The 71,395-nt window shown below is 46.3% G+C and overlaps 3 protein-coding genes and 1 long non-coding RNA gene across 4 annotated transcripts in view; 1 reads left to right on the top strand and 3 right to left on the bottom strand.

The window, feature by feature from the left end:
• LOC100604972 (DNA topoisomerase III beta) overlaps nucleotides 1–5,966 on the bottom strand; it is a gene marked incomplete at its 3' end in the record, with an annotated part of 20,254 nt that extends 14,288 nt beyond the window's left edge. The window contains exon 1 of the mRNA XM_030808565.1: nucleotides 5,853–5,966. The remainder of the gene's footprint in view (nucleotides 1–5,852) is intronic.
• Nucleotides 5,967–14,666: 8,700 nt separating this feature from the next.
• LOC100605307 (leucine-rich repeat-containing protein 14-like) lies at nucleotides 14,667–18,042 on the bottom strand. The gene is given in 3 exon segments (XM_012508031.2): nucleotides 14,667–14,701; nucleotides 14,704–15,209; nucleotides 17,588–18,042. Coding segments are annotated over 3 exon segments (843 nt in total). The 5' UTR covers nucleotides 17,890–18,042.
• A 23,323-nt stretch (nucleotides 18,043–41,365) lies between these two features.
• On the top strand, nucleotides 41,366–42,086 carry LOC100602174 (immunoglobulin iota chain). Its single transcript, XM_003281852.4, has 2 exons — nucleotides 41,366–41,433; nucleotides 41,520–42,086. Exons 1-2 carry the CDS (start codon nucleotides 41,388–41,390, stop codon nucleotides 41,909–41,911), a joined length of 438 nt encoding a protein of 145 aa, XP_003281900.1. The 5' UTR covers nucleotides 41,366–41,387; the 3' UTR covers nucleotides 41,912–42,086.
• Nucleotides 42,087–44,045: 1,959 nt separating this feature from the next.
• LOC115833716 lies at nucleotides 44,046–48,706 on the bottom strand. Its single transcript, XR_004029054.1, has 2 exons — nucleotides 48,673–48,706; nucleotides 44,046–44,131 (listed from the first exon to the last, which is right to left on the bottom strand). It is a non-coding gene; the product is annotated as an uncharacterized LOC115833716 (long non-coding RNA).
• Between the last annotated feature and the right edge of the window lie 22,689 nt (nucleotides 48,707–71,395).

The raw sequence follows: 71,395 nt of genomic DNA, 5'->3' as shown, positions 1-71,395 counted from the left end.
ATAAACATAGTGCTGTATTAAAAAAAAAAAAAAGACTTGTATTGAGACAACTGGAAAAACTTGCTGGGAAAAAAAATAAAGTTAGACTCCTGCTTCCTAACTCCCACTAAAACCGATTCCAGATCTAGCAAAGGTTTGAGTAGAAACAATGCAACCAGAAAAATATTAGGAAAAACATGTGCTTTTAAAATAAATCTCACGAGCCGGGTGTGGTAGCACATGCTTATAGTGTCAGCCACTCAGGAGGCTGAGGCAAGAGGATCGCTTGCTTGAGGCCAGGAGTTCAAGGCTGTTGTGTGCCATGACTGCACCTGTGGATAGAACAGCCACTTCACTCCAGCCTAGGTGACAGCAAGACCCTGTCTCAAAAAAAAAAAAAAAAAAAAGCAAAATAAAATAATCTCAGTATGAAGAAAAACTACCACCTAGATAGGCACGGTAGCTCATGCCTATAATCCCAGCACTTTGGGAGGCCGAGGTGGGCAGACCACTTGGGGTCAGGAGTTCAAGACCAGCCTGGCCAACATGGCAAAACCCGGTCTCTAATAAAAATACAAAAATTAGCTGGGTGTGGTGGTGGGTGCCTATAATCCCAGCTACTTGGGAGGCTGAGGCATCAGAATTGCTTGAACTCAGGAAGTGGAGGTTGCAGTGAGCAGAGATCATGCCATTGCACTCCAGCCTGTACAATAGAGCGAGACTCCATCTCAAAACAGAAAAGAGAAGAAAAGAAAAACAACCACGTAAGTACCTTTGTGGTATCATATCATGTCCAACAACACTCACAGAAGAAACTCAGAACTACAATGAGCTTGTGCTTATCACATAGGGAGAGACTCAAAAGTCATTGCACACACAGCAGACGAGGGCGTGGGGAAGTTAAATGGGAACAACCTCTATGTGCAGCAATTCAGGGAGCCCTCTCAAAGTCCGAGTGCACATCCCAGCAATTCCACTCCTTGGGATGAACTTAATAGTCTAGTTATTTATTGAGCACCTACTGCATGCTTGGCCTAGTCCAGGATGCAGGGAATACAGCACAAAGCAACACCAGGTCCTGCCTTCCTGGAACTCATGCTGTAGTATGGGAGCGGGCAAGGGACAGGGCAGGGCTGGGTGACACCTGGGAGAAGAGTCCAGGCAGAAGGAGCAGGGAAGGTGAGGTCCTTGGGGAGGATATGGCTGGGCAGGGGGGCTCACGGGGCTGAGGGAGGGAGCAGGGGTGTAGAATATGGGTCTGCTCTAGGGGTGCTGGGAGGCAGCAGAGGGTTTGCATAGGTGTGGGATAATCTGACTTTAAGTGTTAAAGGGACCTCTCTGGCTGCCACATAGAAGAGGATGACTGGGCCCTGGGTAGCAATGGTGGAGGCTGCGAGGGAAGTCAGAGGACTTGGAGGGGAGGGGAAGGTGAGTCAAGAATGACCTGAGGCAGGGGCTGGGCATGGGCCCACACCTATAATCCTAGTGCTTTGGGAGGCCAAGGCAAGAGGACCACTTGAGGCCAGGAGTTTGAGAAGAGCCTGATTAACACAGTGAGACCCCGTCTTTACAAAAAAGCAAAAGGAACAACCCATGGCTTTGGCTTAGGCATGACAAGAAGGGACTGGCAGTCTGAAGTGGGACTTCAGGTGTGTTAAATGTGACCTGCCCATTGGACAGCCTGGGTGGCCTGGAGGAGGTGGCAGCAATGTGGAAGGAGCCCACGCTGGGGGTCAGGAGATGAGGAGCTAGCAGGGTGAGTCAGGAGGGGTAGGGTCCTGAAAGCCACAGGAAAGAGCACTTCAGGGCAGTCATCACCATGTGGAGGACACTGACAGGCCAGGTGAGATGGCAGCTGAGACCTGACCATAGGGTCTGGCAAACAGAGCCCTGGGTAACTCTGATGGGGCCATCTGGTGAGTGACAGGTGAAAGCTGCATGGGGTGAGCTCAACAAAACCTGGGAGATGGGAGAAGGCTGGTGCGCTGTCCCCTCTTGTTTTAGGATGGTGGCTGTGCCAGCATGTTCTCTGCTGATGGGACTGCTCCAGCGAGACGGAAAAGAGAAGCTGCGTGCTGGAGGGGAAGGAACTGCTGCAGTGATGGCCTTGGGAGGGTGAGGGGCAAGAGAAGCAGCTGGTCAGCATCCAGGCGGTGCAGAGCTGCCACAAGGCTGTACTTCTCTTGGTGGAAGGGGAGGCATGGTATGGCTGTCCACTGAGGAAGGACAGGTGGTGATGCTGCGGGCAGGCCCACAGCAGAGGAAGCACTGGATTTAGTTAGATGGGAGAGTCCAGGTGAGTAGAAGGGAGAGGGAGTGGGTCAGGGTTCGAGGGGAGAGATTACAAGGACAGAACCTGACTCTGAGTTGGGTGAAGAGGGAGGTGAGGGTTGGGGAGGGTCCACAGAGGGTGTGCTCTGTGGGGTCCAGGAAGTGAGGCACTAGAGCAGGAAGTGGGAGTCAAAGAAGCAACTCCCAGGGGGTGGGAGGCTCAAACAGGAATTACGGAAGGGCCTGGGTGGTAGCACACTGACCCAGGGAGGGTAAGGGCTGTGAGACAGGTAGAGAGTGAAGTCACCTGGGGAGACTCACAGGAGTCAGTGGTGGGCCCTGGCAAGACTGTCCATGTGGACTCTGAGTCCCCAGGAGGCAGGACAGGGCAGCGCTGGAGTGGCCTCAGGCTGGGCATAGTGGTGCCTGTGATGAACCACATCACTGGGGAGTTCTCTGCAGCATTATCAATCATGATAAAAGGTTAGAAACAAGCTGGTGTCTGTTAACAGGGAGATGGTTAAATAAAAGCATGGCATTCTCTGGCCGGGCATGGTGGCTCACGCCTGTAATCCCAGCACTTTGGGAGGCCAAGGTGGGCGGATCACGAGGTCAGGAGATCAAGACCATCCTGACTAACACGGTGAAACCCCGTCTCTACTACAAATACAAAAAATTAGCCAGGTGTGGTGGCGGGCGCCTGTAGTCCCAGCTGCTTGGGAGGCTGAGGCAGGAGAATGGCGTGAACCTGGGAGGCAGAGCTTGCAGTGAGCCGAGATTGCGCCACTGCACTCCAGCCTGGGCAACAGAGCCAGACTCCGTCTCAAAAAAAAAAAAAAAAAAAAAAAAGCATGGCATTCTCTACAGTAGAGCACCTGGCAGCATTAGAAAGGGAAGCATCTGCTTGGTACATACTAACGTGGATCGGATCACTGAAATAAATCATGCTAAGAAAGCTGGGCACGTAACGGTGTGTAGAGAGCGCTGTCATTTGTGATCACACATATGTGTGCACACATGTGCACTTGATTATGAAGAGGCGCTATGTCTGGATAGAACGCAAAACAAACAGTCCAAGCAGTCACCTGGAGTGGGTGTTAGGGCCTGGAGGTCAGGGCTGGGGGGGCCTCCTCACCACATTCCCTTTTGCACCTTTTACATTTAGCACCTGGACATAGGTGACTGAGGGACAAGAACTAAGACAAGGGACTTTGCAATAAAACCAGAAAAATAAAGGAGGGTTGTAAAGGGCATTGTTCAGAAAGGATGCCAAAGGAACCCCTTCACTAAAGGGGCTTCTGCCGCTCATCATGCTGTGCCGGGGAAGAGGTCCAAGGTTGGCCTTGGGCTGTCAACCTTGTTCCCCACTTAAGAGATCACAGGACCACAGTGAAATCAGCAATCTTGACCAGAAAGCTGCCCCAAATAAAATGACAATTTGCTTTTTTCCTCAAAATAAGTAAGTGGATGTTCCCCTTAAATATACCACCATCCCACAGTGAAAGAGCCGAGGCCTTGTGGAATGATGGCACTGTCTGCAGATGAGCTCTCTGGCTCATGACAGCTCCAGCTGCATCTCCCAAGGCTCTGCTGCGCACCCACCTTTCCTCCCCGTGTGCCAGCAGGTTTCGGCCTAGGCCACTTTTCCCCCTTAGTCTACTTGCTCTGACCCCTGCCCCTCCCCTCCTGAAGACTGCATCTGGCATCAGCAGTCTGTCTCTCTTACAACTGTCAGGTTCATTGCCACATTTCTGGCACCCAGCATGCACTAAATGCCTGCTGAGGGAATGAATGAACAACCAAGGTGATTGCTCTCCGTTCTGGGGAAGTTTTGATTCTACCAAAATCAGAGGCCCAGAAGTGAGGTTTAAAAGAGATCTAGCGACTCCCCTTCTCTCACCCTGGGAAGCCAGAGGCCAAAAGGGAAAACTTGCAGCAGAGGGGGGATTGTTCTGTGAGGGTCTAAGTTTCCCATCTCTTCCAAAGTAGGAAGTTTTGTCCTAAAATGTTTCCTCAGATTTTCTCATGTCTATGCCACAGAGTAGTCAGCAATTATGTATGACATAATGAGGACACACCAGGGACCAGGCAGTCCTGCCAGAATCCTAGGCAGGGATGCTAATGGGTGCTGCCATTTTATTGGCCTAGACTGGGACTGTGGGGTCAGAGAGACCAGAGCTCCAGTGGCTGGACTTTGTTCTAGAACCCGTGCCCCAAGCCTGATCCTGCCCTGCCTCTGTGAGCACTCTGATGGAACAGCAGCCTGGCTTTGCTTCCTTGTAGCACTCACCACTACACTTGGTACAGCCTCCATCTACTTATTCAGCTCTTGTCTTACAGCTCCTAGAAAGTAAGTAAGCAGCAGGAGAACACGGGTTTTGTTTTGTGCATTCTCATGGTAAATAGACAATGAGGAAATACTTTGGGAGGCTGAGGCAGGTGGATCACCCGAGATCAGCAGTTCAAGACCAGCCTGGCCAACATGGTGAAGCCTGGTCTCTACTAAAAATACAAAAATTAGCTGGGCGTGGTGGCGCGTGCCTGTAATCCCAGCTACTCAGGAGGCTGAGGCAGGAGAATCACTTGAACCCAGGGGGCGGAGGTTGCAGTGAACCGAGATTGCGCCACTGCACTCCAGCCTGGGTGACAGAGTGAGACTCTGTCTGCAACAAAACAAACAAAAAAAGAAACAAGCAGATGTGGCTTGGGAGTAGACCTAGCGGTGGTCTGAATAGCATTAAAATTCCTAGGATTTACCACCTCAGTAACTACCAAATGCTTCTAGACTCAGGAAAAGAGGGAAACAAACAACCATTTCTTAAGCTCCTCCTTTGTAGTAGGCACACCATAGCTATCAACACTATTCAAGCTTGCCAACAACCCCTTAAGGCAGGCGTTGTAATTTTTTAAAACCGTGAGTAAATGGAGGTTCAGAACAATTCACACTAGTGTCAGGTGACCTTGGCAAAGGAATCCCAGGACTGGCTAGCCATCAAGCCCAAGTTAGGCTGGCCTCTCAGGTCTTGTTTCGAAAGGTGAGAAGATAAAAAGGCAAGACTAGGAACATCTTACCTTTCACTTCTGCGAGAAATTATTGCCCCTGGATTCCAGCTAATTTGTTCACAAAAGTACCCTACTTCATTTACAGATAACAGGTCAGAGAACCTGGGTGCCCTCAAAACCCAGCCAGGGCCTAGGGGGCCGCGAGTGGAAGCTGCCTGGGTGTGTACCGCACCTATCTGGGTCCCGGCGGCTGAACAGCTTCCCTGAGCCTCAGTTTCCCTGCCTGTGAGACTGGGACAGCAGACCTCACCTTAAAGAACTGTAGGAGGGTTCGAAGAAGAAAAGTATTAACCACAGCGCCTGCTCCCTGCAGGCACAGGGCGGGCCCATCTCCACCTCCCTGAACCCCCACAGCAAGCCCCGCGAGAGAGGATCACCCCTGCCAGGGAAGAGGCAACAAGAATGCAGAGCCCGGCCCGGGCCCTCTCCCGAGCTCGCGGGTCCTCCGCCGGCCAACGTTCAGGAAACAAGCCAGAAAAATGCCCGCGCTTCCCGCCTTTCTGAACCGCCCGGCGAGGGGCCCGCAGCCTGCCGCTCACCAGCAGCCGCACCGCGGATCAAGCTCCGGTCCTTGTTCCCGGGACGGCCACCGGCAACCCCTATTTCCGGGTCCAGCCGCTTCTGGCGTCCCCGCGTCCGGTGTGCCAGCGTCTGCCCTCCGGCTCCGGCGGGTGGGCATTCTTAGGTTCCGTGGCTCGCGGATTTCGGGCGCACCCCAGGGAGTGGCACTTGCACGCCGCGGACCGCAGGGATCCGCAGGCCCTGCACCCAGATTCTTCCACGCCACGGAGAGACAATCATGACAATTATCATTACAATGATTATGAAAACTGGCATGAAAACATCTATGCTGTTAATAATTAAAATAATAAAAATGTACCGATGTGTGTATAGCAGGCTTCTTTCTTTCTTTTTTTTTTTTTTTTTTTTTTTTTTTTTGAGACGGAGTCTCGCTGTCTCGTCTCCCAGGCTGGAGTGCAGTGGCGCGATCTCTGCTCACTGCAGGCTCCGCCCCACGGGTTCACGCCATTCTCCTGCCTCAGCCTCCCGAGCAGCTGGGACTACAGGCACCCGCCACCACGCCCGGCTAATTTTTTGTATTTTTAGTAGAGACGGGGTTTCACCGTGTTAGCTAGGATGGTCTCGATCTCCTGACCTCGTGATCCACCCGCCTCTGGCTCCCAAAGTGCTGGGATTACAGGTGTGAGCCACCGCGCCCGGCTAGCAGGCTTCTTTCGATGCTGTAAAAAATCTGTGGAATGAATGAATGATCTGTGTAAAATATATCTGGAAGATGAATTCTAAAATTAAGTTATTTATTTATTTATTTATTTTGAGACAGAGCTTTACTCTTGTCGCCCAGGCTGGAGTGCAGTGGTGTGATCTCGGCTCACTGAAACCTCCGCCTCCCAGGTTCAAGCAATTCGCCTGCCTCAGCCTCCTAAATTACAGGCGTGCGCCACCACGCCCTGCTAATTTATATGTATGTGTATATATGTATATATATATTTTTTTTTTTTTTTGAGGCGGAGTCTCACTCTGTTGCCCAGGCTGAAGTGCAGTGGTGCAATCTCGGCTCACTGCAACCTCCGCCTCCTGGGTTCAAGCGATGATCTCACCTCAGCCTCCCAAGTAGCTGGGACTATAGGCGCGTGCCACCACGCAGGCTAATTTTTTGTATTTTTTTAGTAGAGACGGGGCTTCACCGTGTTAGCCAGGATGGTCTCGATCTCCTGACCTTGTGATCCGCCCGCCTTGGCCTCCCAAAGATTTTTATATTTTTGGTAGAGATGGGGTTTCACCATGTTAGCCAGGCTAGTCTTGAACTCCAGACCTTAGGTGGTCCGCCTGCCTCGGCCTCCCAAAATGCTGGGATTATAGGTGTGACCCTTCGTGCTCGGCCAACTAATTTATTTGTTAGAGCATTAGGATTATGGAACGTTTAAAATAAGTTTTACGATCTTATTTTAAATAACATACACACATTGCCCTTGTTCCTTGTGGATTTTCCCAACCTGCTTTTTTACTTTTTTTTTAAGATGGGGTTTCACTCTGTCACCCAGGCTGGAGCGCAGTAGCGAGATCACAGCTCGCTGCAGCCTCGACCTCCTGGGGTCAGGCGATGCTCTCACCTCAGCCTCCCCAGTAGCTGGGACCACAGGTGCCAGCCACCAAGCCCAGCCAATTAATTTTTTTTTTTTTTGGTAGAGATGGGGTCTAGGGGGAGGGTCCCACTATGTTGCCCAGATTGGTCTCAAACTCCTGACCTCCGGTAATCCTTCTGCCTCGGCCTCTCAAAGTGCTGGGATTACAGGGGTGAGCCATTGTCCCAGGCCCCAACCTGCCTTTATTGGAATGATCTGTGTAAAGTATATCTGGAAGATGAATTCTAAAATTAAGTTATTTATTTAATTTATTTTGATAAATAATTAGTAGCCCAGATAGAGGCTCTGGAAAAAGAAAAGTTCTATAGGGCACACCCTATGTGCCCTATAAAATCTGGCTTTACACTTTCATAGAGGCTAGGTTTGGAAATGTCACAAATTATGAGTCATGGTGAGACTTCACTTTCAAAGCAGAACTCCTGAATCCAAACCCACACCTTGGTAGGTTCTCCGTCTCCAAAATGGCAACTCCATCTTCCCGGTTGCTCAGGCCCAGAGCCTGGGAGCATCCTGGACCACCCACAAATCCTGCCATTGCTGTCTTTACAATACAGATGCTCCTCAACTTCAGATGGAACTGCATCCACATAAACCCATCTTAAGTTGAAAATATTGTGAATTGAAAGTATGTTTTTGACTTATGGTATTTTCAACTTACCATGGGCTTACCCAGATGTAGCCCATCATGAGTCAAGAAGCATGCAGAATGCTTATTGGTTTTGTAGTTGAAAAATCCTGTAGGTGGAAATTGCCCTAAATCGAAGACTGTATATTGGAGGTCCCCTCAAGTCTCCCTGCCTCCCTGCCACCACCCTGATCTGAGCTCCTCCTCTCCCTCCAGGTCTCCACCTTGCCGCCCTGCAGTGTGTTCTCCACACACCAGCCAGGGCTAAGATTGGCTCTGTTGGGTGCTACCAGTTGGCTGAAAGAGAAACCCAAAGGCCCTCAGCTCATTCCATCAATCCAGTTCCAGGGTTCATTGTATGGAGCCCAAGGAAGGACCTGAGGCCTGGGCCAGCAGGAGGCGCTGAGTGGTCAGCTCTGAAGGCCAGGGTGTCAGGAAGTGTTCTTGGTCAGAGCAGAGAAACTACAGTTGCCTTATGCTTTCTTCCCGGAGAGCCCCGCAGCTGACCCTCTGCCAGAGCTTTGGGTCAGGCTTTCTCACGGACCCTTAGGTTGACAAATGACCCAGATTCAGAGGAACCCTTCGACTTGGAGGTGTCTCCCTACTGGGACTCCCCCCAACCCCAGCTCCACTCTGACCAGGGAGGTGGTGGCCTAGGATCGACTCAGTGAGAGGGGCCTTTCTTCTTTCCCCATGGCTGGGGAGACTGACTCCCCTAAAGAGCAGCAGCAGACTTGCATGCAGAGGCCTCCTCTAAGGAGTGTGGAGAGGCCATAAGAGAAACTCGGGTGCCCAGACCCCGCCATGGGACTTCAGGAAGCAGAGCCCTGGGGTGTTTCCACCATGGTCTCGACTTTTCTCCTCTTCCTCACCCTCCTCACTTACCAGGCAGGTGCCTCGTTATGGTGGATGGGATAACTGAGGGCTCCTGGGACTCTCTTCTCTCTGGTTCGGCATAGGCTGATCCATGATTTTGATAATACTGTTAATAGTTAACATCACGCAGTGCTTACTTTGTTCTAGGCACTGTTCTGTTACTGACACATTTAATCCTCATTACAACACTAGTAATTAGATATTATTATTATCCTTATTTTACACATAAAGAAGCAGGACACATAGGCCAGGCGCGGTGGCTCACGCCTGTAATCCCAGCACTTTGGGAGGCTGAGGCGAGCGGATCACCTGAGGTCGGGAGTTAGAGACCAGCCTGACCAACATGGAGAAACCCCGTCTCTACTAAAACTACAAAAAATTAGCTGGGCGTGGTGGCGCACATCTGTAGTCCCAGCTACTTGGGAGGCTGAGGCAGGAGAATTGCTTGAATCTGGGAGGCGGAGGTTGCAGTGAGCCGAGATTGTGCCATTGCATTCCAGCCTGGGCAACAAAAGCAAAACTCCATCTCAAAAAAAAAAAAAAAAGAAGAAGTAGGACACAATGATGGAAGTGGCAGAGCAACCTAGTTCCAGAAGCCATTTTTTTTTTTTTTTGACAGGGTCTCACTCTGTTGCCCAAAGTGCTGGGATTTATAGGCATGAGCTACCGTGCACAGCCTTAAAGATTATTATTTTTTTTTTTTTTTCGAGAGGAATCTTGCTCTGTAGCCAGGCTGGAGTGCAGTGACACGATCTTGGCTCGCTGCAACCTCCACCCCCCGGGTTCAAGCAATCCTCCTGCCTCAGCCTCCCAAGTAGCTGAGACTACAGGCACACACCACCAAGCCCAGCTAATTTTTTTTTAATTTTTATTTTTAGTAGAGACGGGTTTCACCATGTTGGCCAGGATGGTCTTGATTTCTTAACCTTGTGATCCACCTGCCTTGGCCTCCCAAAGTGCTGGGATTACAGGCGTGAGCCACTGCACCTGGCCAAGATTACTTTTTGAAGTTTGAATAAAAGGGCAATGAAACCTGTACTTAGGAACAGGAAATTGGCTGGCTGTGTGCTGAGGCCATCCTTCTCCCTTGTCTGGGAGGGGGACTTCTGTCACTCTGCTGTCCCCAGAAGTGGGTGGAGCTTAAAAAGTCACAGAAGCCTAAGTCGTTTGCAGCGTATGTGGAGAAAGAGCTCTTGGCAGCCTCTCCTGTGACCTGAACTCAACATGTCTTTTTTTTTTTCTTTGAGATGGAGTCTGTCTCTGTCGCCCAGGCTGGAATGCAATGGCGCAATCTCGGCTCACTGCAACCTCTGCCTGCTGGGTTCAAGCAATTCTCCGGCCTCAGCCTCCTGAGTAGCTGGCACTACAGGCGTGCGCCACCACGCCCAGTTAATTTTTTAAATTTTTAGTAGACATGGGGTTTCACCATGTTGGCCAGGTTGGTCTTGAACTCCTGACCTCATGATCCGCCCACCTTGGCTTCCCAAAGTGCTGGGATTAAAAGCGTGAGCCACCACGCCAGACATCACCATGTCTTTATACTCCTTTCTTCACAAAAGAAACAACTGAAGAACAACCAGAAGGTGTCAGCATATTCTGTGAACACCAGCAAAAACCTACGTAAATAAATGGTGGCAAAAGTGAATTCTTTACACAGGAGATGCTACCTCCCTGCCTCTCCTAAAATGTCGAAGGATATCATAGTGACAAATATGAAGCCAATATCCATAATAAATTTTATTTTGCCCAGTGAAATGAAAGGCAAGTCAGATTACTGTTGGAATGATGAATGGTGTTGATTTCAATTCTTTATAATATTTTCTTATTTTAAGAAGAAATACTTGTAGTGGTAATTTTGGGATCAGACTAAATGAATGTGCCTTTCGTGTGGAAGAATAAACAAACAAGAATATTGGGCCAGGCATGATGGCTTATGCCTGGAATCCCAGCACTTTTGGAGGCCAAGGTGAGGGGATCACTTGAGGTCAGAAGTTTGAGACCAGCCTAACATAGTGAGACTCTGTCTAAAAAAAAAAAAAAAAAAAAAAAAAAAAAAAAAAAAAATTAGCTGGGCATGGTGGCACATGCTACTCAGGAGGCTGAAGCGAGAGGGTGGCTTGTTCCCAGGAGGTTGAGGCTGCAGTGAGCTATGATTGCACCACTGCACTCCAGCCTGGATGACAGAGTGAGACCTTGCCTTAAAAAAAAAAAAAAAAAAAAAGTCAAGGAGGATGAGGAGAGAATCGGGAGATAAAAATGTTACCAGCTAGTACAAAGCCACAAGAGCCCAAGACAGGCCCATGAGATAAATGGAAATGAGAGACGAACATCTCTGAGAGTTCGCCACAATAGCCATGCTGGAAAACATCTGTCCACTCATATCTTCCTTTATTCTCACACTCATCTAGTATTTTCTGGGTACCTACTAATTGCCAGGCATTGTGGATACGATGGTGAATGAAACAGAAAAAAAGTCTGCTCTCTTGGGCCTTACTTTCTAGTGATCTGTGATAATTATCTCAGAAAATGTATATAAAACACACAGCACAGCGTATGACAGTCAACAATCAAGGGCTGGCCACCAGTACTTTGATAATCATGTTGGTTTCATGTTTGCAATGACCAAGAGTCAGGGGTTAACTGAAAGACCCAAACACGTATCCATTACTCAAATAACTTTCTCTGTGCTCCAAGCTGACTTTGCCAAATAGTACAGGCAACACCCCTAATGCTGCAGGGTGCACAGTGTCTCTATAGTGATGGCGTGAGTGGTTTCTGGGGGTGCAGGCGCCACCTGCTTCCTTGGTTGTTTCTGCGGAGCTGGTATATGCTGCCTTTGTGTGTGGAAGTGGGTGTGGTGCAGGCTGAGGCAGGAGGATGCTTTGGAAGCAGGGAATATCTGGGAAAGCAGTTGATCTGGCCCTGGCCCAGAGATCCCTACCCACCACAGTCCTGCTTCTACAGGGCAACAGTGGGCAACCCATTCTTTTCCTCTAATCCTACTGAAATGTTTGGCTTTCTCCCTCCCTCCCTTCTTTTTCCACTCTCCCTCTCCTCTTTCCTGCATTTCCTCTCTTGACTGAGGCCTGCGTGGGGCTTGCTGGTGCACTGTGCACCTACTGCTTCTTCCTAGGGATCCCCCAGAGAGGACTGTCCACTCAACACCAAGATGGGGAAGGACTTATTGAAAAAGACCCACATGACCACCACTCTCCCGAAGATTTTCCATGGATCATTTCTCTGAACGCTCCCACCAAGCCTCCCAGCCAGGTTCCTCTGACCACTCTACTTTGCTATGGGAACTCAGAAGAGTCCTTTCTTTTCCAAGAGGGTTTACTAGAGGCCAGGCACCGTTCTTAGCATGTAACCCTTCTAAGTAAGTAACTTACTCAACACACACGTAATGGTGTGAGGTAAGGACTATGATTAACTTTGTGATTCAAAATTCTTAAATTCATAGATGAAGAAACTGAGGCACAAAATAGTGGATGCAAATCACAGTCAGCTCTCCTAACCCCGACCCAGAGGCTGACTTTTGACCCTCAGCCTGGACTGCAGGAAACCTTCAAGCAAGCTCTCAAGTGTGTGCAGCAGGAGGAAGGTCTTATGATCTTGGGGAAATTTGGTACAGATACTTCCAGGAGCAAGCATCCTCCCATATCTGACTAAAGAGCAATACTGACTCAGGCAAGGAGAAAGTGAGTGGGCAGGGTAAGGAGGAAGCGATTCTGAGGTCATGGCAGCACCTGTGCCCTGACACTGCTGGAAAGACGTGTCACCAGAAGGTACCTACAGGAAGTGATGGGATTTTATTCATGCAATCTGATCTTACGCTCTGATAGTGACATGTGGAACAGCCACAGTTACATGCCTGCATGGCTGCATCGGAGAGAGGCATGTTGTGTGGATCAGAGGCTATTAGTCAGGGTTTGGGGAGGCATCTGATTTTTTCAGCACAGCAAGGAACGGCACAGTGCATCGAGCCCCCAGTGCATTTCTCTGTATCTCGATCTTCCTCTACTTGTGCTTTTCTGTTCCTCTGCCTGGAGATTTTGCCTCCATTCTAGTCTCTGCTCTAATACAGACCTTGTGTGTACTTTATCGCAAAGTTCCCTTTCCACCCCTCAGCAGTGGGCCCCACTCCCTTTGTCTCGCCCGTTCCCAACCTGAAAATGTGTCATTTACCTGCCAGCTTGCTTATCTGCATGGAGCCCATGCTCCACTAAGGCAGGGACTTGGAGTTATTTCTGCTGCATCCTCTGCCCTTGCAAAAGTACCTGTCACCTGGGAGGCACTTAGCAAGTACTTGTTACCTAAATGGACAATGTGAAAAATCACCATGCTCCACTCACAGGCCAGGCTGCTGGAGATGACTGTATGGCCTCTGGGCTGGCCCTCTGAGCGTGACCGATACACAGAGGAAGGTGGGTGCACAAGGACTGTGCTATTCTGTAGGAATCCTATGAGGCATCTGCTGGGCACTATCACAACCTGGAGTCAGCGTAGTTCGGGAGGCGCTGAGGCTGCTGCGAGATGGCTCATGAGAGCAGGCAAGCTCCCTTGCCTGGATGGAAGAAGCACTCAGCAAGCGAGGCACTGAGGACCCTTCCGCTAAGTGAGCCTTTCTTACCCATCTCTGGTTCCAGGGGTTACATAGGTGGAACCAGGATGCCTACAATGGAGCTTCAGCAAGGACAGGCAAACAAACAGAAACTGACAAGTGGGCTAGCAGAATGGACTGAAGGCTGTTCTGTAAACCTCTCCCACCCAGCAGTAATACTCTGGCTTTCTCTGGCCCTGTGTGTCAGTTTGGTCCAGGCCTTTCTATGCAGCCCCTGTACATATCTTGGTCACTCCTAAGTTCCCCTGTGTCTGCCTTCTGTCTCCATCTACATCAGCCTTGACTGTATTCCACCCACATGGTGCTGGGGGCCTGGGCCTGTGAACCTCTGACCTGTCCTCTCCTGCCAGATTCAGGCCCAGCTCTCAGCCGCTGTTGTTGCCGGGCCCCTCCCAGGGTGCCTGACTCCAGATCTCTGCCACAGATTCAGGACTGGACTCAAAGGTCTCCTCTCTGAGGTGCCTTCCCTGACCTGCTTTGGCAGCCACTCCTGATTCTTCTGACTTTGCCCTGTTGTAGGGACTTCCTAAACGGTTTTGACCCATGCTCTCCAAGTATGCCCGGTCTGAGGACAGCAGTGTCTGGCCCAAGCACACGCTCGATGGTGATCAGCTGACTGATGGCCGCGTGCTCTGGGTTTGGTGCCAGGCATGTGCCTCCTTCCAGTCTCCCAACAGCTCCCAGAGCTGTTCAGACCTCCAGTGCACAGCTCATGTGCAAAGGTGGGGAAGTCAGCTAAGGACCCACTTCATTCTATCCAGAAGCATAAGACAAAGAGAAACTGAATGAGTGGCCAGAAGAGGGAGTGTTCGCCGGGGAGGGCTGGACCTCTGGGGTCTCTGGTGACCTGGTGGTAGAGCCACCTGGATAACGTGTGCCGATCAAGTGAACAGGTGAAACAGGCCAGGCTTTGGACTGTGGAAGGGGAGCGAGGGGAATGAAGAAAGCGCCAGACAGTTCCCATGGAAGTTTATTTTATGTTCCTTGCAAACAATATGTGGCCCCAGCTGTGATTCCAGCTGCCCTCTCTGACTTCTGTTCCCTGAGCCTGGCTCCTGCTCTTCATTCAAACTGCACCAGCTGCATAAGCAAGGGCAGCGGGGGGCTCCATTGCATGTCAGCCCGCTGCATGGCTTGCAGCTGCTTCTGTATCTCAGCCTGCAACTGGCACAGCTTGTCCTTGTCCACGGGACCCCAGGAGAGGCCATGCAGGTACATGCAGCAGTCAACTGGGATGGGATAGACTACCTGCTTCAGCTCCATCAGCCCTGTCATGTGCTCCAGCAGGCTCAGGATGCAGGCACTGGAGACGGGGTTGTCGGAGAGGCTCAGGGAACTGAGGTGGGAGCAGCGGCACAGGGTGGGCAGGAGGGCACTGAGGTGGGCATCCTTCAGCCAGCAGTGGTTCAGGTCTAGGTGTCGCAGTGTCCCTGAGACCTCCCTCAGCAGGGTCCCCAAGGGCCTAGGGACCACGTAGGACAGGTTGTTGCCACTCAGATCCAGCTTCTTCAGGCAGGTGGTATGAGGGCTCTGGGACAAGTAGGTGATGTCAGTGTCCAGAAGCCTGCAGTAGCAGATCTCCAGGGAATGCAGTGGGACCCACAGACAGCTGAGGAGAGAAGGGTGGCTCTGTGAGGGGAGGGCCCAGGCCCCCTGCCCGGAACACCTACTTGTCCATGGAGGAGGCTAGTCCTATGGCCACCCCCTCATCAGGGAAGCCATTTACCAGCAGGGTCAGGAGCATGTCCTTTGGTGTCCCAAGGCCTGGCTCTCTCTCAACAGACCTACCAGGTCCTCCACGAACCCCTCCAACTCTAAGTTTCTCTTTGGTGAAAGGGAGACGTGCATTATCCATACCCAATATGACTGCTGAGAGGAGCCACTTGAAAGAGCTTATCTGAAGAGAAGTAACCATAGGCTGAGCCCATTATTCCTCAGGTTTGGGTTTGGGGAAGCTGCTGCTCAGGCTTCCATTTAAGCCAGGGCTGGGGGTCCTGAATGCCCTATCTTGAAATTTCTAGGAGACGTGCACAGAGTGGATACTGATTGTCCTTCGGGGCTCTGTACCCACCTGTCTGGGGCAGTATGAGCTCAGAAGAAGAGGCCTAACCTGTGCTGTCTCAGGATCTTTCCTTGGGGACCAGCATAACATTCAGCAGTGCCTGAAAATGTTTGTTGAGTAAATAAACTTATTATTAGGACAGGTGCAATGGCTCACACCTGTAACCCCAGGAATTTGGGGAGCCGCAGTGGGTGGATCACCTGAGGTCTGGAGTTCAAGACCAGTCTGGCCAACATGGTGAAACCCTGTCTCTACTAAAAATGCAAAAATTAGCCAGGCATGGTGGCCCATGCCTGTAATCCTAGCTACTTGGGAGGCTGAGGCAGGAGAATCACTTGAACCTGGGAGGCAGAGATTGCAGTGAGCCGAGATCATGCCACTGCACTCCAGCCTGGGTGACAGAGACTCTGTCTCAAAAAAAAAAAATTAAAAAATTAAATGAAATTCATGGAAGGCCACTGTTTTGGACTAAGCTCCTGCACTAGACCTCAAAAGACCAAAGCAAACTAGAATGCAGTCACTTGTGCTAAGTGCCAGGTAATCAAACTGAACTTTGAAACTGGTCAGTTTTCCAAAAAACAGGAGATTCACACCAACCAATTAGAAGGGGCCCAGGATGATAAGTGCCCTCTGTTTTAATCCCATAAGGAAAGTAACTGTCAACTGACCAATCTGCTTTTTGTTTTGGCTTTTTTCATCACTTTTATGCTTATAAAGCCAGTCTCTTCTGCTCAGCTCATCAGAGCTCTTATTCTATTTTATAGAATGGGAGGCTGCCCCAATTTGTGAATCACAAACCTAAGCCAATTAGAAGGCCAGGCATGGTGGCTCATGCCTGTAATCTTAGTGCTTTGGGAGGCTGAGGTGGGAGGATGGCTTGAGGCCAGGAGCTCAAGACCAGCCTGGGCAGCAAAGCAAGACCTTGTCTCTACAAAAAAAGTTTTAAAAAAATTCACAAGGTGTAGTGGTGCGCATCTGCAGTCTTAGCCACTTAGGAGGCTGAGGCGGGAGGGTAGCTTGAGCACAGGAGTTTGAGACTGCAGTGAGACATAATCGTGCCACTGCACTCTAGCCTGGGTGACAAAATGATGCCCTGTCTCTAAAGAGAAAAAAAAGCCAATTAGATCTTTAAACTAAATTTGTTGTAATTTTTTTTGAGACAGGGTCTCACTCTATTGCCCATGCTGGAGTGCAGTGGTGCAATCATGGCTCACTACAGCCTCACACTCCTGGGATCAAGCAACCCTCCTGCCTCAGCCTCCTGAGTAGCTGGGACTAAAGATGCACTATGCCCAGCTAATTTTTGTTTTTGTTTTGTTTTTGAGATGGAGTCTTGCTCTGCTGCCCAAGCTGCAGTGCAGTGGTGCAATCTTGGCTCACTATAACCTCCACTTTCTGGGTTCAAGAGATTCTCCTGCCTCAGCCTCCCGAGCAGCTAGGATTACAGGCACATGTCACCATGTCCGGCTAATTTTGGTATTTTTGGTAGAGATGGGGTTTCGCCATGTTGGCCAGGCTGGTCTCAAACTCTTAACCTCAAGTGATCCGCGTGCCTCTGCCTCCCAAAGTGCTGGGATTACAGGCATGAGCCACCGTGCTTGGCCTTAATTTTTGTATATTTATTTGTAGAAATGGGGTCTCACTTTGTTGCCCAGGCTGGTTTCCAACTTGGCCTCAAGCAAGCTTCCCACTTCAGCCTCCCAAAGTGGATTTTATTTTTTATAGCAACATGCATCTTTCTCCATCAAATATGTTTCCAAAGCAGATCCCAGCCATCAGCTGCATCTGAACCCTGGGTTCCCAGGCTGTGCCCACAATTCCATGAGCATCTAAGAATGGGCCCCATTTCCTGTCTTGTTCCCCTGTCCTGACCTCACTTGGGAGTATTCAGGGGACTCTTCGGACGCCCCTGCCTACCCATTCACCTGAGCACGTAATGTAGATTGCCTGAGAGGTGGGAGTAAGACAGGTGCAGCTTCTGGAGGTGGCCCAGCCTGGTAAGGTGGGAGAGGAAGTAGCTGGAGGGCCGCTCGCCCCGCGAGGAGAAGGCCCAGTTGTAGTAGATGAGCTTGAGGCTGCGCAGGTTCAAGATCCTTCCCAGCTGTGTGGCAGATAGGTTTGGATCTGACAATGCCCAGAACCAGTCAAACCAGTCAAACACCTCCAGCTCCTGGATGAAATCCAGCCTGAGTGTCTTCAGGATCCCCAGAAGACTGTGGAGGGGCATCTCCTCAATGTGCAACTTCCTACAGCAGAGATGCAGGGCCCCGTGGCTCTGTTCCACTTTCGTCAGGAGGCTGGAGAGGAACTTATCTAACTTGAAGGGGCCTCGCAGGAAAAGATCAATGTGTATTTCCACTGCTTCCCATGGCTGCTTTGGTCCTTTTTTCGTGTTCTCTGCTGGCTTGGGCCTGGCCGTGGCCTGGGGCATCTCTGCCTTGACTGCTGATGGTAACCAAAATGGGAACTTGGCCAAGGCTTCAGAAGCCCCTTTACTGTGGACTTGCTCAGAGTCCAGGGTGAAATCCAATATCCTCAGTTCTGACTTCCTGCGGGGAGACGGGTGTGATGAGATGCTGGGGAGCCCAGGTAAGATGAGTGGCAGCAGCCCTGGGCTGCTCTCCAGGCCCCAGCAGCAGCCCGCCTTGCCTCTCCTCTCCAATAGGCTTTTCCTCCCTCACTCAGGATCCTTGCCAGCCCCTATTCCTCATACAGCTTGTACCACCACCCCTAGAAGGTAAAAAGCCCTCTCCTTAAAGCCTTGTAGCTGTACCATCAACCACTTAACTCAGAAACATATAGTTTCCCCACTTGTCCCTCTAGCCAATTTAACGCTCCCCTCCCCTGGATCTCAGCTCACCCTCCCTCTGGCTCTGAACTGAGGTCTTGCTCCCAGCATCCCCCTTACCTGGGACAAGCCCTGTGGGCAGAAAAGGCCTCCAGCCCATCCACCACAGCTAGCAGGCTGTCTTGGTTGGGCCACTGCACTATCAGAGAGCCCAGACGGAGAAAGCGGAAGGGCCAGGCCTGCACCAAGGCCTTCAGAGCCTTTCTGTGCCCCTTGGCAAATGCAGCAGTGAGTAGTGGCGGGAAAAGGTTCACCGTGAGCTGTTCCAACACCGGTAGAACTGAAGTATCATTGCTCAGCAGGCTGTGGGCTGCAAGTTCCAAGAGGCTGAGGGGTGCTGGGTGGTTCACCTCCATGGACCTGGAGCAGAAGAAGGCAGAAATCCTCAGAAGACTAATGGCTCAGCATCGCTCCCAGGCCAGTGTGGGAGATGCAAGCCTTTTGCATCTGTGACAGAACCAAATGCTGGCCCCTCCCTCCATTCAAGACCAAAACCCCACAATTCAGATCTTGTAAGCCTGAGACCCTGGAGCCCTAAGGCCCTGGGGACATGGGATCCAGAACCTCAGGGGTTTAGATCTATTCCTTGCTAGGCTGTAGAGGCTTGGAATTGACCCACACTTTCCTCTTCTGCCTTCACCATTAAGATCATGAACACCTAACTAAGGACACTGTCCCAAAACCCCACATCAATTCTCCCAAAGCGTATGTAGATTCTGAGCAGTTCTCATCACTTCCAGTTTTACCAAGCCATTATCTCTTGCCCTCATTACTGCAGTGGCCTTCTAACTTGTCTCTCTGCTTCTGTCCTTATGTGCCCTGTGGTCAAAGTCAGATCATGACATTCCTTTGCTCAAAACTCTAGTGGCTTCATTTTCACTGTGAATGCAATCCACCCTGCAGCTGCCCTCAGAGTCTAGCATCCGAGCGTCTCAGGGCCCACCTCCTGTCACTCCCCTCACTATTCACTCTGCACCAGCAACCTACACTGGACTCCATTTCTCTCCTCAAACACCAGCAACACCCTGCTTCAGGGCCTTTGCACGTCCTGTTCCCTCTGCCTAGAAGTGTCTTCTCCCAAATATCCTCATGGCTGGCCCCCTTACTTCATTCAGGTTTCTGTTAAAATTTCACCATGACAGGCCTTCCCTGACCACCCAAGTAGAATTGCACTCCCATCCCTTAATTACAGCTTTATCTTTCCTAACCTGATTTACAGCACTTCTTATATCACCACTTTTCTGTTTCTGTCTCTCTTACACACATACACAGACACACACATGCGCACGCGCACATAAATGCACACAGTCGTATATTATCTGTCTCCCCTCTGCTAAATTATAAGCTCCATGAAAAATGGGGCTGTGTCTGCTTTCATTACTGCTGTAGTCTGAGTGATAAACATAGTTTCTGACATACACCAGACAAGCAGGATATATTTTAAATGCATTTCAAGAGCAAGTTTGCACAATAGACACTTACCACAATCCCACTGATGGAGTTGAGGGTAATGTGGAATGGAGGGTTTTTTTTTATGCTCTCACAGAGCATCAGGTTCAGGTTAGTTATGGATTCTTTCAACTGCCCAAATTCCTCCTTTTTTCTGCCCAGTGAAATGCGGGAGTGTAGCCCCATCCCATCACTTTCCACAGTCCAGCACAGAGCAGGGCTTTGTGCAAGGAGGGGGATGTTCTAGACCTGCACTGTCTGATGCAGGAGCCCCAAGCCATATGTGGCTACGGAGTACTTGAAATGTGGTTAGCGTGACTAAAGAACTGAATTTTAAATTAAATTAAATTCTAATTAATTACAATCTAAATAGCTTCATGTAGCTAGATGCTACACTTCTGGACGGCAGAGTTCTAGAATCTATGCTAGTCAGAGACAAGAAACATTCATTCACAGTCTCACAAGCTATGAAATCTATTTGTATGAGGCCACTACGGCCTTGGCAACAAACTGGGCAAGGACAAAGGACAGTATAAGAAAGGACAATTATTGGCCAATCATACATTGGAAGCTATCTAGCAAAGGCTTAAATACTAGCAAATCAAATCAAAGGCCTGGCACACTAAATCTATAAATATCTCTTACAAATAGTGATCAAGTACGATTGAGCAAGAATGGTTAATGTTAGGTTTATTAATTATTAATGTCAATGCATTTGAGAAAATCAAAGAAGAAATAGAAGGGAAGGTTCTGAACCTGATATTTAGTAGTGGTGTTTTATAAACATTGCTTTTTTTGTTTGAGACGGAGTCTTGCCTGTCGCCTAGGCAGGAGTGCAGTGGCACAATCTTGGCTCATTGCAAGCTCCACCTCCTGGGTTCATGCCATTCTCCTGCCTCAGTCTCCCGAGTAGCTGGGACTACAGGCACCCGCCACCACACCCGGCTAATTTTTTGTATTTTTAGTAGAGATGGGGTTTCACCGTGTTAGCCAGGATGATCTTGATCTCCTGACCTCGTGATCCGCACGCCTCGGCCTTCCGAAGTGTTGGGATTACAGGCGTGAGCCACCACGCCCAGCCAACATTGCTTTTAAAGTTAGAAACAAGATGAAGATGAGAGGGCCACCATGAGAGTGTGCCCTGCACCTCCAACTCAGGAAATGCACCTGACCAAGGGCCCCACCCGCTGCCCTTAGGAATCCCTGGCAGCCTTAAGGCCCAAGTCACACCACCACATGCTGCTCACCAACAATGACTGGGGACAGATCAGTTCCTGGGAGACAATGTGACAGACTAGTTCCTGGGAGACACCACTCCTCTGACAACCACCTTTGGCTTGAGGACTCCCTGATGGCTTTGCTAAATCTTCCTGAGTGCACACGTTTCCACCCAACCTTCCCTCCAGTTCTGCTTCACCAAACACAGAGATGTAGGTCTGTGGGGTCTCCATGCCTTCCCACTCACCCCTCAATGCCCCTCATAGGGGGCTCCCCTGGTAAAAATCCTTGCATGTTTTTCCATCTTGGTATCTGCTTCTAGCAGGACTTTGATGGAGTTCAGGATGTGCCTTCCCAAAATACAGCAACTTGGCATACTGAATATTTTAAGCTGAAGGAATTTGAGAAATGGCATGGGCAGGCAGGATTTTCTGACCTTCCCCTGTAGTAGGTATAAGACCCTCTTGTGAGAGGTGCTCCCCCTATACGGGAAGGAAAGGCATATCCTTATTTCCAAAGACGAAGGCTTGCCGAGAGGGATCTGGACACACAGGCCCACTGTTCCGCCACTTTATTACACTTGGCTCATACTCTCATACTTCTTTTGTCTTATCATTATTTCTCCATGACTAATCAAAATTTTTTTCTATATATATAAACATATATACATATAAAATATGTGTGTGTGTGTGTGTGAGAGAGAGAGAGAGACAGAGAAAGAAAGAGAGAGAGAGAGAGAGAGAGAGAGGAGCTGTATCATGGGTATTTTTGTTGATGTCTGAATTAGAAACAAGCATGCACACTATCAACATTGTTTGGGAAAGTTGTAGCCGGTGCAGTAAGACACATAACAATGGGGTTGTCTAGGGCAATAAAAAGAGGCAAACGATTATGTACATAGTGTAGAAAAAAATGGTGTTGCGGCTCAGAATGTCACCCCGAAATATAGAACTTTGAAGGTGTCTCCCTGACTTTTCCCTGCCTTTCTGTGTGAGAGCTAGTCATAAAGGAATTCTCTGACCTTCCTTTCCTGAAAGTAGGTAGTGAGACCTCTACCCCATGTGACAGGTGTCCTGTCCTATACCAGGAGGAAATAAATGCTACATAGAGGGGCCAAGAAGAATCTGAACGAACAGGCCTTGCTAAGTTCTCCCCAGCTTATTACCATTAGACCACAGGCTTTTTGTCCAATCATACTTGTACATGACTGTCCATCCTTCATCAAACCTAAGCATAGATATATACAGATAGTCAGGTGCAGTGGCATGCACCTGTAATCCCAGGTACTTGGGAGGCTGAGGCAGGAGGATTGCTTGAGCTGAGGAATTCAAGGCCAGTCAGGGCAATATAGTAAGACCCCAGTCTCTAAAAAAATTTTTATATTAAGAACTACAGTTCTCCCTGGGTCTTTAAGTCTTCATTTCTGAAGGTTCCTGTGTCATGCAAAACTTTGATAAATTTGTTATGGTGTCCTCTTGTTAATCTGCCTTTTTAAAATAGGGGTATCAGCAAAGACCCTTGAGATGGGTGAGGAAAAGCTATGATTTTTTCTCCTCTACAATGGAAAGCAATGGATCCTCTGTAATGTACTCTTCTGGGTTATCAGATTTGAGTCCTGTTCATTATCTTTGAGCTATTTTTTAACTTTATAAGTTGTAGGTAACTGATAGACATATAAATTCTGTCTGGTCTGGTAATGATTTTCTCCTAACTTCTACCTGTGGAAAACTTTGTCTCCATCTGAAATTCATCTCAACATCCCTTCATGTCATATAAATATGTGCTGTCTTAACTCTTCTTTAACATCTGCCTGGTACTTCACATTATATGAGTAAAATAAATTCTTTAATACATGTTAATTTTTATATCTACATAAAGTCACAATTCTACTTTTCTGAAAATTATCTTTTAACAATTGAAAGCTAAAAATGATCTGGCTACAGGCAGAGCCTTCTAAGAATGAAGTTGTCATAAATCCTCTCTTTAGGAGAGCTTCACTCCCAGACAGGGCCACTTGCAATGGGATGAGAAACTGTATAAGCAAACATTATCACCAAGTGTCATACCTTCCATTTATTCTCCTAAAAGGCCATATATCTTTCCCATGGAAACCCTTTCTCCCTTCACCCTTTCCCCTATAAAGTTGGTATATAAATCCCTATCTCGGCCGGGCACGGTGGCTCACGCTTGTAATCCCAGCACTTTGGGAGGCCGAGGCGGGCGGATCACGAGGTCAGGAGATCGAGACCATGGTGAAACCCCATCTCTACTAAAAAAGTACAAAAAAATTAGCTGGGTGTGGTGGCGGGCACCTGTAGTCCCAGCTACTCGGAGAGGCTGAGGCAGGAGAATGGTGGGAACCTGGGAGGCGGAGCTTGCAGTGAGCCAAGATTGCGCCACTGCACTCCAGCCTGGGCGACAGAGCGAGACTCTGTCTCAAAAAAAAAAAAAAAAAAAAAAAAAAAAAAAAAAAAAAAAAAAATTCCTATCTCTAGCTCTTCAGGGAGCTTCTCATTTAAATGCTGCCCCACACACATGTAAAGAAATCTTGTCTTTTCTCCTGTTAATCTGTCTTTTGTTTGGTTACTTTTTCCCCCTGTTAATCTATTAATTTGCTCATTTGCAGCTCCCACACACTACTGAACCTGAGCCGGCAGAGGAAAAGCTTTCCCTCCCAGCACAGTTACATAAGATATCTACAATAGTCAAATTCATAAAGACAGTAAGAATGGAGGTTTCCAGGAGCTTGGGTGGGGGGAGAAATGACACAAGACAGGGACCCCCTCTTAGGGGCCTGGAAGCTCCCAAACATAAAAAAATTTAAAACTCTTGAGATCCTCCAAGGGAAATTCTAGATATCTAGCTAGTCCTAAAAAATAAATAAGTAACTCGGGGCTGGGTGTGGTGGCTCATGCCTGTAATCCTAGCACTTTGGGAGGCTGAGGCAGGCAGATCACTTGAGGCCAGGAGTTCAAGACCAGCCTGGCCAACATGGTGAAATCCCATCTCTACTAAGTGGTGCACGCCTGTAGTCCCAGCTACTCAGGCGGCTGAGGCGTGACAATCGCTGGAACCCAGGAGGTGGAGGTTGCAGTGAGCCAAGATTGCGCCACTGCTCTCCCGCCTGGGTGACAGAGCAAAACTCCCTCTCAAAAAACAAATACGTAAAAATAAATAAATAAGTAACTTGATAAACAAAAAGTTATCATGTTTTGTAGGGTCTTATTTTAAAAAAAGATAGAGACCAGGCGCGGTGGCTCACGCCTGTAATCCCAGCACTTTGGGAAGCCGAGGAGGGTGGATCATCTGAGGTCAGGAGTTTGAGACCAGCCTGGGAAACATGGCAAAACCCCGTCTCTATAAAAAAATACAAAAATTAGCTGGGCCTGGCAGCACGTGTCTGCAGCTTCAGCTACTTGGGAGGCTGAGGTGTGAGGAACGCTTGAGCCTGGGAGGTGAAGGTTGCAGTGGGCCAAGATTGTACCACTCCACTCCAGCCTGGGCAACAGAGTGAGCCAAGATTGTACCACTCCACTCCAGAGTGCACCATTCCACTCCAGAGCCTGGACAAAATCAATAAATAAACACGTTAAAGATGTTATTTAACTGGTTACTGACGAAACTGAGAAGGTGTTAAAATCAGTTCTAGGGAGAATCCAAAATAAGATCCAGAATATTGAAATGAATATGCAAATAGAGGTAAAATTGGCTTCCAGTAGGGGGAGAAGCCAACTGAATAGGACAAAATGTACAGAGACAAGAATTATGTTGCAGTGCTATCACCAGTCTTCTAAAGTAGCTCAAAACAATGAAAGACGAGAAACAATCTGGAAGGGTTGTGATCCACTTCAGTGGAAAACTATCCTATCCACCTAGGATAGGATAGAATCCATCACTCAGCCACCTTATTCATCCCAAGCCATACTAGATTCAAGTTTGAGTTCTACGAGACAGACTAAAATTTACAGGGCTATTTCATTACCAAATTCTAAAACATAAATTGAAAATGATGCCTCTAAAAACTAAACTACTGACCAATCTCACTTACAAATATCAATGCAATGGTACTGTTAAGACAGTTAATTGGGAAGTCATGAGGCTAAGATGTCTCCAGCACCTTGAGTTCCTACCTAAGCCAACCAAAACCCAATTCAATGTAAAAAGTAAAATGAAATTTAAGCTTAACCAATCAGAAACTGCCAACTAACCTCTAACTATGGACTTCCCACTTTAACCAATCAAATATGTTTTCCTTGTCTTGTTTCTGTGAATACTTTATCAAATTTCCTCTGTTGCCCCCTTTCCTACCCACCCACAGTGGAGCACTGAACTACTTGTGGTCTGGTGCTGCCTGATTCATGAATCAATGAATGCTCAAATAAAGTCATTCAAATTTTATTGTGCCTAAATTTATCTTTTAACAGCATCCAGCAGCACATGAAAATAATAATGGAGTATGAGTAAATGAGAAATATTAGTAATGCAAAGAGAGTCCAATATGAGCAAATCAAGTCACCATATATAATAAAATTTACCAAGTTAATAGGACAAAAGATGGAAAAAAGAAACACCTCACAAAATAATTTCCCCAAAGAAAAAAATATGGCCGGGTGCGGTGGCTCATGCCTGTAATCCCAGAACTTTGGGAGGCTGAGGCGGGCGGATCACGAGGTCAGGAGCTCGAGACCATCCTGGCTAACACGGTGAAACCCCATCTCTATTAAATATACGAAGAATTAGCAGGGCGGGGTGGCACGTGCCTGGAGTCCCAGCTACTCGGGAGGCTGAGGCAGGAGAATTGCTTCAACTCGGGAGGTGGAGGTTGCAGTGAGCCAAGATTGCACCACTGCACTCCAGCCTGGGTGGCAGAGCGAGACTCTGTCTCAAAAAAAAAAAAAATTTTAAAGATTATTACATATTTTATTTAAAAAGTAAAGATTATTAATTATACTACTATCCTCGATAATCTGAAATTTAGAAAAGGATGTCTTAACAAAACAATTCATTTATAGTTTATTTATAGTTTAGTGAAATTGAAAATAACTGTAAGGGGATTATTAAATGAACCATAATACATACAATATGAGGGAATATCAGTAATTATGTCAAATGGTAATAAATGTATTTCAAGTAGAATGAGATAATTTGGACAGGCTATTAATTTTTTTTTGTTTTTTGAGATGGAGTCTCGCTCTGTCTCCAGGCTGGAGTGCAGTGGCATGACCTCGGCTCACTGCAACCTCCCCTCCCGGGTTCAAGCAATTCTCCTGCCTCAGCCTCCTGAGTAGCTGGAACTACAGGCGTGCGCCACCACACCCAGCTAATTTTTGTATTTTTTTTTTTTTAGTAGAGACGGGGTTTCACCATGTTGGCCAGGATGGTCTCAATCTCTTGACCTCGTGATCCACCTGCCTTGGCCTCCCAAAGTGCTGGGATTACAGACGTGAGCTGCCGCGCCTGGACTTAATTTTTTTTAAAGCATAAACAGGTTTACTGTGTAGTGTGCTTGATTATATTAAGATATACAGCTGGGTGCAGTGGCGCACACCTGTAATCCCAGCACTTTGGGAGGCTGAGGCAGGTGTATTGCCTGAGCCCAGGAGTTTGAGACCAGCCTGGGCAATGTGGCGAAACTCCATCTCTACTGAAAATACAAAAAATTAGCCGGGCATAGTGGCATGCACCTGTAGTCCCAGCTACTTGGGAGGCTGGGGTGGGAGAATCACCTGAGCCGGAGAGGTAAAGGCTGCAGTGAGCCGAGATTGCACCACTGCACTCCAGCCTGGGTAACTGGAGTGAGACCCTGTAACAACAACAACAACAAAACAACAACACATTTACATGCTACAAGTAAGTCTTAAAGTGAAAACAGCAAGATGTTATTGGGGCTGTTTTTCACTCTCCTCTTCAAAAAGTGCTATAAACATTCTTATCAGTGCTCAGGTATTCCTTTTAACTGGCTTGTTTATATTTCTCTAGGGGCTGGGGGAGGGAGACTATGGGAAGTGTACTTGAGACTCCTTTTGTGGTAAAGTCTAAGCAGGCCTACTTCAAGTCTAAACCTTCCAGCCAGATTAAATGATACAAACATGGGAAAATAAAAAGAAAATGGAATTAAATGACCATTGAATCACTACCCAGGACTGTACATTTTAAAATTACAATAGTAACTCTTAACAGTTAACATTAAAGAAGTGTTTAATATCAGTTTACAACCACTACTTTATTTAATCATCACACAATACAAAATTTAAAATGTCTGTAGTACCTTAATTCCATTTTACCACTGAGGAACACTTTGCTTGAGTAACGCAGGAAAGAACTGGAGCTAAGTTTTTTTTTTTTTTTTTTTTCTGAGATGGAGTCTTTCTCTGTCGCCCAGGCTGGAGTGCAGTGGCCCGATCTTGGCTCACTGCAACCTCCGCCTCCTGGGTTCAAGCAGTTCTCCTGTCTCAGCCTCCCAAGTAGCTGGGATTACAGGCGTATGCCACCACGCCTAGATAATTGTTTTGTATTTTTAGTAGAGATGGGGTTTCACCATGTTGGCCAGGCTGGTTTCGAACTCCTGATCTCAAGTGATCCGCCTGCCTTGGCCTCCCAAAAGGAGCTAATTTCTTAGCACCACACACTGGTCTCTCCCCTGTGCAAAGTGCTCAACTCAAAGGGCAGTTCTAAAGACTAAATGTGAGGCTCTGCACAGGGGCTGATGCCTATACTCTCAGTGCTCTGGGAAGCCAAGGCGGGGAGATAGATGGCTTGGGGCCAGGGGTTTGACACCAGCCTGCCCAACATATCAAAACCCTATCTCCACAAAAAAATAAAAATAAAGAATAAATGTGCATCCAGTGCCTGCCATATAGTTAGTAGTCATTAAATGATAGCATTATTCTTAAATTATTAATATTTACTTGTGCATAGCCTGGGGTCCCACGTAGAGGTTTCCCAACCATTTTGTTCAATCCGTGTATTTCAATATTGTATGGTGCACAGGTGAAAGTGGGAATGCCTTCAAATCTATGGTTCCATAAGTCAATAAAGGATTAAGGCAAGAAAACAGAAACACTCACGGTTGAAAATTTGTAACTCACCAGTTGGTGAAATTGTAAGTCAGGTTGATGTGGTAAGACAGTAACTGAGGAAATGGGACCGTCCTAGTTGCTGAACAATGTTCTAGTTGTGAGTCCACGAGTGGCAATACTTTGGAATGGCTACCACGTTCTGAAGAATGGCTCTTAGCATTTGCAGTCCAAAAATTAAATTTAGTCAGTATACAAATAATTATTTGGGCTCTTAGAGATTATTAAAATGAATCAAAGTAACCAAAAGTCTAATCTTTAAACCATATTGTCAATTATGTGTGTATACATAGAGATAAACCTTTCCTTAGGGTGGGATATTACATCCCCTTATTGCCCTGGCATTGAGAACTCATTATTGCTCCCACATTGCTCACTGGAAATCATTTCCCTAACCAGAGCACTTGTTCCCTAAATCTGCTTTATTTTCTGTAGCATTCATCACTATCTGAACTTAGCTTATTTTCTTCTTGATTGCCTGTTTCCTTCCACTAGAGTGTCAGGCTCTTGAATGTTTGTTCACTGCCATATCCCCAGCTTCTAGCACAGAGCCTGAAATATACTGAATTTTTACTGAATAAGTGAATGTAATCTGGAGGTTGTAAATCTAAGTTATGTGGAAGTCAATGCAAACTCGTTTTCCTCAACAGGTAACAGTTCTTTTATGATTGGATTTTCTTTACCTGTTTCTGAGAGTCAGTTTGTGCTCTCAGGAATCCCCTCTTAAATACAATTTGTTAGGCTTAAGCTGAGTTATAGAGCAACTTGATTTGACTTTTGGTTCCACATTAATCATTCATTAAAAGAAAGCATGAGCTATAGGAGGGTCAGCTGTGGAGTAGGATGTGCAACTCATTCATTTCCTTATCATTTTATCACATATTAGCATCTTGTTAGGTGTAGGATAGAGAGCTCTCTGCTGCCTCATTAGTAATTACTCAGTAATTAAAAAATGGAATAGCAAAATTTTAATAGTTTTTCCAGCCAAAGGAAAATGCCCTTGAATGAAAATAGCTCCATACAGTGTCAAAAGAAAAAAAATCTCTATGCTGTAATAAATTTACCTTAATGACAAAGCAGTTTAGAACATATGGAGTGGAAGGAGCATCGAATTCAGACTTGGGAAGTCCAGGAATGCTTTGCAGAGGAAGCAGTACAAAAGCTGAGCCCTAAAGGATGTGTGGGAATAAGCCTGAAGGGGAGGGGGAACAAATGTTTGAAGCAGACAAAAGAGCAGGCATAGATACCCCGGAGCAAGACAGAGTTGGGTCTTACTGAAGAACTAAAAGAAGTGGCTCACGCCTGTAATCCCAGAACTTTGGGAGGCCAAGGCGGGCGGATCACGAGGTCAGGAGTTTGAGACCAGACTGACCAACATGGTGAAACCCCCTCTCTACTAAAAATACAAAAATTAGCCGGACATGGTGATGCACACCTGTAATCCCAGCTACTCAGGAGGCTGAGGTAGGAGAACTTCTTGAACCCGGGAGGTGGAGGTTGCAGTGAGCTGAGATCACGCCACTGCACCCCAGACTGGGTGACAAGAGTGAAACTCCGTCTCAAAAAAAAGTTCCATCTAGTGAGAACCTTTTTTTTTTTTTTTTTTTTTTTTGAGACAGGGTCTCACTCTGTCACCCAGTCTGGAGTGCAGAGGCGTGATCCTGGCTCACTGCAGCCTGGACCTCCCGGGCTCAGGTGATCCTCCTATCTCAGCCTTCCAAGTAGCTGTGACTACAGGCCACGCCTAATTTTTTATTTACTTTTTTGGTAGAGATGGGGTTGCCCAGGCTGGTCTCGAACTCCTGGGCTCAAGTGATCCACCTGCTTCAGCCCCTCGAAGTGCTGGGATTATGGGGGTGAGCCACTGCACCAGGCCAATATTCCCTATTTTAAATTAACAAGCCAATGAAGTATATTATAGTCATATCTTTAAAATGTAAAACATAACTCCTTATGAAGGGAAGCAGATCAGCCCTGGATGTTTTTATTTATTATTTGTTTATTTTTTTAGATGGAGTCTTGCTCTTGTTGCCCAGGCTGGAGTGCAGTGGTGTGATCTCGGCTCACTGCAACCTCCACCTCCTGGGTTCAAGCGATTCTCCTGCCTCAGCCTCCCCAGTAGCTGGGATTACAAGCGCCTGCTACCACGCCCGGCTAATTTTTTTTTTTTTTGTATTTTTAGTAGAGACAGGGTTTCACCATCTTGGCCAGGCTGGTCTTGAACTCCTGACCTCGGGTGATCCACCTGCCTCGGCCTCCCAAAGTGCTGGGATTACAGGTGTGAGCCACTGCGCCCAGCCTGGATGTTTTATATTCTGCAGTTTGGTTCTGGTTAAATAGATGAGGCTTTAGCGATGTACAGTTTGGTACTGAAGTTTTGGCTCTACACTTACTGGTTGCATGACAGTGGTCATTTTACTTAAGCTAAGCTTCAGCTTTCTCATCCATAAACTGAGGGCAGTAACAGAATCTACCTTCAGGGGGCGTTCAGGAGAGAGTCTTCCCTCTGTTACTAAACCCTCAGGATGCCTACTCCTATTCTCTAACTCGGCAATGTTCCTGCAACCCTCTGGCCTCAGTGATTCTCTTTCTGTTACAAATCAATAAAGTAACCCTATCTCGTGATGTTAACCCCAAAGATATTTTAAGGAGGAGGCAACAGGTTACCGCTAAGGATAAGAAAGAACCCTTCGAAGAGAGAAACCATGTTCTAACACAACGGTAAGGGAGCGCCCCCGTTGGGGTGATCGTTTGAACTGACCTTGGATTCCAGGGAAGGATAGAAGGGCCCTAAAACAATTAAATGAACATTACATCAGCAAGGGAGTTCTCGGAGCCTCTGTGGACAGCCTCACTTCAGAGCCGGTGGGATCTGCTTCCAGCCACAGCTGGGAACCCAGGGTCACAGAGATGCCCTCCGGGAGCTGGCTTGGATGACCTCAAAATGGCTGGCGGCTGTTGCGTGCCGTGGCGCAGCGTATCCGGCTGAACCGGAAGTCCGTTCCTGGCCGGGCTTTGCGGGCTGCCAGCTTAGTTTCTAGAGATTGGATGTGGCGGCAGGGTGCGGTGGCTTACGCCTGTAATCCCAGCACTTTGGGAGGCCGAGGCGGGCAGATCACGAGGCCAGGAGATCGAGACCATCCTGGCTAAAATGGTGAAACCCCGTCTCTACTAAAAAATAGTAAAAAATTAGCTGGGCGTGGTGACGGGCACCTGTAGTCCCAGCTACTCGGGAGGCTGAGGCAGGAGAATGGCGTGAACCCGGGAGGCGGAGCTTGCAGTGAGCCGAGATCGCACCACTGCACTCCAGCCTGGGTGACGGAGTGAGACTCCGTCTGAAAAAGAAAAAAAAAAAAAAAGAGATTGGATGTGGCGAGGCCCTTCAGGGCCCAGGCATGGAGCCCTGTACTGGGTATTCATAAACCATTTCTGCAGGCTAGGCTAGGTTGGCCCTGAAAGCCCCAGGAAGCTGGGAGAGCCAGGGAGAGACATGATGGAGTTGTGGCAGGGTGAGATGTGCCCCTTCCTCCTCCTAGGACTGGACGCAGAGAATTTGTATAAAGCTCTTTACTAACCGGAGTCTTAATTAAAGGAAAGAATTAAGGAAAGCCCTAAAGGATCTGTGGGAGTGGGTATCTCCACCGTGGCCTTGGTCTCAGCCATTCCTCTTTTTTATTTTTTTGGGACAGGGTCTTACTCTGTTGCTCAGGCTGGAGTACAGTGGCACAATCTTGGCTCACTGCAAGCTCTGCCTCCTGGGTTCAAGCAGTTCTCCCACCTCAGCCTGGCAAGTAGCTGGGATTACAGGTGCGAGACACCATGCCTGGCTAATTTTTGTATTTCTTGTAGAGATGGGGTTTCACCATGTTGCCCAGGTTGGCCTCGAACTCCTGAGCTCAAGCCATCCACCTGCCTCGGCCTCCCAGAGTGCTAGGATTACAGGCGTGAATCACCGTGCCTAGCCTCAGCCATTCCTCTAGGGGTTTTCTTACAGTTTAGGAGTTATATAGCAACACAAGCTGCGATCTAAAGTCACAGGCTCGGTGGCTCATGCCTGTAATCCCAGCACTTTGGGAGGCTGAGGCAGGTGGATTGCCTGAGCTCAGGAGTTCGAGACCAGCCTGGGCAACATGGTGAAACCCCGTCTCTATTAAAATACAAAAAATCAGCCGGGCATGGCAGTGTGTGCCTGTAGTCCCAGCTACTCAGGAGGCTGAGGCAGGAGAATTGCTTGAACCTGGGAGGCAGAGGTTGCAGTGAGCTGAGATTGTGCCACTGCACTGAAGCCTGGGCGACTCTGTCTCCAAAAACAAAACAAAACAAAACAACACAACAACAACAACAACAAAAGCATGTTGTTGTTATTATTTTCCCGCTAGACTCCCACAAGATTCCCCACTAGACTCTGAGCTCCATGGGAGGAGGGGCTATGCATATTCACAGTGTCTGCTCTTACCAGTCTCACAGAGCAGCCTAACAGGTTAGACCAAAGAACAGGTCATATAAAAACCCAAGTTCCAATTTCTCCTGAGACGTTTTTCTCCTAAAACCCAAGTTAAGAACTCTAGGCCTGTACTGGGAAGCTGCCTCCCCATTCAGACAGGGTCTCCCCATTACCACAGTCCCTCCTAGTCCTCTCTTCTACTTGCCTCCCTATGTGATCATTGCAGGCATCTGAGTTTGTAAACCCGAGTTTACAAAAGGGGATTAGAGAAATGCCCTCATCAAATGATCTCACTCACCCGTTTCTCAGATTCTAGGTCCTGATGGTTGGCACATGTTGCGATGAGTGGGATGGGGGGAGTCCAGCCAGGACTGGCCACAGACTTCTTCAATTTCCACCCTCTAAGGTTTGGTCCTCAGATTGGAATTATGTTTCCTCAATTCTCTGCAGACAGGAAGTGTTGAGATCTGACTCTTAGTTGTAATTTAAGTGAGAGAAAGAGAGGAGGAGGGAGGTATCTTTGTATCCTATTTGTATCTAAATGCCAGAAAAGGTAGGGAGTGGGGGCTTACACCTGTAATCCCGACACTTTGGGAGGCCAAGGCGGGAGAATCTCTTGAGCCCAGGAGTTTGAGAATAGCCTGGGCAACGTGGCAAGACCCTGTCTCTACAAAAAATACAAAAATTAGTTGGACATGGTGGCATGTGGCTGGAGTCCCAGCTATTTGGGAGGCTGACATGGGAGGATTGCTTGAGCCTAGGAGGTCAAGGCTGCAGTTAACTGTGATAGTACCACTGCACTCCAGCCTGGGTGATAGAGCAAGACTGTCTCAAAACAAACAAACAGAAAAACAAACAACTCGGGAAAATGGTACTTTGGGAACAAGGAACTTGGTCAACCCAATTCCTTATTGAAGGAAATAACGTATACAGTGGTCCATTTCTTTCTTTCTTTTTTTTTTTTAGATGGAGTCTTGCCCTGTCGCCAGGCTGGAGTGCTGTGGTGTGATCTCAGCTCACTGCAACCTCTGACTCCCTGGTTCAAGCGATTCTCCTGCCTCAGTCTCCCAAGTAGCTGGGATTACAGGCACACGCCACCGTGCCCAGATAATTTTTGTATTTTTAGTAGAGATGGGGTTTCACAACGTTGGCCAGGATGGTCTCAAACTCCTGACCTCGTGATTCACCTGCCTCGGCCTCCCAAAGTGTGTGCTGGGATTACAGGCATGAGCCACCGCACTCAGCCTACAGTGGTCCATTTCTAAGACAAAATGCTCTGAATTGGCTTAGGTCAGTAAACTACAGAAGAAACATGATACACTAGGTCCCTGCTAGGATAGCCAGCCAATGCCTGCTTGTCAGCCTCCCCCTTCCCCACCTTCCACCCTCAGTTGCCTTCACCCGAACCAAAGTAGTTTAGTCTAAGATGAAAGTTTATTAGCCTGCAAAATAGCTCGTTTTGTCTGTTCTTAGCCTGCCCGGCTACTTAGGTCATAAGTCAAACACTTGAAGAGCCCCTAAGCTAACTAAGATTACAATGCATTGTGGGCTGCAACAAAATGCAGCAAAACGACCCTAAAATAAACAAAAAAACAAAAAACACCTGACGCTCCTACCCAACAATCAACAGGCGACGTCCGAGAAGATTATGACCCCATAGTACTCAGCCTATGAGGAACTGGCGGAGAGACCTGTGCACTAGGGGATAAATTGCTTGTTGAAAGCATACTGGGTGTGCCTGTCTATCAGACACCTGATCTTGCAAGACTGTCCTTAAAAGTCTCACTTTCACTGTTCTCCAGGTCTCCCAGTCCATTCTTTGGGTTGGGATGGGCGAGACTGTTTCTCACATTATGAAAAGCTGAAGGTTAAGTGAACTTGGGGAATACTGCCTCCTACTGGCCGGATGTCATGGAAGCCTAGCCCATCAGCAGAGAATGATAAACTGGAGTTCTGGAGGGTCTGATTTCCAAGGAATCACTCCCTTGGAAGCTCCTCTAATACACCCTAATGAGATTAACCTGATTAGGTCTATTGTTTGATAAAAAGAAGAGGAAGTTTAATCACTTCTACATTCTTTGCCCACGACTAACCCTGACTGGATTTGGGGCTATGGTTCAAATGTATGACCGATCGATTTTTTTCTTTTTTTTTTTTTTTGAGACGGAGTCTCGCTCTGTCACCCAGGCTGGAGTGCAGTGGCGCGATCTCGGCTCACTGCAAGCTCCGCCTCCCGGGTTCACGCCATTCTCCTGCCTCAGCCTCCTGAGTAGCTGGGACTACAGGCACCCGCCACCACGCCCGGCTAATTTTTTTGTATTTTTAGTAGAGACGGGGTTTCACCGTGTTAGCCAGGATGGTCTTGATCTCCTGACCTTGTGATCCGCCCGCCTTGGCCTCCCAAAGTGCTGGGATTACAGGCATAAACCACCGCGCCCGGCCCCGTGTGAAGGTTTTTGATGATGCTTGCTAGAATGGGCTCAGATAATTTTCGTGTGGACAGAAGGTAGATTTTTATTAGCTCTTGTTAGAGGTCGTGTAGGAGATTGTCTCAGCTTGAGCTGCTATTGCAAATACCGATACCGTAGACTGGGTGGCTTGAAAACACCAGAAATGTATTCCTCAGAGTTCTGGAGGCTGGATGTCCAAGATAGGCCAGGTCTGAGGTCAGGGTGCCAGCATGCTTCAGTTCTGGTAGGAATCCTTTTCCAGGCTACAGACTGCCAACTTCTCGTGTCTTCATGTGGCAGAAAAAGGGCTAAAAGGATCTCTGGGGTCTTTTTTTTTTTTTTTTTTTTTGAGACAGAGTCTCACTCTGTTGCCCAGGCTGGAGTGTAGTGGTGCGAGTGGCATGATCTTGGTTTACTGCAGTATCCACCTCCTGGGTTCAGGCAATTTTCGTGTCTCAGCCTCCCGAGTAGCCGGGACTACAGGCATGTGTGACCATGCCCGACTAATTTTTGTATTTTTAGTAGAGACGGGGTTTCACCATGTTCGCCAGGCTGGTCTTGAACTCTTGGCCTGAAGTCATGCGCCTGCCTCGGCCTCCCAAAGTGCTGGGGTTACAGGCACGAGCCACCGCACCCAGCAGGGCCTCTTTTATAAAGGCATTAATCCCATTCGTGAGGTTCTGCCCTCATGACCTAATTACCTCCTAAAGGTCCCATGCCTGAGCACCATCACACTGGCATTTAGGATTTCAGCTTATGAATTTTGGGAGGACACAAACATTCAGTTCATAACAGGACAGTGTTGTCACCCACACTTCTTTTTTTTTTGTAGGAACAGTGTGTCAAACTCTGGTCTCAAGTGATCCTGCTGCGTCAGCCTCCCAAAGCTCTGGGATTATAGGCACACACTGCCAAGGCCAGCCACATCCATATTCTTAATCTCCACCATGGCCTCACGAGCCTGGTCCCCTGTCAGTGGGCTAGGCCTCGACGTAGGTAATACGCATATTAGCTGAGGCTCAGAAACCCAACTGACTTGTGTAAGAATTTCCAGCTGGCCCCGCAGAGCAAGAGGCTAAAGAGTGGGGAGCAATGCTAGTGTTGCCACTGCTACAGCTCTCGGGCGGTATTCACTACCCTCATCCTGTAGGTGTGCCCAGGTGCTGGGTGAGCATTTCACTCCACACGAGAGGCATCATGCATTCCTTCATTCGTTCGTTCATGCTGTTATACTATAGTGAATAGTAAACTCTTGAGCAATGTGGGGTTTAGGGGAGCCAGTCCCCTGTTCAGCTGAAAATCTGCCTGGCCATGTACAACTTTGGACTCCCCCAAACTTAACTACTAATAGCCTGCTGTTGACTTGAAGCCTTACTGATGATATCAACAGTCAATTAACACATATTTTGAATTTTATACGTATTATGTACTGTATGCATTTTTTTTTCTTTGAGTTGGAGTCTTACTTTGCAGCCCAGGCTGGAGTGCAGTGGCACCATCTCTGCTCACTGCAACCTCCCAGGTTTAAGTGATTCTCCTGCCTCAGCCTCCCAAGTAGCTGGGATTACAGGCATGTGCCACCAAACCTGGCTAATTTTTGTATTTTTAGTAGAGATGGGGTTTCACCGTGTTGGCCAGGCTAGTCTCGAACTCTTGACCTCAAGTGATCCACCTGCCTCGGCCTCCCAAAGTGCTGGGATTACAGGCGTGAGCCACCGCACCCTTCCTGTACTGTATTCTTATAATAAAGTAAGCTAGAGAAAAGAAAACTTTATTAAAATAATCGTAAGGAAGATAAAATCTATTTACTATTCATTAGGTAGAAACAGATGGATTATCCTACAGGAGGAGGAGGAAGAGGAGGGGGTTGGTTTTACAGTCTCGGGGTGAAAGAGGCATAAGAAAATCTGCAAATAAGTGGACCCATGAAGTTCAAATTCCTGTTCTTCACAGTTAGTGGTACACAGGAGACACTAGGTAAGCTAAAGGTTGGGCTGGGCATGATGGCTCACACCTGTAATCTCAGCACTGTGGGAGGTCAAGGCGGGAGGATCGCTTGAGGCCAGGAGTTTGAGACCAGCCTGGCCAACATGGTGAAACCCTGTCTCTACTACAAATACAAAAATTAGCTGAGCATGGTGGCATGTGCCTGTAATCCCAGCTACTTGGGAGGCTGAGGCACAAGAATCACTTGAACCTAGAAGGCAGAGGTTGCAGTGAGCCGAAATAGTGCCACTTCACTCCAGCCTGGGTGACAGAGTGAGACTATCTCAAAAAAACAAACCAAAAAGATTAGCTAAAGGTTGAACTTTCAGTGATGAACTAAGCAGAAACAATCTCATGGAGATTGTAGACAGGAGAAGAAACAAGCACAGGTGCAGTTAAAACCCGTGATAAATGCCCTGGCAAAAACAAGTGTTAGGCCGGGCGTGATGGCTTATGTCTGTAATCCCAACACTTTGGGAGGCCAAGGCAGGAGGACTGCTTGAGGCCGGGGGGTTCAAGCCTGCAGTGAGCTATGATTATACCACTGCAGTCCTGCCTGGGCAGCAGAGACTCTGCTTAAAAAAAAAAAAAAAAAAAAAAGGCCGGGCACTGTGGCTCACGCCTGTAATCCCAGCACTTTGGGAGGCCAAGGTGGGCGGATCACGAGGTCAGGAGATCGAGACCATCCTGGCTAACACAGTAAACCCCATCTCTACTAAAAATACAAAAAAATTTAGCCGGGCGTGGTGGCGGTCACCTGTAGTCCCAGCTACTCGGGAGGCTGAAGCAGGAGAATGGTGTGAACTTGGGAGGTGGAGCTTGCAGTGAGCCGAGATCGTGCCACTGCACTCCAGTCTGGGCGACAGAGCAAGACTCCGTCTCAAAAAACAGACAAACAAAACAAACAAACATACAAACAAACAAAAAACCCAAGCCAAAACCAAAACGCAGCATAGTCCATGAGAGAGGAAGAGCAGGGCAGGCCTACTCACCTGGGGAAGTCGGAGGAGGCTGCCCAGGAAGGGACTCTGAAGTGAGCACCTGGAGGAAGGAGGTTAGTTCTGAGGGATCGGAATTCATCCTGGCATTGGGATCATGGGCAAAGGTCCTGTGGTGACAAGGAGCCTGGTGCCAGCCTGGCTTAGCACCATGTGAGAGCAGAGGGGTGGAAAGGCACTAGGTAAGCATGCCTTCAGATGTGAAATGAGGGAGACGGGGACTGGGGGATCCTGACATGAGGGAGGAGGAAAGGAGATGGAGAGAATGGGTGACCAGAGGGACCACTAGACCACTGAGAGTGGGGGCTTGCTAAGATCAGAGCCATGTGCAGGAGAATGAGGTGCAATCTTGGACAGGCCTCCAGCGCAGCTGGTCCAGCCATCAATGACCATAACCACAAGCATGATTGCAGGTGGAACCAGAAGGACCACCCAGGCAACCCACAGAACTGGGGAACTAATCAAGTCTTGTTTTAAACGACTACATTACGGGTGGTTTGCCATGTAGCAGTGGATCACTGAAACAGTTTAAAATATCTATTCAGCCGGGTGTGCGGTGGGTAGCTCACACCTGTAATCCCAGCATTTTAGGAAGCTGAGGCAGGAGGATCTCTCGAACGCAGGAATTTGAGACCAGCCTTGGCAACATGGCAAGACCCTGTCTCCACAAAAAGCAAAAAAAAAAAAAATTAGCTGGGTGTGGTGGCACGTGCTTATAGTCCCAGCTACTTGGGAGGCTGGGACAGGAGAATTGTTTGAGCCCAGGAGTTCGAGGTGCAATGAGCTGTGACTGCACCGCTACACTCCAGCCTAGGCAACAGAGTGAGACCTTGTCTCTAAAAAAAAAAAAATCTACAAACCAGGCAGGAGCACTGAATGGCTCCTGTCTCCCCTGAGACCCTTGTGGACCTTGAGGTCTGTCACAGAGGTCACCAACCTTCTCTTGGTCTAGAATTATCTAAAAAGAGTTGAGTGCAGCCAGAAAGGACTGAATACATGGTGTTCTTCAGCCCCATCAAACTGCTGTGCCCTGCAGATGATCCTTGAGTCCAGATGTCGGTGGGTTGAGGACAAGGCTGAGGGGACAGAAGTGTTAACAGCGGCCCACAGCCAGGAGAATGCAGAGTTCAGAGTGCGTGACCTGCATCTAACTCTAGATGCTCCAGGGGTCTGAGACCATCTCCAGCAGGGTCTGGAAGGCCCAATCATTCCCCAGCACGCACAGTCACCACTGGATACAATCTTGCTCTGTGAGTGGTGCAAAGGTCCTGGGGCAGTGAAGCCTGTGAAACAAAGTTGGGACCAGAGTGTCTGTACGGTTGAGGGCTGGGCTTATTTGCTCTCTAAACATAACTGTAAGAGCAAGTAGAAACACCTATCTTCTCTGAGCTTAAAAGGATCAAAAAGCTCTGACAGTGTCAGTGGTAGGGCTGGTTCAGGGGCTGCAGTAGTTCTGGTGCCCACAGGTGGGACCTTCTCCTGCCCTGATTCCCAAGGACTGGTGCTCTGGGAGGGATCTGGGAGGTATATTTCTCTTTCACAAATATATGCACAACACATGAATGAGCTACTGGATGAGGGAAGAAATGAATGAATGAGTGAACAAAGCTTCCTTTCTCCTCTCCAGGAATTAGCATTCACTGGTTAGTTCCCCAATGCCCACCAGCCTGTGCAGAGGAGGGAGGAGCAACAAGTCATAGATGTGGTTGCAGCCATTACTGGACAGAGTGGTCAAGACATCCTGTGTCTGCAGAGGCCCTCCCCAGCCCTCACCTGGGCAGTGGAGCTGTTGGCCAGAGAGGCAGTGGGAAGAAGGGTGGGCCTCCCAGAGTCGGCCCAGCTGGCTGAAACTGGTGCAGTCTGCACTTCACCAGGCAGAGAATGGATGTGGTGCAGCTTGACACCGAGCAGGGGCTCATCTGAGCCTCAGGAGTGGTTGCTCTATCAAAGTGTTTGCGAGTAAACAGCCCCAGGGCACACCCAGCTGCTCAGCGCCACCTTGCGCACCCAGGGCCGCTTCAGCCTTGATCACAGGCCTGCACAGGTTCCAGGGGAGGAGACACTCCAGCTTTTTGAGGGAAGGTGAGCATGTGGGATCAGAGACTTTAAGTCCAAATTTCCCCTTAATTTTTTTAAAAAAATCTTGCAGATAGTATGCAAACATACATTTAATTTACTATTTTTATTCTCATTTATTTTTTCGAGGCAGGGTCTCCATCTGTTGGCCAGGCTGGAGGGCAGTGGTGAGATCTTGGCTTGCTGCAGCCTCAACCTCCCAGGCTCAAGTGATTTTCCCACCTCAGCCTCCCAAGTAGTTGGGACTGCAGGTGCCTGGCCACCATGACCAGCTAATTTTAAAATTTTTTTTGGTAGAGATGGGGTTTTGCCATGTTGCTCAGGCTAGACTCGAACTCCTGAGCTCAAGTGATCCTCCCACCTTGGCCTCCCAAAGTGCTGGGATTATAGGTATGAGACATCGCATCCGGCCTCCAAATTTCCCCTTTTTATAAGGACACAAGTTGTACTGACCAGAGCCCACCTCTATGACCTCATCTAACCTTCATTAACTCCTTAAAGGCCCGATCTCCAAATACAGGCACACTGGGGGTTAGGGCTTCAACCTATGGATTTGGGGGATGCAATTCAGTCTATCAGCGCCAAACTGCGCCTGCTCGGTGAGCCACAACAGGGGTGGGGAAGGCGCCAGGCCCTGGTGCTTCTTTCCCAAGCCTAAGTCACTCTGCTTGGTTCTAGGAGGGAGAGGAGCATGGGCTGAAGGCAGTGCTGGAGCATGGAAGGGGCAGAACATCCCAACCCGCTCTGGGCCCCCAATGTCTTCTGCTGTACAAAGCACGTGTATTCGCCCCCCGAGGATGTGTCCTCCCTTCCTGGCTCACCAAGCATTTAAATGTGGACGGAAAATTTATTTATCTGGGGTGCGGCTTCCTCAGGGGGAAGTTGAGGTCACGACTCCTGAGGGACCCCAACCCAAGGGCCTCCAGGGCACTGGCCCCAGAGTCTGCAGCAGGTGCTTCCTCCCTGAATGCTTCCACATGGCAAGATCAGAGCCACAAATGCTGCCCCCACGCTGTTCCGGTAACTGACGCTGCAAACCCAAGAAAGTCTGGGATGGTAGTGGCCAGCAGTGGGGTGTGCCATGGCTCCACCTCTCAGAGCAGGGAGGAGGATGCTGGGCCAGCCCTTGGGGACCTCAGGCACCGTGGCCACAGGAGTCAGAGCTCTGCGCGTCTGCACCATGTCCTGGGCTCCTGTCCTGCTCATGCTGCTTGTCTACTGCACAGGTGAGGGAACCGCCAGAGCCCAAAGACCCCTGCCCCTTCCTTCATCCTGCCCTGTCCCCACGGCCCACATGCTTCTGTGTCGCCAGGTTGTGGTCCTCAGCCAGTGCTGCATCAGCCGCCGGCCATGTCCTCGGCCCCTGGAACCACAATCCGCCTCACCTGCACCCTGAGGAACGACCATGACATCAGGGTGTACAGCGTCTACTGGTACCAGCAGAAGCCGGGCCACTCTCCGAGGTTCCTGCTGAGATACTTCTCACAGTCAGACAAGAGCCAGGGCCCCCAGGTCCCTCCTCGCTTCTCTGGATCCAAAGATGTGGCCAGGAACAGGTGGTATTTGAGCATCTCTGAACTGCAGCCTGAGGACGAGGCTATGTATTACTGTGCTATGGGGGCCCGCAGCTTGGAGAAGAAGGAGAGGGAGAGGGAGTGGGAGGAAGAAATGGAACCCACTGCAGCCGGGACACGTGTCCCTTGAACTGAAGACAGCAGGGGCATGTATCCCCTTGGAGAGGCTGTCGTGGAAGAGGGTGGAGCCACGGCCCGAAGCGCCGAGGAGGCTGAGCCACTCAGCATCTCCTGGTCCTGTGGTGTTGCTGTAAATCCCCATTGGAGACTGCATTAGGGAATTAAAGCTGCTTGTCACTTTTTGCTGAGTTTGGTCTGACTGTTGTGCGATCTCATAGTACTAGCCTTGGGCAAAGACCCAGGGCCCCGGGAGACTGGCAGATCACTGTGGTGAGCGCTCACCTGAGTCCCTACTTTTGTGGGCCATGGGAGGCAAGAGGTTGACTAAAGCACCCTGGAGGGGCATCCCTGCCCAGGACGGGACCCTCTGGTGTCATCTGATTCTGCCCAGCGGTTACAGGGCAAACAAGCTTAGAAAGCACCTGGTCTGGGCCTCCAGGGAGAACAGGAGTCAGGTGATAGGCCTAGAGCGGGTTCTCCACCTCGGTCCTATCGACGTTTTGGGCTGGACAGTTCTTGGATGTGGGGCTGTCCTGCGGATTGTCAAATGGTCAGTGGTATATGTGGCGTCTACTCACCAGATGCCCCTTCCCAGTTGTGACAGACAAAAATGTCTCCAGACATTGCCAAATGTCCCCAGGTGGTAAACTCCCACTGATTGTGAACCACTGGTCTAGATGAGCAAGTAAATGCATTTACTTATTTGTACAAGAGAGTGGCAGGTGTCGGCAAACGTGTTCTTTTTTTCCTTTTTTTAGAGACAAAGTCTTGCTCTGTGGTCCAGGCTGGAGTGCAGTGGTGCAATCATAGCTCACAGCAGCTTCAAACTCCCAGGCTCAAGTGATTCTCCTGTCTCAGCCTCCTGAGAACTGAGACTACAGGTGTGCATCACCATGCTTAGCTATTTATTTAGTTTTATTTTTGGAGAGATGAATGTCTCACTATGTTGCTCAAGCTGATCTCAAACTCCTGAGCTCAAGTGATCCCCCTGCTTGGGCCTCCCAAAGTGCTGGGATTGGAGGCATGAGCCACTGCACCCAGCCCATTTTCTATAAAGAGCCAGATGGTAAATATTTTTGGCTTTGTGGGCTATGCGATCTCTGTCACAACTGTTCAATTCTGTCCGTGTGGCAAGAAAGCAGCCACAGACAACATGTCAACAAAGAGGCATGGCTGTGTTCTTATAAAGCTGTATTTACATAAACAGATGGGGCTACGCTGGGCTGGGTATGGCGCTCAGGCTGTAGTTTGCTGAGCCCTGCTTGGGAGCACTCCAGCTCCTGCCTCCAGGTTCTAAGCAAGCCATGCTTGGTGGGATAATCAGAGTCCCCCCTCAACTTATCCTGCCTGTGACCCCAGGCAGGAGCCTCTGGGCCCATGGAGATACCTAGAGGCATGAAGGACGTGGTCTCACTGAGACTATGTTGGACTGTCTGGGTGAAGTAGCAATGGGGAGCTCCCCGCAGCCCTGGCCCACAGCAGGGCCCCCTGAGCCCGTGGGTGGTGGGTCTGAGTGTGCCTTGCAGAGAGGGACTCTCTATATTGGGTGTCCACACAACCTGTAGCCATGCCTCACACTCAGAGAGGTACCGGGCAAACCATCTCCCTTGTAACCCCAACTTGCCTGGGAATGTGCATTCACCCCAGCTAAAAAGATCCTGAGGCATCTCCCCAGAGAGGTGGACACATGTCAATATCAGCCTTCCATGTGTGGTCATGAGTCCCTCTCTTGTTAAACAGTGGTCTCCAGCACTTTGGGAGGCTGAGGCAGGTGGATCACCTGAGGTCAGGAGTTCGAGACCAGCCTGCCCAACATGGCGAAATCTCATCTCTACTAAAAATACAAAAATTAGCTGGGTGTGATGGCACATGCCCGTAATCCCAGCTACTTGGGAGGCTGAGGCAGGAGAATCGCTTGAACCCGGGAGGCAGAGGTTGCAGTGAGCCGAGATCGTGCCACTGCACTCCAGCCTGGGTGACAGAGCAAGACTCCATCTCAAAAAAAAAAAAAAAAAGAAACAAAAAAGAAATAGTGATCTCAGCTCATGCCGTGCTCTATGCACTGGGTTCTTCCTGCATCAGGCTTTTACCCCTGGGCCAGGCCCACATTTTAAAACATTATTACTTATTTGTTTATTATTTTATTTTAGAGATAAGATCTTGCTATGCTGCCCAGGCTGGACGGCTGTGGCTATTCACAGGTTCAATCATGATGCTCTACAGCCTTAAACTCCCAGGCTCCGGCGATCCTCCCGTCTCAGCCTGCTGAGTGGCTGAACTACACGTGTGAGTCACTGCACCTGGCCATGGCCCACAGTTTTAAAGGCCAGCTAGATGGTTCCAGAGGAATTCAGTCTTCTGCTTGTAACCCGTCCCTCTCTTGCTTTCATCCTTCATGATTCTGGGATTCCATGCTATGATAAGAAATCTAGAAAGCCAGGAGCTGAGTGAGACACCTGTATCATCTTCATGCCCCCGCCCCACCAGCTCAATAGAAAATGAGACCTGGAACTCAGGCTTGAGGCCAGACTGAGTGTGAGTCTTAGCTCTGGAGGAGTCACTTAAAATCTAAGCCAACATTTCCAATGTTGTATGCAAAGGGGATAATCATATAACTGATTAACTTATATAAAAAGTTTTTATCTGGCCCGGCGTGGTGGCTCACGCCTGTAATCCCAGCACTTTGGGAGGCCAAGACAGGCAGATCACCTAAGGTCAGGAGTTTGAGACCATCCTGGGCAACATGGTGAAACCCCATCTCTACTAAAAATACAAAAATTAGCTAGGCGTGGTGGTGGGTGCCTCTGATCCCAGCTACTTGGGAGGCTAAGGCAGAAGAATTGCTTGAACCTGGGGGGCGGAGGTTGTAGTGAATCGAAATCACACCACAGCACTCCAGGCTGGGTGACAGAGCGAGACTCTTTCTCAAAAACAAACAAGCAAACAAAAAGGTTTTATCCATCATGAGTGCTCAACAAAATAATAGTATCATGATTTCCCCATCAGTCACCTGCCTGGCCTTCCCTCTTGTCAAATCCTTTCCTTTAGTCTGAGTCATTTCTCACCTTGACCATTATCTGGTCTCCTTCCCATCCATCCTCTTGCTGCATGCAGTCTATACCCACCACTCCTCATCTTTGTTGCTCCTAGATCCAGCCTTGACTGCATTCCTCCTCTCTAACCCTTTATTGTCTCCCACACTCTAAGGAACATGCAAGCCACATCTGTAATTTCCAATTTTCTAGTGGCTACATTATTTTTAAACAGTAAAAACAAATAGGTGAAATGATTTTTAATGATATATTCTATTTAACACAATAAATCCCCAATATTACCAATTCAACCTATAATCAATATAAAATTAGTTACTAGATAGTTTAAACTTGTTTTTCTTTTGTATTCACTCTTCAAAATCTGGTATGTATTTTATACTCATGTCTTGGATAATTTGGTCAAGTGGATAATTTGGTCAGCCAAGTGGTCAAGAGCTACATATGGCTCGTGAAGAGACCACTTGGGTTGAGGGGATGCAATTCAGCCTCCTTCCCATGACACAGCCTTTGAAGGCTGGCTCAGGCTTGGTCCCAAGTCCCATTTCTTGTGCACCCTCTCTCCCTGTTTCTCCCATGTTAAGCCAGCTGCAACTGACCAAACACCCGAGTCTCTTGGTTGCTTCTAAACCTTTGCCCAAGCTGTTTACTGCCATGACTTCCTGTCCCTTTGTGGTGGCCTCCACCTGGCTGCACTGACTCGGGGGTCCACAACTGTCTCAAATCTCATTCCTTGGGCAAGACTTCCCTGAGCTCTTCATGCGGTTATTAACTTCCTCTACTGTGCGAACAGCGTGTTTTCCTAACTATATTTAGCATCTACTGCACAGTTCTAAATGTATTTAGCAAAGCTCCCTCCCCTACTAATCTGCAGATTCTCAGTGGGCAGGATCTACTCAACCCATTGATGTGCCTGATAAACACTTGGCAATTAGACAGTTGAATGAACAAATGAATGAATGTGTAACTGAATGAATTTTCGGGTTCCAAGGACCCTGCCATTCTGGGATCCCATTAGGTGGCTGGGGTCACCACCTTAGAGAATTGTGATTCCCTAAGAAGGGAGAACCAGCCCAGACCTTCTCTATCATATTAGTGACTGGCCACATTTCCTCTCCTTTCCCTTTCTCTCTCTCCCCCACACCCTTACTGCATGACAGTGATGAGAAAATCCACTTGATCAACCGAACTACAACTTTTGGCCTCATCCCTATCCCTCCCTTGCCTTCTGACCAGGGCCACAGTCACCCTGTGGGTTCTTCCTCTTGAGCGTCTCTCACTCCCTTCCTCCTCCATATCTCTGAGACCAGCCCCCAGACTCCCTGGCCTGCTCTGCTGCCTTCTGGCTCTTTGTTGAACCCAAGACCAGGGATGTCCTTCTAAAGAGTCAGTTCCTTTCATTCAGCCTCCTTTTCATAATCTCTATCAACCCCAGATAAGGAACCAACCCAATCCCTCACCCTGACACATAAGGACATCTGCAGTCAGGATACAAATGATCTTACCCAACTTTCCACTACCACTTCACGTGCTCAAGTCCACTCTTAGTGGTGTACTCTGCCATCCCTCACTAAGCCATTTAAAGTGCCTGATTATCACCCCAAATTCCCTGTCTCTCCTTGGACTATGATATGCTTTCTTTGTCTCCCAGCAGGACCCCACTCTTCACTCACACACCCAGGTTACAGTTGCCTCCTTCCCTGACCCCTGTGGAAGGAGCTGCCCAGGCCTTTGCTCCCAGAGCCCTCTGCATTCCCCTCTCCCTGCAGCCTCCTTACATTGGACGGTCATCATATTTCCCATGTGTCAAATGCAGAAGTCCTCCGTGGAAAGGCTGTTTATTAATATAAGTTACTTTGGGGCTGGGCGCAGTGGCTCATGCCTGTCATCTCAGCACTTTGAGAGGCTGAGGCAGGTGGATCACTTGAGGCCAGAAGTTCGAGACCAGCCTGGCCAACATGGTGAAACCTCGTTTCTACTAAAAATACAAAAACTAGCTGGGCGAGGTGACGTACACCTGTAATCCCAGCTACTTGGGAAGCTGAAGCACAAGAATCACTTGAACCTGGGAGGTGGAGGTTGTAGTGAGCTGAGATCATACCACCGCACTCCAGCTGGGGTGACAGAGACTCTGTCTAAAAAAAAAAGATCAGTTACCCTGGGACAGAGCAGGGGTGTGGCCATGGATGCTGTGGACCAATGGCGACCAGCCTCTCAGGTGACTCCTCTCACATGATTCCCACTCAGAGACTGCAGGGTGGCCAGTGAGCAGACAGACCCACTGTGGGTCTGTCTCAGGGTTTGCGCAGGGGGCACCCACAGCTGTGCCACCCCCCAAAACTCCGCAGGGCTGGGGCAGTAGAGCCTGTATTTGCTGCTGGGGACTCATTGTCAGATCTACTTTTCTGGGGAATAACAGGTGCTTATAATACAAGTTCCCCAGGGCTAGACTTGTCAGAACTTCTAACAGGGGTGACTACAAAAGTCCAGAGAGAAGAGGGGAGGCTTCTGTCTCACTTCCCCTTGGGTCTGGAGCACCGTGTAAGCATCCCCAAGTTAGTGGAGGCATCTTTAGATCCAGAGAAGCAGCTGGGGATCCAGGAGCCCTGGTTGCTTCTTTGACTTAAAGCTCACGAGGTATCTCCTAACTTGTGCTGGTATCAATGTTATCACATAGTCACCAACACTGAGGCCACTGCTCAGGGTGTGGGAGAGTCTGGCAGATGCTCCCAGGGATGCAAACGAGGGCAGCTGAGTCAGCACAGGCTGGGAGAGGGAACCTGCAGACACACTCGTGGGTGCTGGGGCAGAGACCAAGATTATGTGTCTTGATGGTCAGAACCACAGGAGCTAACACAAACTAAGGAGGTAACCCTGGACACCTGAGGCCTGTACTCATCTGCGCAGTGAGAGTGGAGCACGAGGGGGAGAGGGGTACAGGCCATGGTAAACACTGCCTCCTGAGGCCGCAGAGGGCTAGTTGGTCCTGGTGTCTTTTATCTTCTCCATTGTCCTGTAAAGGGAGGGGCTGTTCACACAAATTTGTTTTGCCTACTAGTGATCTCTGCCCCGCTCTGAGAATCGGTTGAGATCTGACCTTGGTCTGAGGTGTAAGACCCAGAGTTGGCCCCATGGGAGAGACCAGGTAAGAATCAGCTGCTGGTACCTTCCACAGACTGGTGAGCAGGAGCCTTTGCTTAGCCTGGGAGGACACAGCTGTAGCCAGAAGATGAGGCTATTATTGTAAGATATGGCATGATGTCACTATGCTTACACAGTGCTCTAGACCCAGGGGGAAGTGAGACAGAAGCCTCCCCTCTTCTCTCTGGATCTTTTGTAGTCACCCCTGCTAGAAGCTCTGACAAGCCTAGCCCAGGGATGACTTCTATTGTGAGCACCTGATATTCCCCAAAAGAGTAGATCTGACAATGTCATGTTCTCTTCTTCAGTTCAACTTGTAGGATGATCCATGGCTTTTTCTTTCTCACCTTATTCATGTTTTTGCAGGCAGGAATCCCTTGCTCAGAGATGAAAACTTCTCAGTAGAGATGTTGGAGCAATCAAAAGAGGTTGATCCCAGCCATGCTTCACTCAAAGTCTAGGAGTGACTCACAATGCCACTGGGAACTTCAATTTGATGTTTTTTTTTTGAGATGGAGTCTCGCTCTTCCCACCCAGGCTGGATCGCAGTGGCGCGATCTCGGCTCACTGAAACCTCCACCTCCTGGGTTCAAGCTATTCTCCTGCCTTAGCCTCTTGAGTAGCTGGGATTACAGGCACCTGCCAGCACGCCCAGATAATTTTTGTAGATAATTTTAGTAGAGACAGGGTTCTGCCATGTTGGCCAGGCTGGTCTCGAGCTCCCGAGCTCAGGCAATCTGCCTGCCTTGGCCTCCCAAAGTGCTGAGATTACAGGCGTCAACCACTGCACCCAGCCCAATTTATGACATAATATCAATCTGTAGAAATGAATTGTGTTATACATACTAGCAATGAACCATCAAATATTACAAAATAAAAGCAACACCATTTATAGTAGCACCAATAGGAAATGCTTAAGGACAAATTGAGAAAAACAGAAAGTCTAGTAACCTGAAAACTACAACAAAAGATAAGATAAAAAAGTGTTAAATAAATAAACAGTTACTATATTCCCAGTTTCTGTTTCCAAATACTCAATGTGGTGAAGATGATAAATCTTCCCAATTTGTTTGATAGATACACTGCAAGGTTTTCCTGTAAAGTAAGTTTGCAGTGAATAGGTAGAAATTTTAGCAGAGAAATAAAAGATATAAGAAAAGACATCATGGAAACATAGCTCCGGTATGTTAGCCCCAAACTTTGAGCTCTGACTCAAGGGAGGTAGGCTGTGGTCAAAGTGAGCAGGGACCCAACCCTCACCTCTGACTTCAATGTCTTTTGGGTTCTTATTTCCAGGCTGGGCTGAGTCATTCATCCATGATGTTGGGCTCAGAGCTCAGGAACTCATCTACATCAGGAAGAGCAGCAGCATTGAGACAAACAGTGTGGTCTGGCAGCAAAAGCCTCCAGGCAGAAGCCCTGGAGATGTGGGCTCTGCGAGTTTAACTCTCACTATCTTAATTACTGTAATTTTCATGATGGGTTCTAATATCTGGTAGGGAAGAATGTCTTAGGAGAGTGTTGGCTAACCTTGGCTTTTTGAATTTCCACGTAAATTTTAATTATTAATTCATAATTAATTATATAATTTTTAAAAGTCAGTATCTTCCAATTAGTTTGGAGACCTGAGTGACATTATAAAAAGTTAAAAGTTGCAGGACAAATTTTAACACAAAGTTTTACTTAATTGGCATATGGGATTTAAAAGTCAGTACCACAACATAGTAAACAGGAAAATGAATTCTTTCTGCATGTTACTGTGAGGTATTGTTTCCACCATTACAACCATTAAATAACAGTGAAATAAACTCATTTTAGAGACACACATTCAAAGTCTTAAAACAATAAAGTATTGAACCAAGTTTTCAAACTTAATAAACCATATTTATTCACATTTTTCACATGAAAAATAAATTATATACTTTACTGATTAATATATTAAAGGCAAATTCACTGACAACAAGACCTTTAAAAAGTAACAACATTCTGAGAGTGTTGACATAGTTCATGTTTCGGACATGAAGTGTAATTCAATAAATGCTGCCAACATTTTGCAAATAATCTCAAGTGTAAATTTTTAGAAATCTCAGTTCTAAAAGGAAATAACTTATGTGCATGTTTCTAAATGCAAAGTAAGTTACTGCCAAGGAAATAATGACCAGGAAATAATAAGAAAAGGGATTTATTTATTTTCCCTTTAGGATTATTTTAAGAATTTCTCCCTGGCTTAGCTAATTATCTTGAGATCCCAAATACTATACTCTCAAAGATCACACTATCACCTACTAAATCACACAACAAGTTATATGGTGTGAAAAGAAATAAATCTTGGGACTGCTAAATGGACAGAACACAATGTCATCTCTCTGCTCACCTGAGACAAATGCACATCTCATTGCTGCTTCTGCTCTATCGCTTCACTAAGCCAGACTAAGGCATAAGTGAAGATTCCTCTCCCCTCCTCTCACATATAAATTGTGTATTCAGAAAAAGGCTAATCAGAGACTCAAAAGAATGCAACCATTTGTCTTATCTACTTATGACCTGGAAGCCCCCTCCCATGCTTTGAGTTATCCCGCCTTTCTGGAAAAGATCAATGGACAGCTTGCACATATTGATTGATGGCTCACATCTCCCTAAAATGTATAAAAGCAAGCTGTACCCAACCACCTTAGGCACATGTCCTCAAAACTTCCTGAGGGTGTGTCACATCCATAACCTTGGCAAAGTAAACTTTCCAAATTTATTGAGGCCTGTCTCAGAGACTTTGGGTTCACAATGGAAAGTTGAGAGAGAGGCCCTCAACCTCCTGCTGGACAGAGCTGACTCCAGTGTTCTTCGGTGATCCCAGGGAGTTCTTATCGGACTTCCCTCTGGTGGAAGAGCACGTAGGCATTCAGTATCTTTGGCATACACAAGTGCGTGTTTGCCTTACGGCACAGCATTAAGAAGTCTAAATAAAAAAGGTTTTTTTTTTTTTTTTCTTGACAATCTAAAACAAAGGGCCCATGAATCCCACAAGTAATTACTCACTAAATGTGTTGAATGCAAAGTGTAGGTAAAATGAGGGTCTTTTTAGGGTATTGCTTAGAGTGGAAGTCAGGGGACCTCAGTTCTGGCACTAAAATTGATCCCTCATTTGGAGGGTGATATTGGGGAGGAAGGGCAGGAAACAAGAGAGCTGTTCGGTAATAGAGTAAGGGAAAGAGGGTAAATATCCTATGGAAGGCAAATTTAAGCAAATGACAAGTAACATTTAAAAGTATGTTCTGAGGCACAGCGTGGGATCACCCCTGGCTTTGTTTGGCCATTTCTGCAGACTGGCCAAATCTCGGTAAATTCTGGCAATGATACTTTATTTAGCTCTTAAAATTTACCATCATCGAATGCGTGACTACAGTGGCATGATCTAGATCTTGAATAGAGTGAATCTAGTACAGGCAAAAATTTGGAAATGCCCCTACAATATTTCAAATTTAGGTTTCAGAAATGCTAAGATCTCTGCCAAATGGTTTTCAAATAGCTAATTGTGATCGGGTTTTTTGATGTACTTTCCCTCATACATTTTTTGTCCTGGGAGTGGGCGGTTTGGAGGTAGAGACTGCTTTGCTGCGCTGACTAATGAATATGGTAAAAGCACAGGGCTAAAAATATGTTCTCTAATTAATTATACTCCTATGTAAATGAAAAAGAAATTTGAAAATTTTAGTGGACAACTACTTCTTCTGAAACTTTAAAGGTTAGATTTCTTTATTAGTTTCTCTTTGATATTCATTTCTTCCTGACAGCATGCCTCCCCTCCCCCACCTCCTCGTGGTTCTATAGCTAGAGCAGCAGTACTAGAAAAAAGTCTATTCTATTTTTAATGTACAGAATCCTACTTCCAATTTTATAGAAAACTAAATTAAAAATGTGCTTCACCAAAGCATTCGCACTCCAGGGCTCATCATTTAGGTCTAATTCTTCTGTAACTCTGTCATTAAATTTATACCACTTTTCTTTTCCACGTCCCCCAGAACCCAGAGATCAGATGAACATGATGAGGTTAAAAACAAACATCTTATCCCCAGCATTTATCTCTATGCATTGTCTACAAATAAAGCAGCTACCATTTTAAACATCTAAGAAAAATACGGCAACAATTATTTCAATTTATAAAATAAACTTTTCAAATTGAAGGGGTAAAACCAGTTACATCAAGCTTTAAAAATTCAGAATGAAATGAGGTCAAAGAACAAAGCCAGCATGTCCGGCACCACAAAAGTGAGTGTGGATGATAAGGGAGCAGACAGAGCAAGCGGGAGGCTGCTGGCCGGTGGATGAGCGATCACCGCCTCCAGAGATCCTTCCCCACCTGTCCTTCATGAAGGAAAAGCAGGGGCCTGTGTGTGCTGCTCATTGTATATGATGACACTAAGTGCATAGGTTTCCGTGAGGGCACTTTTTTTTTTTCTGGGGACTCTCCACCTTCCTGGATCTACACTTTGCCCATCTTCACCAATTTCCAAAGAAGAATTCTGCCAAGCCATTCCCAAAACTGTAAGGCTCCACGTTCAGCATCCAGGGAAACTATGCTTTAGCCAAAAGACCATATTGATGTGGATTAATACCAGCAGGACCCAATGAAGTCAGATACAGATAAGAAGCTGCGATTTCCTAGTTTAATCCCAGAATAACTACCTCTTCAATTTAATTACAAAATCTCAGAAAGGCCAAGTCTGGGAAAGCCTCAGCAGCCCCTGGTTTGAGCATTAAACATTTTTCTTCACAGCAATGACAAGGCTGCCCTCTAGAAACGAGGGCTCCTGTAAAGAGATCCGCCTGCGCGGGAGCAGCAGCTGCTTCAGACAAGGGCTCCTCGGAACACTGGGGCCACAGCCCTTCACATGGTGAATGAAACGGGAGAACAGAAGAAGAAAGAATTGAGTGAGGAAATAGTTTTTAAAAATTTCGGGAAGAGAAAAAGTTACCCTTTTTGTTCATCATATTTACTGGAGAATCTAATCTCCCAGTCAAATCCAAATCTCATTAGGTCAATTACCAAGACACCAGGTCAAAGCTTAATGTAGGTCCTTTCCACTGAAACAGAATTCACAGACACAAGCAAATACATAGAAAGGTAAATCTAACAACCAATAAAATCCAGCTTGCTACAAAGTAGTTGTCTAATTTTCTTTTCTGTTTTTTCCCTGTAATTTAAAACTGACTCATCTGATAGAAACTTGGTGTTGGTGACTGGAGCCTAGTGAATCAGCTGGGTTGAGCCACAGGGTGTGGGAGAGGAGTCGGGAAATCTGATTTCTAGACTTGGCTTGCTAGACTTGGCTCATCACAGTGATTCCCAGGAAAGTTACTGTACCTCAGGCTTCTTGTCTGTAAAATTAGAGAATATTGCCTGGATACCTCACAAGCTGATCGTTTCAAGGGAAGGTTAAAAAATAAGGCAACATACAAATCTAAGGAATATGTTTTTTGAGGACAGATACTTTATAATGGGTTGGTAAACTACACCAGTGGGCCCAGTCCAGCCTGCCATCAGCTCTTATAAAGTCTTAAAGCACAGCCATGCCCATTTGTTTACTATTGTCCATGGGTGCTTTTGCACAACAGCAGCAAAACTGAGTAATCAGGGACTATACGGCACTGAAAGCCTAAAATATTTACTCTCTAGCTCTTTACTAAAAAAAACAAAAAAACGACTCGCCCAGCCCAATCTAAAACGTAACTTTGAACTTGATAAATGAATATGTACAGGCAATTTTAATGAATTATTTTATACTATTTCTACTGCATGTATCTTCATCTTGTTTTTTTTTTCTTTTTGAGATGGAGTCTTGCTCTGTTGCCCAGACTGGAGTGCAGTGGCGCAATCTCGGCTCACAGCAAGCTCTGCCTCCCGGGTTCACTCCATTCTCCTGCCTCAGCCTCCTAAGTAGCTGGGACTACAGGCGCCCGCCACCACGCCCGGCTAATTTTTTGTATTTTTTAGTAGAGACGGGGATTCACCGTGTTAGCCAGGATGGTCTCAATCTCCCGACCTCGTGATCCGCCCTCCTTGGCCTCCCAAAGTGCTGGGATTACAGGCATGAGCCACCACACCTAGCTTTTTTTTTTTTTTTTTTTTGAGATGGAGTTTCTCTCTGTCACCCAGGCTGGCAGCCACCTCCTCCTCAAGAGATCCTCTGGCCTCGCCTCCCGTGTAGCTGTGAGCCACCGCACTCGGCCGTATCTTCATCTTCCTTCTAAATGGTCATGACCCCAAATCTCCCTCCTAGTTATAAAGTGACATGGTAGAAAGATTCCTTTTGGTTTTGTGGCTTTTTAATTTGACTACAGCTCCCTGAAGAGACAATACAATGCTCATTTCATTTTAGGGGTCTCCTCCCCGGAACTGACCTGTAGAGTGCATTTATTGGAATGGCAAAGCTTCCTTTAATTAGAGTGGATGTGAATACTGAAAACACCCACATACACAGACTCGAACGTGAAGAAGAAAAATTGTCCAGTGTGTATCAACATCTTTGAGGCTTCCAGGCCCCAAAGGAGCCACGCGAGTTCCCCTGCTCCCTGCCTGGCTTGTTCCCCTGTTGGCTGAACCAGTGTCCCCCATCAATCCTCAACCTCACGTGTCTCTATCCCCTGCCAGCCCATTAAACAAACAAGCCAACCACATCCTCCCACAGGCACCAGAGGCCACCACACCCCCTTGTTCCTACAAAGCCTGCCTCCACGCCCCCCTGCTTCACTCTGTTCCTGAGTGCACCCATCGTGTGGCCCTGCCTGGTGTGTGGTGTCCTTTTCCCCAGGCCGTGAGTATATGTAACTCATAAACTGCTGTTGACCACATCTGTCCAGCACAAGGTGTCAAATGTTCAGCTACCTTGTGCTATTTAGGGTGGGGCATTCTTCCTTCACCAACATGGTGAACGATGATGATAGAATGGGGTGCAGCTGTCTCAGGGTCTGCACAGTGGCTGTTCATAGCTGTGCCAACCCCCAAACTCCCCAGGGCTGGGCAGTGGAGCCTGCACTCACTGAAGCAGACTCAGCTGCTGCATCTTCTCTGGGTGTGGTCCCAGCACCCACCTCCTCCCATGTCCTGCCAGACTCTCCCATCCACCAGTCCCCAGGTCTTGAATAAATGCATAGAGTGGGGTGGGGGCAGGCAGTGGGTGGGACACATTTGCATCTGTAACCCTTCCTCTGTGAGGCCAGTGGAGGGGATAAGAGAGGCCTAGGGCAGCCACTCCAGCTCTGGACCTCGGGAGGGCTGTGTCCACCATGGCCAGGGCCCCTGCTCCTCCCTGCTGCTCCCCTCTCACTTATCAGGTAGAGACAGGCCTCAGATTCCCGGGAAAGCCTCCCAGTCTGAGTTCTTGCCCTGTGTTCCACTCTCACATTTTGTCCCTGCTTACTCACTCATGAGCATTTGTGTTTGCAGGTTTTCCTCACCTTGGCCTATTCTGACTCAGCCACCCTCTCTCTCTGCATCTCTGGGAAATTCTGAGGCTCACATTTACCCTGAGCAGTGGCTTCGCTGCTGGTGGCTAGCACATGTCCTGCTACCAGTAGCATCCAGGGAGTGCTCTCTAGTATCTCCTGAGAGATGATATATCTCCAGGAGTCCAGATCAGTCTGCTGATCTGACTCAAATAAGCACCATGGCTCCAGGGTCCCCAGTCGCTTTTCTAAATCTGAAGATGCCTCAGCCAATGCAGTAATTCTGCACATCTCTGGGCTGCAGCCGGAGGATGAGGCTATTACATATCTCAGCAGCCATGGCACTTCCACAGTGCTCCAGACCCCCAGGGAAGTGAGACTAGGACCTCCCCTGTGTTCTGTCTGCCTGGTGCAATCACCACTGTCCTGCCTGGGACCAACTCTGGCTCAGGGGTTGACTCCTGTTGTTACTTTTTCAGCCAGTGCCTAATTTTCCTAGGATATATAGATGTAAAATGTGTTCTTTTTTTCTTAGTTAAAATGTTAATTTGATATATTTTTCATATCTTTTCCCCTTATGATGCCTACAGTGGAGTAAGTCAGTTCTTAGAGCTAAGTTTCCCTTGAGGGAGATTACAGAAGAGGAAGGAGATGAATAACCTACACATGCTGTCCCAGTCCATTTTCTCCATTTTCTTCTGATATAATAGAATACCATATATTGGGTAACTTACTGAGACTAAAAGTTTATCTGGTTGAGATTTCTGTGGCCTGAGAAGTCCACAAGCAGATGCTGAAATCTGGCAAGGGTCTTTCTGCTGCATTATCTCAGGGAAAAAGGGCAAAGAAGAGTGTGAAAATGAGTAAATATGGTTGAACTTTATCCTTTTATCAGGAGCCCACTCTTGAGATATCTATCCCACTGCCAGGATAAGGGCACTAATCCATTCATGATGGTGGAACCCTCATGACCTAATCACCTCTTAAAGGTCCTGCCTCGAACTACTTTTACTATGACAATTAAATTTCGCCGTGAGTTTTGGAGGGGATATTCAAACCATATCACGTGTCCAAACTAGGGCCTAGACCTGACTTAGAGACGTGTGTGGTCTGAGAACTTCCGATCAGCTGGTTGGTCCAACATGCCCCAACCCCAACTCCACTGACCAGCTCCAGGAGTGAGTGAGGTCATCTTTCTCACAACTGCTCATTCCAGTCTGTCTCTGAACTGTTCATTCCTCTTGAGGTTCAGAGGATGCAGGTCTTTGTGGTTCCAGGGATGTTGGGCAAACAGAGTCTTTTCCACAGTGGAATATGACTGTGCTTCTGACTTCACAGTGTGCAGAGGACACTCAGCACCTGCCTCTCTCCCTCACTTTGTCAGGCCCATGATTATCACCCTCTCCTTCTTCCTAAGTTCATCTGATACTCATGCCAAGACTTCAGTGAGCCTGGGGACACATAAGGATGATGATATTAAAATGAACAAGTTCCACTTCATATTAGTGGCAGAAGATCAGAGATCTGTAGGGGAGTTGTGTCCCCACTCTGAGTATTTAGGAAGCAACTCTAGGGACATCTTGCTCTGCTTCTCCCTTCTCTGCACAGGTGAGAGAAGGAGCCTGTGTAGACCATGGTTCATTAGAAGCTCCTGCCTTCTTCCTCTTTTCCACCCCCCAGGACTGGATGGGGCCTTTGTAATGGCTTCAAATTATAGTGAGAGTCAAACAAGACAATTGGTCAATGACTCCAACATCCCTCTCAGGGCTGCCTGACATGAGATAGCATGGGTTGCATCTGATACACCCCCACCCTTCTTTCTTATCTGTATATTAGGTTTTTCTTATTGATGTGAACACACTCTATATTATACAAAATAAGTTATATTTATATTTCAAACCTGTGATGGTGATTTTTTAATTATAGTAAAAATATACATATAAAATTTACCATCTTAATCATTTTAGGTGTACAGATCATAAGTATTAACTATATGCACATTGCTGTGCAACAGATCTGCAGAAATTATCCATCTTGCAAAACTGTAGCTATTGAATAACAGCTCCCCATTTTCCTGCCTCTTGTGGTGGTTTTAAATACAATGCAATACATACTAGCTGAAAATGGGAAAAAGAAGTATATGAAAATATTAAATGCATAGCACAAAAAATGAATAATAGGGTAACTTTGGTTATGTATAACTTTAAATGAGAAAACTCAAAGTAAACAACAATCTATGACATATCATATAAAATGCACAATAATTTAAAATTTTTAAAATTTAATATTAACAAAAATAAATGTAATACACCACATAAGTAGGTATTCAATAAAACTAAATACAATTATGTTTAATTTTTTTAAACTGTGAAAAAGATCCTATTAACTTTTGAATATTTAGGCAAGGAAACCACATACATCTCTTCTTGAAAAAGTTTGATTCCAATTTTTTTTTTTTGAGATGGAGTCTCGCCCTGTCACCCAGGCTGGAGTGCAGTGGCGCAATATCAGCTCACTGCAAGCTCTGCCTCCCGAGTTCACGCCATTCTCCTGCCTCAGCCTCCCGAGTAGCTGGGACTATAGGCGCCTGCCACCGCGCCCAGCTAATTTTTTTTGTATTTTTAGTAGAAATGGGGTTTCACCGTGGTCTTGATCTCTTGATCTCGTGATCCGCCCACCTCGGCCTCCCAAAGTGCTGCGATTACAGGCGTGAGCCACCGTGTCTGGCCAGTTTGATTCCAATTTTAACAGACAGGTGTTTTTGACAACCAGTTTAATTTATTTTCTTACTGAAATTTTCAAGCCACGGAAAGAACAAAAGAAGTAATATCCATTATATTGTCCAAAACAACAGCACCTGGAAGATCGAGAGGCAAAAATGAAGCCTGAGAATAGCAGGACATAGACATATTTCATAACATAGACTCACAGCAGAATAATGGTTATGTTGGTTCATTAGGGAAGAAAACAGGAAGCTCTTGCAAATACACTCAATATACAGGAAGATAGCTTGTGATTTTAACGAGTTAGCAATGCAGAACAATGAGGCAAAAGCAAACAAAAACACTAAAAGAAATCCATTCTCTAGGAATATTTTTAAAGACTTCGCTAGATTTACCAAAGAATTCAGTATTGATTTATTCTGTCTCCATTTTATTTCATAATGGAACCTGTCTAATTTTATGCTAAATGTATGCTGTAAGGACACCTTACTACTCTGAAAAAATAAGAGATCAGTGGATAAAAGACCATATTCTATTAAAAAAAGAGTGTGTTTTGATGCATGATTTTGTGACTCTACATTTTTAAGTAAGGATGAAGAACTTGGTGATTAATTAAATGATTCCTCAGTTGCTCATCAATGCCATCAGATGCCTTGAGTGTACTGTGAGGACAGCATCTGGAAGAAATGGAGGAGATCTGAGTAATAATTCAGATGGAGCCAGTTTCCACAATCTTATTTTCCCATTATCTGTAGCTCTGAATTTAAGTATCTGTGTTAACAACTTGTATTGTTTATCTGGGTGAATGACCTCAGAAGACACCAGGCAACTGGATGCCTGCACTTCTTTCATGCTAATGGTCTCCCCACCCCTAACACTTTGATACTTCCTTGAAATTGGATTACATATGAGATAGAAACAAAGAATGCAGGTGCCATAATGACTCTCAGGAGTCACTGAATCTGGGTTCATGATGCATTACTGTGTCAGCTGCCTCCCTCTTCTTGTGAAGGCTCTTCTTTATTCTTTGAGATGTGCTCATCATGAAATAGCTACAAGCATATCATCTGCTTGCCTTGCCTGTTATAGCAACCATGAAAATAAATTTGCAGCATCATATATAGCCTGAATATTCTCGAAAGATGATCCTAATAGCTCTAATAACAAAATTAGTTTTCTACAGAGTAGCTATATGTACATGCTGTCAGCTTATGTTAACTTGTGTTTTTATTGGTCTTAAAGCAAAATTTTTCCTGAAATTGAGAAAAGAACTAAAGTCCTTTGTCATTGTATGAAGAAAGATACAGCATCTGATACTGTGAACTTCTCTATTTTAAGATGTTTTCAGACATCCAGACCGGATAATAGGCCGGGCACAGTGGCTCATGCCTGTAATCCCAGCACTTTGGGAGGCTGAGGCAGGCGGATCACGATGTCAGGAGATCGAGACCATCCTGGTTAACACGGTGAAACCCCGTCTCTACTAAAAATACAAAAAAATTAGCCGGGTGTGGTGGCGGGTGCCTGTAGTCCCAGCTACTTGGGAGGCTGATGCAGGAGAATGGTGTCAACTCGGGAGGCGGAGGTTGCAGTGAGCCGAGATCGTGCCACTGCACTCCAGCCTGGGCAACAGAGCAAGACTCCGTCTCAAAAAAAAAAAAAAAAAAAGAAAGACTGGATAATAAAATTACTTAACAATTGAGAACATAAATTCAGAATTGAAAAAAAGCTTTATACTATACTATACTACTAACACGTTTTGTTTGAGTGTGGTTGCCTTATACGTTTTTGTAGTTCAATGAAAATAATGGCCACTTGTGAGAAAACTGAAATAGACTAGGACATAGTAGATAGAGATAGAAAGAACAGGTAAATTAACTGTCTATGCCACATGGCAAAGAAAGTTTACAGTATGTAGTCATTAAATGTACATGCTTATGGTTATATAACATAACCAAAGATGAATAATTTTAAATGCAATTTAGTAGAATTCAGAATGTTTTATATTAAATATATATTTCTGAATGAAATATAAAATCTGTTGAATGAGGGAGATACTTTATATGTGTAATTAATCTTATAAATAGAGAAGACTTTTACAATAGTTTGTACACTTTAGCTATAAACTATAATTCAAGAGATTCAATAAGAGTAGCTTTTTGTAACTTAAGTATTCTATATTTTCCTTGCATAAATTTTTGCCTTTGGTCACGTATTTTATTTAACCTGCTAAGATGGTAGAGAATGTACATACAGTAAGCTTTTCAACCTGACACATAAATTCAGGTTATTTGAAAATGGAATGGTGAAGTGTTACTGAAGAACTTTTACTATGGTTCACATTTGGTAATATTTCCTAATTATTCTAAAAACAAAATCCAAGAAAACCTTGATTTCATAACGTAAACGTCTGAGGTCTAAATCAATCAATAAAATAATTTTAAATTCATTATATTTTATTTTGATGCTGTCTAATTTCATAGTAGATTAAATACTAGCTGAGGCTCATTAGAGGTAAACTAGAGAATTATCATCCCATTAAGATAAATTTTGATTCAGGGAAGTAACATCTTAAGTTTACTAAATTTAAATTTAGGAGGAATTTACTAAATCAAGTACCAAGATTTTATTTCTGCTACTAAATGGAAGACATATGTAAAATTTAAATACATTCCATTGCTCAATTTATTCTTTACTATCATGAGAATTAGTATAGACAGCATATCTTACACAGAGCATACAAAGCCTTATCTTCATTGAATTACAAGTAAAATATATGTATGTATATATAATTATATATGTAATTTAGATATTAAATGACAGAATTTACTTATTTACCTGTGTGTGATGGAATTTGATTCTAGTAATTATTCCAGGTACAGTAACTGGTTGAAAATGGGACATGAAGTAAACTGATATGCTTAAAAGTAACTACAGCAAGCGAATTCATTGTAATGTCTCCAAGCAAAGCAAGACTACCCACATGAGATAAGAAATGAGAGGCTACTTATTTTGACCAAGTTTGCTCAATGACTTGGGGACCAACGACTACATGCACATGGATGCTTCTTTTGTACCCCCACCCCTGCCAAAAAATATGTTTCCACGGCAATATTTGGGAACCCATTATTTCCCAATTGATGCTTTTATTTTCATATAAGACAACAGTTGATACTCCAAAATCAACTTACATTTTAATTAACCAAATACAATTTTCCTAAAGACAAAGAGAAACATTTCATAACAATAAGAGTTAAGCCAACAGAAAGATCGGGATTATGAAAAAACAGAGAAAATCAATAAACCAACATTAAATGCTTGAAAAGACAACACAATTGGCAAATGTTTATTTAGGCTAAGCAAGAAAAAAACAGAAGAGATTCAAGTTGCTAAAATCAGGAATAAAAGAGAATCCATCACTGGTAGTAATACGAAATAAAAATAAAAGACAATGCAATGAAAATCTTATGCTAAAGAAATTAGGTAGCTAGATAGAATGAAGTCCTAGAAAGACACAAACTAAAACAGACTAAAGGACTAAGGAGAAATAGAAAATCTAAATAGACCTACAGAAGGTAAAAAGATTGAATTGTAATTTTAAGAACTTATAATAAAATTCCCATTTCAGGTAGCTATCACTCTGAGAAATTAATATCAATTGTTCACCAACTCTTGCAGAAAATAAAAGGGGAGAGAACACTCCCCAATTTATCTTATAAGGCCAAGATTACTCTGACACCAAAGCTATATCACAAAACAATATAGACCAGTATCTTTCTTTATTTTTTTTTCAGATGGAGTCTCACTCTGTCACCGAGGCTGGAATGCAGTGGCCCAATCTCGGCTCACTGCAGCCTGTTTCCTGGGTTCAAGTGATTCTCCTGCCTCAGCCTCCCAAATAGCTGGGATTACAGGTGTCTGCCACCACGTCCTGCTAATTTTTGTATTTTTAGTAGAAACAGGGTTTCATGTTGGCCAGACTGGTCTTGAACTCCTGACCTCAGGTGATCTGCCAACCTCTGCCTTCCAAAGTGCTGAGATTATAAGCGTGAGCCACTGTGCCTGGCCCATTGTTTAAATAAAATAAAAAATCTTCAACAAAATACTGCCAAACTGAATCCAGCAACATATAAAATAGATTACACACTCTATGCAGATGTGATTTACCCCAGCAATGCAACATTGATTTAATATTTGAAAATCAATGCATGCAAAAATCGTATTAATAGAATAAAACACAAAAATACATGAACATCTCAACAGAAAGTATTTGAGAAAATATTACACATTTTCATCATAAAACACTCCAGAGTTATGGACAAGAAGATAACTTCCTGAAACTAGTGGTATTCCTCAACTGGAAGTCTTTCTTCATGAAAATTCTGCAGTTCTCTCCGTGAAAGATCTTTCTTTCCTTCCTGTCTGCAAATGGCTTTCCTTCTTATTTTCCACCATTCTTACTAATTTTGTGATAGAGAAACACATATGTGGATTTGTAGGGAAAGGGATCTTTAGAAGTGTAGAATCTCAGTCCTCATCCTAGACCCCTGAGTCCACATTTCCCAGGAGCCCAGATGATCTGCGTGCACATTATGTTTGAGCAGCTTTGGTCTGACCCATGCAGGAAGGCAGTGGAGAGTTTGGCGATGGGTTGTTTCTGATGCCTCAGTCTATTCTGCTTTCTGCTAACATGTCTCACTCCCTGTGTCCCATGTTGTGCCTGATGTGCCAGGCCTGCTGTTCTTGAGGCTTCCCATGGACCATAGCAGCATCCCCCCTGAGCTTACTCATCCGCACACATGACCAGGAGTGCGTGATTAATAAAGTGATCTTCTCACTTCACATATTAATGTTAGTGAACAAGTGAAATGATATAATAGCTACAATTTTGCATTACTACTTACAACTGTAATAATATTGGCCATTGATGACATATTTATAAATCTTTAATATAGGTGCATATCTCATATTAACCTTAAATGACAATCAGTCATAAAGGTTAGAAAAATAAGCACAAATATAATGGAGATAGGTCCATAGGCTGTAGACCTAACAGAAATGAGAGGTATTCAGTGATATCTTCAACAAAGGCTCATGGAAGCGAAAATAAGTCAGATGTGTGGAATTAAACAGAGAAAAGTGAGCATGTGCTGGTTCTGGGAACCATCTCCTTCTTGGGGAGGGTTTTCTTCTATATCTATGAAGACAGAACCCATGTAGTTCAAGGTTCCAGAGCTTAAGGAATGACAAGCAAACCTGGGCCAGGAGGAGGGGACATCTATGAGGCCAATCAGAGGGCACCTGGGTCTCTGGGCCACATAGCCTGGATTTTTTCTTTTTGTCATCCTTACTTTACACTCACCATGTGTGAGCAGCTTTTTCTATTTCTGGAAACAAATTGATTCTGTCTGAACCGGGAGACCAGTAAGAGAAGGAGTTATTTTCTTTAATAGCACAAGTGACAAAACAAAATTCAACCTGAGTTGGTGTTGGTCACCGGCAGGGGTAGGACAGGGATATGTAAGAAGAGAGGGATGGGGATAGATTTTCATTTCGCTTCCCCATGGGCAGGAGCTGTTGACAACGAGGAGGTTGTAGCCACCTGTGTGATGGGATCATCAGCCTCTATCTCGCACTGGAGTCCAAAGGTGGTTAATGAAGTGTAGTGGCCTCACCCCTTTCCCAATCCTCACCTACCCGCTATGCCTACTCTCCCCTCCCTGATTTCACAACTGAAGGTGCAGGTACCCACAAGTGAAGCAGGCCAGCTCTGTACCTGGGATTCCTCCCCGGATTGTGTCTTCTGTAGGGGATTGTCCACCTGCTGGGATGGTCTAGGAAATTTTGACCAAGAAAAAAACTCCAAAAGACTGTCATCTTTTCTTTTAAAAGTCAGCTCCCCAGGTTTTATTACATGTGGTTCAGCAGGGAAAGAGTCAACGTCATCATATGTTTTATTATTGTTTTGTTGTTAGTTTGCCTGAGGACTCAGAAACATTGAATGGGACATTGAGAGAAACATTGTGAATCAGTAGCTACTTCCAAAATACAGTTTGTGTATGTGAAAATTATTTGACAATTGGAAAAAGAGCCATAGTTCCATTCTTAGCAGGCTGAGTTTCCTCTCACTTTCCCATCTGCCTGTGTAACTGTGAAGTATCAATATCCCAGGTCTGACAGTAATCGATAGAATAGATAGTCTTGTCCTCTGGCTGGAGCCCAGAGATGAGCAAATTGCCTGCACTGGCCAAGGCATCTTTGGATTTAGAGAAGCAGCTGGAGACTCCAGAGCCCTAGTGTTACTTGACTTTGAGAGGTAGGTAGATCAGGAGATACTGGGAAGGGCTCACTGGCTTTTGCTGACAGCAGGATATGAGATAAATATCAACACGGCAGCCACTGCTCAGGGTGCAGGTGAGTCTGGAAGATGCTCCCAGAGATGCAGGAAGTTGGTGGGGGGGAGGGTGCAGCTGAGTCAGCACGAGCTGGGAGAGGGAACTTGTAAACACAGACACAAATAAGAGACAGGGTTAAGATGAGGGTGAAATTTATCATGGGTTCCTGAGCCTGAGGGACTGATGCAGCTGAAAACTGAGTCCTGATCTCTGAGGCCTGTCCTTACCTGTGCAGTGAGAGAGGAGCATGAGGAGAAGAGAAGTTCAGGCCAGCAGTGAAAGAGGAGCATGAGGAGGAGAGAAGTTCTGGCCATGGTGGACACAGCCCCTGACCACCACAGTGAGGCTGAGCTGCCCCAGGCCTCCTTTTCTTCCCAACCCCCAGCAGAGGAGGGGCTGCTCATGCAAATGTGTTTCTATTCAGGGACTGCCCAGTCCCTTCCTGAGCCCTGGGGCTGGAGCTCAGCTCACACTGCAGACTGAGGAAGAAGATTTGCTTTCCCTCCTTGGGAGGGCCCTAGGAGAAATCACCTGCTGAGACCATACGCAGGTCCCTATTCAGCAGACTCTGCCAGACCAGAGAAGACAGCTGCTGAGTCCCCATCAGTGAGCACAAGGCCCAGCCCCAAGACCTAGGCTCCTTGGAATGAATGGTTCTTAAAGAGCAGCTGTGCAGACCCCACAGGCAAGTCCCACAGTGCAGCCTGCTGATAGCAGGACACTCACCTCCCCATGGCTCAGAGACCAGGGAGCCCAGCTGATCTCTGCAGCTCACCAGGACACTATTCCTCTGTACACACACCTGTGTCCTGAATCCTACATCCTGTGATGATGACGTGGACTACTAGATGCCTAGCCAGTATCTCACTCCCATAAGTAGTCTTGATCTATGAGAGGAGCAAATATGTTCGTTTATAACTGTTTAAAAATTTTATAACTTTTTAAGATGCCAGTGCCCCAAGAGTTCATTCTAGAAAAAGCTAAATGACCTGCATACAGCACTGTGGCACCACCACAGATGCTGAAACAGTTGTGCTGACTTGAGTGACATGAAGAGGTTGTTCAAGGCAATGACATAGAAAGGGACTGTTTCAGGAATCACCTCAGTGATAGGTTTAACATCCAGCAATTCAGAAAACATTTCCTTTTTTTTTTTGAGATGGAGTCTCACTCAGTCGCCCAAGCTAGAGTGCAATGGTGCGATCTCGGCTCACTGCAAGCTCCACTTCCCAGGTTCACGCCATTCTCCTGCCTCAGCCTCCTGAGTAGCTGGGACTACAGGCGCCCGCCACCACGCCTGGCTATTTTTTTTTTTTGTATTTTTAGTAGAGACGGGGTTTCACCATGTTAGCCAGGATGGTCTCGATCTCCTGACCTCGTAATCTGCCCATCTCGGCCTCCCAAAGTGCTGGGATTACAGGTATGAGCCACCACGCCTGGCCCAGAAAACATTTCCTAAGTCACACCATGATTTTAGCATGTTGATACTCACTAGATTTTATTTGTGAAAAAATAATAGTTGGGTAGGCATAACATTTACCAGTTCATGGTGTAACATATTTCTTATTTTATGAAGTGAGTTTTGTCTTTCTACCTTTTTATTTTTCTGTTTATCTGTTTCATCTACTTCTTAATAGAATTTTGTTTTAGATAGAATACAATTTGTTTATATTCTAAACCTAATTTTCCCTACTTACATTTTTTTCATGGCTTACTAGGAAAGATAAGTGTGACCTTTTAATGTTTCTGCAGAAATGTTGAATGACTGGACAGATTAATGCAGAAATTATCACTTCTTCACTGTATCCCAGATGCAAATCTGCTTTAACTGTGCAAATAGTCTTCAAACTTCTAGACTCACAGGTTCTTTTAGTGAATAATCTATGACCAGGATCCGCTGGTTCCCTCAGGCCTTTCTCCTCGAGGCAGCTGGAGACATCTTTCTCATTCAGCCTGTTCTTGTTACTCCTGGGCTTAAACTCCTTTCGTGGTTCTTCATTGCTGTTTATATAAACCCTGAACCATGCAGCCCCGCCAGCATGCCCTTCACATTGTGGCCCCTGCCTACCTCACAGCCCTTCCTCTTGCTCTGGGGCCTCCGGTATCACTCACTTCTCTTTCCTGGGAAACCCTGAGTTCCTTTCCATTCTGTGGCCTTCTCACCAAGTCCTCCTCTGTGTGCAGGGAGGAGATGAGCTTCAGCTGGAGGTCAGGGTGGAGGCACATCATCTGGCAACTCTGAATGTCTGTTAAAAGCAAGACATACTATTAATGGACCAAACTTGAATCCACTGACCAGGTATGCAAATCTAAGCACTGACATCAGGATTGCAGCAAGAGAATGAGACATTTATCACAGGCGTCAAGCAAGGAGAATCGGGCAGCTCATGCTTAAGACCCAACTCCTTGATGGCTTGAAAACAAAGGTGTTTAAAAGCAGGGGAAATCTTCAGAAAACAGACATCATAGTCAAAACTGTAAATCAATACATAGAGGTTATACACTGATTTGGCCTAAAACGGTAGAATATTTTGAAGCAGGGGCTTTCAGGTCAAAGGTGGTAGATTTAGAAATTTCCTGATTTGCAACTGGTTAAGGTCGTAAAGCTTTGTCCAAAAATTGGGGTCAGCAGAAAGAAATGTTAGCTCTGGCTCATGGGCGTGATTTCCTCAGGGCCCCTCAGTAAGAGACTTAGAACAAAGAAGGGCAGTCAGACCTCAGTCCTCAGTTTCCCCTTATCTGAGGCCTACTGACAGCCTAGACTTTTGGAGGTGATCTGAGTATTTGAAGAACAACTCGGGGGCATATGTTAAGTGCTTCAGGGGGAGAAGTCAGGCCCTTAATAGGGGGTCCCTTATCCACCTCAATACACACACCACCACAGAAGAGTTCATAGAATTTTGTTTACACATTTGTCACTGCGGATGTTTTTGAAGTTGCAGACATCTATGGAGAAAAGCCCACTGCATGTCCTGCACCCAGCATCCCAACTAAATCATCATCAATGTAAAATTGTCTTATTCGTCTTACATCCCTCTTTACCCCTCACTCCACGCACTCACCTAATTTTAAAACATATTCCAAACAACGTATCATTTCATTTACATATAATTTAGCATATGCAAATTCCTGATGTTCCCAAACTCTTGTGCATTAAAGATAAAAATTTTAACTTATCTCATATAAAAGATCTGTGCTTTAATATCTCCAATGGTTAGGAAATGTTAACTGTTGTACTGAATTTGAAAGTGAGGAGGGCATCAAAAAGCTTATCCACCATGATCAAGTGGGCTTCATCCCTGGGATGCAAGGCTGGTTCAACATATGCAAATCAATAAACGTAATCCAGCATATAAACAGAACCAAAGACAAAAATGACATGGTTATCTCAATAGATGTAGAAAAGGCCTTTGACAAAATTCAACAGCCCTTCATGCTAAAAACTCTCAATAAATTAGGTATTGATGGGATGTATCTCAAAATAATAAGAGCTATTTATGATAAACCCACAGCCAAAGTATCATACTGAATAGGCAAAAACTGGAAGCATTCCCTTTGAAAACTGGCACAAGACAGGGATGCCCTCTCTCACCACTCCTGTTCAACATAGTGCTGGAAGTTCTGGCCAGGGCAATCAGGCAGGAGAAAGAAATAAAGGGTATTCAATTAGGAAAAGAAGAAGTCAAATTGTCCCTGTTTGCAGATGACATGACTGTATATTTAGAAAACCCCATCATCTCAGCCCAAAATCTCCTTAAGCTGATAAACAACTTCAGCAAAGTCTCAGGATACAAAATCAATGTGCAAAAATCACAAGCATTCTTATACATGAATAACAGACAAACAGAGAGCCAAATCATGAGTGAACTTCCATTCACAATTGCTTCAAAGAGAATAAAATACCTAGGAATCCAACTTACAAGCGATGTGAAGGACCTCCTCAAGGAGAACTACAAACTCAACAGAATAAAAGAGGACACAAACAAATGGAAGAACATTCCATGCTCATGGATAGGAAGAATCAATATCGTGAAAATGGCCATACTCCGCAAGGTAATTTATAGATTCAATGCCATCCCCATCAAGCTACCAATGACTTTCTTCACAGAATTGGAAAAAACTGCTTTAAAGTTCATATGGAACCAAAAAAGAGCCTGCATTGCCAAGTCAATCCTAAGCCAAAAGAACAAAGCTGGAGGCATCATGCTACCTGACTTCAAACTATACTACAAGGCCATAGTAACCAAAACAGCATGGTACTGGTACCAAAACAGAGATATAGACCAATGGAACAGAACAGAGCCCTCAGAAATAATACCACACATCTACAACTATCTGATCTTTGACAAACCTGACAAAAACAAGAAATGGGGAAAGGATTCCATATTTAACAAATGGTGCTGGGAAAACTGGCTAGCCATATGTAGAAAGCTGAAACGGGATCCCTTCCTTACACCTTATACAAAAATTAATTCAAGATGGATTAAAGACTTAAATGTTAAACCTAAAACCATAAAAACCCTAGAAGAAAACCTAGGCAATACCATTCAGGACATAGGCATGGGCAAGGACTTCATGTCTAAAACACCAAAAGCAATGGCAACAAAAGCCAAAATTGACAAATGGGATCTAATTAACCTAAAGAGCTTCTGCACAGCAAAAGAAACTACCATCAGAGTGAACAGGCAACCTACAGAATGGGAGAAAATGTTTGCAATCTACTCATCTGACAAAGGGCTAATATCCAGAATTGACAAAGAACTCAAACAAATTTACAAGAAAAAAACAACCCCATCAACAAGTGGGCGAAGGATATGAACAGACACTTCTCAAAAGAAGACATTTATGCAGCCAACAGACACGTGAAAAAATGCTTATCATCACTGGCCATCAGAGAAATGCAAATCAAAATGACAATGAGATACCATCTCACACCAGTTAGAATGGCGATCATTAAAAAGTCAGGAAACAACAGGTGCTGGAGAGGATGTGGAGAAACAGGAACACTTTTAAACTGTTGGTGGGACTGTAAACTAGTTCAACCATTGTGGAAGACAGTGTGGCAATTCGTCAGGGATCTAGAACTAGAAATACCCTTTGGCCCAACCATCCCATTACTGGGTATATACCCAAAGGATTATAAATCATGCTTCTATAAAGACACATGCACACCTATGTTTATTGTGGCACTATTCACAATAGCAAAGACTTGGAACCAACCCAAATGTCCACCGATGATAAACTGGATTAAGAAAATGTGGCACATATATACCATGGAATACTATGCAGCCATAAAAAAGGATGAGTTCATGTCCTCTGCAGGGACATGGATGAAGCTGGAAACCATGATTCTGAGCAAACTATTGCAAGGACAGAAAACCAAACACCACACGTTATCACTCATAGGTGGGAATTGAACAATGAGAACACTTGGACACAGGGTGGGGAACATCACACACCAGGGCCTGTCGTGGGGTGGGGGTAGGGGGGAGGGATAACATTAGGAGATATATCTAATGTAAATGACGAGTTAATGGGTGCAGCACACCAACACGGCACATGCATACGTATGTAACAAACCTGCACATTGTGCACATGTACCCTAGAACTTAAAGTATAATAATAATAATAAAAAGAATCAGCCCCCTAGCCTGGCAGTGCTGCTCTACAGGCACCCTCAGCCCAGATCCCTCCACTGCACCTAGTGGACACAGTTTACAGGATTGAGTCAGTGGGACACCCTGTTCCTTTACACTCCCAGTCATGGGCTCAGATTCTGCAGTTGTCTCACTGCTGGAGGGAGAAGCCTGCATCAATCACCCTCAAAGAAGATATGAAGTTATTTCACCTGTAAAGGCAAGAAACTGTTCGCAGCACTGGGGGCAGGCCTGGGGAAGACAAGGTTTGTGAGGATGTTGAGAATTCATGCAGCTCATCCTTCAGCCCTGTAGCTTTCCAGAGAAGTGTATAATGGGGGTCACTAGGCGTGTGAACAACTGATTTGGTGAAAGATGCCACTTCAGATCAAAAGTGCATTTCCCCTTCCCCAAGGTGTCAGCAACACTGAAACATATTTGACTAACTTTATAGAGAAAGATTAAGATAGAGGATGAGGGAGACGTAAGGCCTCAGGAATATCTTAGCCGATAGAAAGCCTGCTGGAAGATGCATTTCCAATATGATTAGACTGATTGAAAACCTTGAAACTAAACACTTCCAAAGGAGACTGGGACCCATTTCTCCTGAGAATGACAATACAAAAAATAGTAGAGGAAACCAACAAACCAAAAGCAGACACTGTTTCAGATCTATTGAAAATCCTCAAGATAGTCTCATAATATAATATTCAAAATATCTAAGATACAATTCAAAGAAACACTTGTTATGTCAAGAAGTAGAAAAAGTCACCATTTGAATGAGAAAAGGCAATCTAGACATCAACACTGAGATGATTTAGGGCTGAAATTACATGACAGATAAATTGAAATCAGCCACCATAAAATCCTGTTGATGAGCAATTTCAGGCATTCTTGAAACAAATGAAAAAGGATAAATTCTCAGAAAAAATAGAAGTCATAAAATCAAACTAAATATAAATACAAATAAAATAAATGAAAAATTTAAAAAAAAACCTCTCCGGAGAGACTCGAGAACAAGTAACTATGAAACTAAAATCCACGCATTAGAGAAGACACTGAACACTGTTAACTAGAGAAGCACAAACCGTAGTTATCACAGCCCAGCA

Source organism: Nomascus leucogenys, unplaced genomic scaffold, assembly GCF_006542625.1.
Source record: "Nomascus leucogenys isolate Asia unplaced genomic scaffold, Asia_NLE_v1 Super-Scaffold_3090, whole genome shotgun sequence".
Lineage (NCBI taxonomy): Eukaryota > Metazoa > Chordata > Mammalia > Primates > Hylobatidae > Nomascus > Nomascus leucogenys.
This window is presented reverse-complemented; position numbering and strand designations above follow the sequence as displayed.

Excerpts from the sequence above, each read along its gene's own strand:
- LOC100602174 (XM_003281852.4), top strand. The coding sequence starts at position 41,388 with ATGTCCTGGGCTCCTGTCCTGCTCATGCTGCTTGTCTACTGCACAG. Across the intron at positions 41,434-41,519 it reads GCTGCTTGTCTACTGCACAG|GTTGTGGTCCTCAGCCAGTG; the intron begins GTGAGGGAACCG and ends CTGTGTCGCCAG.